General features: G+C 49.9%; 1 protein-coding gene across 1 annotated transcript; it reads left to right on the forward strand.

Annotated features, from left to right (window-relative positions):
* Positions 1-9895: 9895 nt before the first annotated feature.
* Positions 9896-58833, forward strand: Podxl (podocalyxin like). Its single transcript, XM_077796417.1, has 9 exons — positions 9896-10043; positions 11419-12036; positions 48536-49150; positions 50774-51042; positions 51296-51367; positions 52773-52923; positions 53155-53216; positions 53393-53560; positions 54818-58833. The coding sequence occupies exons 1-9, from the start codon at positions 9896-9898 to the stop codon at positions 55010-55012; spliced, it is 2298 nt and encodes a 765-aa protein (XP_077652543.1). The 3' UTR covers positions 55013-58833.
* The last annotated feature ends 2115 nt before the right edge of the window (positions 58834-60948 follow it).

The following is a 60948-nucleotide window of genomic DNA, read 5'->3' on the forward strand; positions in this document are numbered from 1 at the left end:
GTGTGATTTGTACATTTTTAAGAGCTTCAGAGCATATGTTTATTATTTTAAGTGATTATGAAGGCTTATAGTTCTTTGCCCTTATAGCTCTCCAGCCACATCTGGATATTTTGATGTCAAGCTCTTATTTCAGAATGAAAGCTCCAACTACAGCATTATTTTTATGGAGACAATATGATCTGCTTTACAATGACTTACTTTCTGATTAGTTTCCCGGGCAGGAAATGGAGAAGAGCCGTTAATTCTTTTGTGTGTGTGTGTGTGTGTGTGTGTGTGTGTGTGTGTGTGTGAGAGAGAGAGAGAGATGCTGGGGATTGAACCCAGGGTCTTGTGCATGCAGGGCAAGCACCCTACCAACTGAGCTGTATGCCCAGCCCAAACAGCAATTAATTCTTAAAAAATTACTTTCACCCCCTCCTCTCTCTTCCTTCCCTATTCTCCACCGGATCCCAGGCATCCCCAGCTAAAGACCAAAATGGACCTGTCTCAACACATCCTGAACAGAGCTCCTTGCAGAGAGGGCTCCAGCTTTCTGAGATATTCATCTTGGAAGCCCAATTCCTAACAGATATTGTGCACATGATAAGCTCATTAAGCAGTAGATTTTAATTGATGGGCTGTTATATTATTGAATATCCTCATCCAAAGTCCACACATAAAAAATATATAAATATTTTGTATACATATGTGTGTGTGTGTGTGTGTAGGCTTATGCATAGAGTATCTGGATACAAAAAACACTAAGAACATTAGTTGCCTATGGGGTGGGGAATGAGTGGCTAAGGGATATGATAAGAAGGAGATCAGTCATTATACTTCGCTTTTTGCAGTGGGTTTGAACCCAGGGGATCTCTACCACTGAGCTATGTGCCCAGCCCTTTTTATGTTTTATTTTGAGACAGGGTCTCACTAAGTTGCCGAGGCTAGCCTCGAACTTCCAATCCTTCTGCCCCCGCCTCCCGTGTTGCTGGGATTACAGGTATGCACCACTGCACCTGTATTACTTGTACTTTTTGAATGGCGTGACTTATTATCTATTCCAAAATGTATTTGAAGTTGCTCTTCCTCCCCAGTCAACATCTAGATATGCATATTTTTTGCCTTTACAATTACGTAGCTTCATAAAGCTTAGGTTTTGTTGTGCTTCAAGTCATGCATATGTAATTTCCCAGTTAGATCTTAAACGTCTAAAAAAGCCTGATATCACGCTTTTCATTCACTCTACCCTCCCAACTATGCATGAAGCTCATCCTGGTCCCCAGAACTGCCTGTGGCTGAATCCAGCGCCTTAGTGTTCGCCGTGATTTCAATCAGCAAACATTCATGCAACTGCTTCTGGGAGCCGGGGAGCCAGCCACGGGCATAAAGCAGAAGCATCCTCTACTTCAGGAGAAGGGGCATCAGTGTGGCTGCCACCATTTGTCAGAGCTCGGCAGGAACCCGAGGTGATATGAACAGAGCTCCGCAGGGCGGGAAAATGCAGACTACTGGCTTTGCAATTGGGGCACTTTTAAGCCAGCCTTCAAAAACGCAGAGGGTGCCCAGCGAGAAAGGACTTCCACCTGAAGGGCACAGCTCTTCAAGCAGCCATGGCAGCGTGCTTCAGAGTGGGCTGTTGACTGTGTGGCTTTTGAAGGCTAACTCTGCCTCTCCCTGGGTGACTTGGGGCACATTATTTAACCCGATAGGATCTGGCTTTCTTATCTGTAAGTTAGGAAGACAATAGTTACTTCTTCATAGGTTTGTTGTGAAAATTAAATGAGATAATTCAGTGAGGACCCAGCACAAAGTGAATGTATAGCAAACGGTAGCCATTATTAGATCATAGATTATCACCTGATGCATTGGGGGGAAAAAAACATCTGCAAGGATTGAGTCCAAGGGTAGAAATTTCACAGACAACTCCAGGCTAGCTAACTTTCTGTAGCCCCAGCAGTACTGTGAAGGGCTGAGGATGTAGCTCAGCGGCAGAGTGCTTGTCTCCCATAATCAAGAAAAGAAAGAAAAGAGAGGGAAGGAAGGAAAGAGGGAAAGAAACAGGGAATAGTTCTGGCAAAAGCTTGGGTATGCTCTTCTTCTGTCACTCCTAAGAAAGCTGACCTGTAATCCTAGCGGCTCAGAAGGCTGAGGCAGGAGGATTGCAAGTTCCAAGCCAGCCTCAGCAACAGCAAGGCACTAAGCAACTCAGTGAGACCCTGCCTCTAAATAAAATACAAAATAGGGCTGGGGATGTGGCTCAGTGGTTGAGTGCCCCTAAGTTCAATCCCCAGCACATACACATACCCAAAAAAAGAAGGCTGTCACCTTGACTTAGGTCATCCCATGCCCTCAGTGTGTTAACATGCTACAGTGTCCAGGTGAAGCTTCACTGCCTTTGGTGGATTTTTGGCAAGACCCCATCTAGAAAGAAAGAAGGAAGGAAGGAAGGAAGGAAGGAAGGAAGCAAGGAGAGAGACTGAAAAAGAGAGGGAAGAAAAGTAAAGAAAAGAAGGGAGGAAAATGCTGGTGGGTCATGCAAGGAAGCTGAGCTCAGGGGTGGTCCACATGGCGCTGTCCTGGGGACTGGGAATGTCCAGGGCACTGGGCAGAAGGAGGAAGCCTGGAGCCTTATTTCTAGGTATAAAGCAACAGGCTGGGGCAGCTGCTGTTAGAAAAGCCAAGGCCCCTTCTGTCACCAGATGATGAAGGGGAGCGGGGGCGGGGGGAGGTGCAAGGAGCTATCTTCATTAGCGTGGGACCCAGGGTTACTTCTAAAGAGTCTGAACTATTTTACCCGGTAAATTTGCAGCCTGAACAGAAGAACTTGGGTGTAAGAACTCCTTGGAAGAGCTTAGATCCCTCCCAAGAGGTGAAAGAGTGCTTGCTTCCCAAGGAAACAGGGAGAGGAACGGACCCTGCATCTCAGTCCTTTCGCCCTCCTATACCCATTACCCTCTCTGTCTAGGGTGTCATGGGTAAAAGGCTCAGAGCAAAGAGCATGGAGAAGGTGCCTATAAACCCTCCCTCCCCCAAGGTCTGAAAGTTGAAAGAACAGCATCTTGAGGAGCTCTGGGCTGTATGAGGCAGTGCCCATCCCTGGAGTTGAAATGCTTTGCTCTGGTCAGTATTAGAGAGCTACCTGCATCGAGTCCACAAGAGACTGCAATGAAATAGTAACAGTCATATGAACAAATCTGATATCTGCAAAGAAAGTTGGGTTTTTCAAATGCTTCAATAGTTTTACCGGCAGAGTTTGGTCTTGTGTTTCAAAAAGGAGTTAGGACAGATATTCTTTCCCTCCTTTCACAGATAGGGAACTAACACTTGAAGAGTTCCTGCTATTATAAGCAGGCAGATTGTGGAGCAGAGTACAAACACAACCTTTTTTTTTTTTTTTTCTCTGCAATGCTTGAGACAGTATCCAGGGTCTTGTGCAGCCAGGCAAGTGCTTTACCACTGATCTACCCTGTCAGCCAAAAATGCAATTGGTTGGGGGTGGGTAGTAGGGATTGAACTCAGGGGCACTCCACCACTGAGCCACAATCCCCAGCCTATTTTGTATTTTATTTAGAGACAGAGTCTCTAAATAAAGTTGCTTAGCACCTCTCTTTTGTTGAAGCTGGCTTTGAAATTGTGATCCTCCTGCCTCAGTCTCCCAAGCTGCTGGGATTACAGGCATGCACCGCCATGCCAGGCAATTCAAAACACAATTTTTCTTTTCTTTCTGTTTTTTTAGACAGAGAGAGAGAGAATTTTTTAATATTTATTTTTTAGTTCTTGGCGGACACAACATCTTTGTATGTGGTGCTGAGGATGGAACCCGTGCCGCATGCATGCCAGGCGAGCGCGCTATTGCTTGAGCCACATCCCCAGCCCATAAAACACAATTTTTTCCTTCTTAAATTATCTCTGGAGATTGCTCCATTTTTCCAGCCAGTATTTCCTGAGCACATACTAAAGCCAGGCACTGTGGTCGGGATGGAGGCAGGAACACAGACATGGCGGTGACCTTTTGTTTTGAGTGCAGTAGGGAGGACCGTATTGCACATACAGAGAGATAGATCTAGAAACGCATGCACCAGTCACGCTCTGAAGGAAGAGAAGGGGCTGTCCTGGGAGACCCCTTAAGCTGTAGGCTTCTCTAAGTCCGTGATCTTTCTTTCTTTCTTTGCATCCAATTCAGGGGCTTGCACGTGCTAGGTAAGCACTTTACCACTGAGCTCCAGCTCCAGCCCAATCAGTGATTTTGTTCAAACTCCTGAGCTATACAATTGTGAGGATTCTTTCCAATTTGAGAATTTTATAGTTCCTACTTGATCTCTGCAAAAATCAGGGAGTTCCCCCCTCCCCCCCACCCCCCACCCCACCCCCCACCTTGCCCCATCCCACCCCACCCCCACACTGCTAAAGGCTGGCCTCTCCCAGCTGTGTCCCTGAGTCTTTCTGGTGAAGACAGGCAGCTCCCACCACTCAGCTGTGTGCCTCCGGAGTGCAATTGTTATCAAAACGCCCCTGTGACATGGGGAGGAACAATGCTTCAGAGGTTCATGAAGTCATGGGAACGTCCCCTGCTAAATCTGAACCTCCAGTTGCTGTTAATTGTCCCTATCTGGCCAGTGTGTTTACCTTTGAGGGTCTGCAGCCCTGTCCCCTGGGGCTCCTGGCAGGACTGCTGGGTGGTACTCATTCTGAAGGCAGGAAGAACACCTGAACTACTGACTTTCCCCACGTACCCAAAGCTTCCCCAATGGAAAGTGTACCCCAAGACAGAAGTAATAATGGGGCTACCTAAAACCCGGGTGTTGTTCACCAAACTACCAGGAAGGTGAATACAAATCTTTAACAATTACCAACCAAGTAAGACAGTTTAGAAAACCCCCTGAAAGGCGAACAATAGCATGAAGATGTGGGGGTGCTGTGGTAATTTCTGATTTTTTTAAAAAATAGTTTTTTAGTTGTAGTCGGACACAATACCTTTATTTTATTTATTTATTTATATGTGGTGCTGAGGATTAAACCCAGTGCCTCACACATGCTAGGCGAGTGCCCTACCACTGAGCCCCAGCCCCAGCCCCAGCCCGAAGCAATTTCTGATTTTTACTGGTGGAGGAAATAGCCTGTATCTGTGAAGGGTCCTGTGATTCAAAGCCAATTTTTTGCACTTTCTAACTTGGATGCAAGGCATGGTCTCCTGTGCATTGTGTGAAGCAGGTTAAGTACCGGCCAACTGTGAGGCTGAGCCATGGCCACTTTTATTTGGGTTGGGTGGGTTTTGTTGGGGATACAGGGTAGGGCTGGTGTGACTGTGTACAAGGGAGGAGTGTGGGTCAACCAATCACTTCCTTGTATCAAGGAAGCACTCAAGGTCGGCTTCATCTGCATCCTATATTGTCTGCTCCCAGGGGCAGACATTTCATCTTTTAACTGTTTATGAGACACAGTAGCCAAACAGTGGTACAATGAACATCAGTGTGCAGTTACAACACTTTCATTCACTCTTTGAATGGGAGTGGCTTAGAAGTCAGGCTGGAGGGGGTGAATCCTGACTCTGCTGGGTGATCTCAGGCACTTTCCCACGAGAGCCTCAATGCCCTATCAGTAAATCAGGATTAATGGTAGCACCTACTTCATGGAACTGTTGTGAAGATTAAACGGGGCTGTGTTTTCATCTGGCTTGGTGCTGGCACCCACGGTGAGGATCAATAAACTCCAGCTATTATTCACAATGTGATTAATAAGGAATGAACACTTAAAGAGTTTCCTGAAGCCCAAAGCAAGTGGATAGCTGAGCAAAGACTAGAAACACAACTACTTATTTATTCATTCATTTTTGCAGGGTTGGGGACCAGACCCTGGTGCGTGCCGTGGTTAAAACATTTCCCCAAATTTCATGGATGGAAACCTAATCCCCAATGCAGCATATCCCCAGTGTTGAGAGATGAGACTCTGGGAGGTGATTAGTCAGGAGGGCCCTGCCGTCATGAATGGATGAATGAGTTATCTTGTTGTTAAGTTGAGCTCTCTCTAGCATGCCTGCTCCGTGTTGCCTTGTGATGCCCTCTGCCATGCAATGGTGCAGCAAGAGGCCTTCAATAGAAGCCCAGAAGATGCCAGCACCTTTGCTCTGAAACATTCCAGCCTCCAAAACTAGGAGCTAGATAAAATTGTATCCTTTATAAGTTACCCAGTCTCAGGGATTCAGATATAGCAACAGAAAATGGACAAAGTCACAAGTATTTAACTATCCAGAACTTATGTACCAGATGCTGTGTTAAGTATTAAATGCACATGAAATCAAGTGAGATTCTGCAGGATGCAGTGGTGCAGGCCTATAATTCCAGTGACTTGGGAGGCTGAGGCAGGAAGATCACAAGTTTGAGGCTAGCCTCAGTAACTTAGTGAAGCCTTAAGCAACTTAGTAAACCCTATCTTTTGTTTTGTTTTGTTTTGAATATTTATTTTTTAGTTGTAGTTGGAAGCAATACCTTTATTTATTTATTTATTTATTTATTTTTATGTGGTACTAAGGATCGAACCCAGGGCCTCGCACATACGAGGCAAGCGCTCTCCTGCTGAGCCACAACCCCAGCACCAGTAAACCCTGTCTTAAAAATAAAAAATAAAAAACAGACTGGGAATGTAGTTCAGTGGTAAAGAGCCTCTGGGCATTTATAGGGTATTTATAGTACCAAATAAATAAATAAAGTAAGTAAGTGAGGTTCTTGCCTTCAAAGGAAGAACTAGAAGTCTGTAACAAAACATGTGAAGTCAGACAGTGGATTAAGTCACTAATAAAAGGCAAGGGTTACTCAGGTCGGAAATGGTTATTTCTGGCCTGAGGGGCAGAGGCCAGATCAGAACTGGCCACACCATAACTGCGCCTTTGAATGGACTTTGGCATCCGCAAAGACTTGAGAGTAAATCTCAAAGATCAGAGTTGAGACTCAAAGGCCACCTACCAGGCAATGGGAGGGAAGAGGGAAAGGTTAATTGGGGCTAGAACTTGGAAGGCCTTGAGCACCACATCAGGGAATCTGGGCAAGAGGAAAGTTGAAGAGTTGAAGAGTTTGAGCAGGTAGTGAATGCGGTCACTTCTGAATCTGAGGCCAACACTCTGGTGGGTTGGTGGCAGGTGCAGGGAAGGCAGGAGAGGAGAGAGGTGCAGGTGCAAGCACCAGGCACCGCCCAGAGTTCAGAGGGCAGCGGGACACGGCTCTTCCTCGAGGTGCTCAGAGCTTGTCTGAAGATGCAGCATCCCCACATCAACATCCAAGGAGGAAGCCACATGACGAAGTCACATCCACCTTCGGGTGCATGCCAGGGAAGTAAGGTTTTCCCTTCCTCGTCTGTATGACCAGGTAATGGTAACACATTTCCCTTTCTGGATTTATGAGAATTCCATCAAGTGAAGAAGTGAGGTGCAGCCATCCTGCCCAGGGTACAGGTGAAGCTCGACTCAGCACCACGTGGGTGCAGGCTCTGGCCTGGTCAGCATCCAGGGTGAAAGCAGCTAACGGCAGGCCGTTTCATTCCTCTGCATGAGCACAGCCATGGGAAGATGGCCCTGGGCTCAGAGAGTCTAGGGAGCAGGCTGGAGTGGACCATGGGGGCTGAGCCAGGCTCAGGCTTCTTTCGTTTCAACCCTGTGATTCCATCTCCACAGTGCACCTCTTTTGCTCCTGCTGTGGTCTAGACCAGGCCCCTGAGTATGCCGCACGGCCTCAGTGTCAACACGTTTGAAGTTGGACTCATCATGTTCTCCATGTTTCTTTTCCTCATCTCCGTCTCAGTTAATGCCATTCCCTCTCACACCCCACCCCGGCACTCAGATGATGCCCCCAGCCACCCATGCTGGAAGCCTGGACCCCTGAAGCACCTGTCTGCCTCAACATACCTCACACACTGTGCCCACTGTGCACATCCTTCTGCCCTCCAAATACCTCTCACATCAGCCCCTTCTCTCCTCTCCTGCCACCACTGCCCAAGTTCAAGGCCTTCAGGACTGCTGCCCTTGCTCACCTCCATTCTCTGGTCCCGAAGTCCACTGCAACTAGAATGATCTTGATCACGTGGAAAGCGGGCTTTGCCCCTCCCTCTTTACAACTCTTTGGGGATTCCGGTCTTCAAGATCCTGCCTCCATGCACCTCTCCACCTGTGATTAGGAAAAAATCTCGGCTGATCTCAACTCTCTGCTTTTCCCCTGTGGCTCCACTTGCCTGGATGCTTTTCATTCTCTCTTCCTTTGGTGAAGTCCTCATCGTCCTCAGAGACCCATGTCCCTCCTCCAGGAGCCTTTGCTGATGGGTGGTCTTGCTCTCTGCTGCCTGTGTGTCTACCTGCACCATGGATCACAGCCCCTACCAAAAGCTAGCCATGTGTGTGTACGGGTGTTGCTTCTCCCTAGAGGTGGGGGCTACACTGCCTGTGTTTGCATTCTCAGTGTGGTGCTCAGACTTGGCACACTCTGTGACTGTAGATGTGCCTGAATAATAATGACATAGGGCATGACGTGGGGCAAGGTGTCCAGATCAGACTCCAGTTGATCTTCGTAGAATCACATAACTCAGCAGTCCGATAAAGCCCAATCTTGTTGATAAAATTCAAATACTTCTTCATCTATTCAGCTTTTTGTGTACTAAGCACCCTCTTGGGGTCAGTGACCTGCTGGGCACTAGATTCCAAGGCAAACAAAACATTGCTCTGGCCCTCAGAGAACTCCTATGCCAATGATTAGAAAGCCAAGGTAAGACCATCTCCTAGGGCTGGGAATATAACTCAGTGACAGCACTTGCCTAGTGCTCAATCCCCAGCACAACAAAAGCAAAAGCATCCCTGACTTCTTATGAGTTAGGAGTTGATACATTGTCTTCTGGAGGGCTAAATGTGTGCACTTAACTTTTATTAGGGATGTGGTAGGGAAGGGAGGCTCTGTCTCACCCCAGTTGTTGTGATGGGGCATCAAGAGTTATTCAGGATGAGGTCAGCAACATCACCAAATTACACTTGTAGTCAAGAGTCATGACCTCTAACACTGCATGCCAGAGATGATGGAAAACTATTTAAAGCCTTGTGCCATAGGTTCCTGTGTAACGTCTCCCATTCACACTTGCATCCAGTATCTATATCTTATATATGATGTCCTTCTGGGTGATCTGAGAAAGTAAAAGATAACCAGGAGGACCCCATGTAAGAAGTATTAAGTCTACTCGGGGAGTTAACACATGTATACAAATAACCGAAATGCAACAAATCCCAGAAAGATTGTGGAATAGCATCTATAAAGGGCTTTTTATTTCAACTACAAATTCTTGTTCTGGGCCAGCAAGCTCATTAGTTGGAGCACACTGTTAAATGGGGCCAGTGGCACAAGCCAGTTACCTGGGGACAGCTCTGCTCACCGACCACAGGTGAACTCTAAAGCCAGACTGCCTCTTTCCTGAAGCTTTGTTGTACAGAAGCTGGGAGGCCTTTATGATCCCAGGGACAGTCCAGCACAATTCTGACAAAGTTGTCTTCAGATAAGGAGAGTAAGTAGCTCATTTACTGAGTCCAGATATCTGCTCATCTGGTCATGAGACCAACCCTAAACAGTGTGTGGATTTTAAATGTTCCAAGTTTTGCAAAGTTAATGTGATCGTTTCTGAGTTTTTAGAGTTGATTCACCAGTGTAAAAACATTGCTTAAGTTAGAGAGTATATGATTTTTTTTAAAAAAAATTAAATCTTAGTATTAAAAAAGTATTGTTTGGTTTCAGATGAGAAGCGAGTCTTTTGTTGGCACGAATGTCAGAGGAACAACACTAAAAAAACATCAGATAACACACACACACACACACACACACACACACACACACCCTAGGGTATTCAGAGGGAACACCCTTTGTCTTTCCCAAGTTTCCCATATGTGGCATGGAAAATGGGGCCAGAACGATCCTGCAGAAACTTCCTGATGAAAACAGCCGGTCAGCCCTTCTCAAGCTTGAGGCCCAGTGCCGCCGAACCCCAGCCGGGGCTCCCGCGCTTCCTTAGAAGATCCATGGATTCGGGGGGCCCTGCGGGCAGCGGTTGCGCGCCATCGAATTGAGTAGCTTACAGAGTCCAGAGTCCGTGGGACGCGGCTGGGTCTGGGATGGGCGGGGGGGGGGGGGAATCCCCCCATTAGGCTCCATCTGGCAGAGAGACTCGGGATTAGCAACCCAGGAGTCACGTGAGACAAATTTACGCCTTCCCCGATTCCAGTGTTAATCCTCCCTCCCCCTGCAGCTCTTCATCCGGGCGACACTGTAGTGCCTACTTTGCACCAGGTTACTGGGTTTGCATCCCCCAAAGCAGTATTTTTGTTTTTTAAATGCAGCTGTGTGTGTGTGTCGGGGGGGTAGGGTGACGGTGGGGAAGCGGGTGGCTTCTTTGTTCTTTCGCTGGGTAAACTCGCCTTTATAGAATTCTCCAACTCCCACTCCCCATCCCCGAGTTCGCCAATTTCTCTCATCCTCACGGTGAACACGAGCTGCTTGTAGCTTTGAGGGTTTCCGTATTCCTGGCCCTGGGCTAAGCGCTTTTCCTGCATTATCATATTTAAATCTCTTGGAGGTAGGTGTTATCATCCCTAGTTTTTGGATGAAGAGAATAAGTTGGCACACCTAGGGTTGAGCCCAAGTTTGGTTTGACACCAAAGTCCTAAGTCTCTATTACTGCTTTTTAAATTTTTTTCCGAATTTTTTTTTAGTTATTCATGGGCACAATATCTTTATTTTGTTTATTTATTTTTATGTGGTGCTAAGGATCCAACCCAGTGCCTCACATTTGTGAGGCAAACGCTCTGCCACTGAGCCACAACCCCAGCCCCTATTACTGCTTTTTTTTTTAATACAGCAAGAATAACTTAAGTCTTATTGAGTAATTATTACATGACAGGTACCGTACAAAGCATTTCCCCAAACTACTCTCAGAGGCAGTCTGCCACTTTACCAGTTATGTGATCCGGAACAAATTTCTTAGCTTCTTTTTGACTCAATTTCCCTGTCTTAAAATTAAAGCTTAAAATAGGGCTGTTGTGAGAATAAGTGAATTAACGAATATAAGCACTTAGAACACAGATTGGCATATATTAGTCCCTAAAAATTTTGCCTTTTAAAAAACCATCACCCATTTCACAGGGAGGAACACAGGCTTGGAGAGATTAAGCAATAAATTGATCCAGATTGCCGGGTGCGCATCCTGCACCACACATCTGCTCAGAAGTCGTGCGGGATCGGGCCCGCCTGCAGGTGAATTCCACCTGCCGAGTGGAAGACGCGCTTCCTGGGCGTAGCTGCAGCATGTGCCACAGCACGCGAGGCCACTAGCTAACACTGAAGGCTGGGGGTCTGCCTCGCTTAAGACTTCCTGGGGTCCGGGAGGTGTGGGAGATCCCATTAGGTCCCTCCAAAAACTGCTCAGGATATCCCAGCGTCGGGGCAGGCTGCCCAGCGGGAACTCCCCGCCAGTACCGCAGCCCCCACCCCACGCGCTCGCGCACACGCACACACACGCACCCTCTGGCTAGGGCCGCCCGCCCGCGCTCCCCCTCCCGCTGCGCTCCAGGGCGGAGTTTCCTCCTCTGCTCATTGTTCGCGGCCCAGCGCCCGCCCAGCCACCGCCCCGCCCGGCCCCGCTGCGGCTTGCTGGCGCGCTCCTGGGGGAGGGGGCAGAGGCCGGCGCGGACGGGACGGGGCGGGAGTCGCCGCAGCCGCCGGCGGAGCAGCAAACGCTCAGACACCGCCCGGACGCAGCCGCCGCTGCTCCTCTACCGCTGGCTCTGCGCCCCAACCCGGCTCTGCGGCAGGGAGGAGGGGCCGCCGGAGCCCGACTCCAGAGTGCGGGGCCACCGCCAGGCCTTGGGAGCCATCGCCAGGCCTCCCAGAGCGGCGCCCACGTTCCAGACGCACAGACCCTGCGCCAACCCCGCAGCCACCTGCTTCGGGCCCGGAGGCGAGGGCACGATGCGCTCCGCGCTGGCGCTTTCCGCGCTGCTTCTGCTGCTTCATCTGCCGCCGGCGTCGCTCTCCCAGGATGACAGTGAGTAGCCAGCCCAGGCTCCGCTGAGACCCGTGCAGGGCTCCTACTCCCCCGGCCCGGCAGGGCTACAGGGAAACCCGCTGCGCCGCGTGGTCCGACCCCGAGCAGCCACTGTGCGCCCGGGCCACACGCAGAGCCTGACCTTGCAACATCCACGCCCCCTCCAAACCCAGAACGCCTCAGATGCCTTGAGCGTGGATTAGCTCAGCCTTTCCTGGAGCGGGCGTTGGAGCGTGCAGTGGCAAAACGGGCGCCCAGAAGCTGAATGGGTTTACGGGGAAGAGAAGGGAAACTTTGGGCATAGCGAGGCTCCACGCTACCACGGGACCCTCAGGGTCGGATTACGCTTCCTTCTTGTATTGGAGCGGGTAAGGGACAGAATTGGCAGTCGTTGATTCTAGGCAAAGCGGCTTGCTAAGGATTCACGAGGAAGTCCCTAAAGCAGGTGATAAGCTTCCAGTATGGGCCCACGCGGGCGGTGGCTTTCTGGCTCACGGATTTCTTCGGGTGTGCAGGCTCGACCCACCTGAGCCCTTGTTGGAGCTGGTAGAGGAGAGTAAGTGGACCTTCCACAGTCCCAGAATCACTGGTCTGAATGGGGACCTTGCCGCCCTGTTGCCAAAGGAACAGATCCCTTCTCAGTGCATAGCCAGAGTGGTGGGACTCCCTCTAGCCCCTTTGTGAAAACAGGAACTTCTCTCCTGAAAGAGGATTGAGCTGCTCTTACATACACCTTAGAGATTGTACAGGCTTATATGAAAGAGAGAATTGTATCTCAGGGACACCCTCACTGTGTTACTTCTAAAAGCAAAGTGTTACTTTCTCTTGGAGAGACAACAATGGCTGCAAACCCAACCATAGCAGGTGTCCCAAAGCCCCTGCAAATGGCCACAGACTCAGTCCAAGAGAAAGGCAGGGTTCATATTATTGTCAACTTAGCACTTGTTTGCAGGGAGAAAGAGTGGAAAGCAGACAGGATGACTTTGGTGACAGTCCATACAGGGAAGGGACTCTGCTGCTTGCTGCAGGTGCTTGCGTTTGGGACTAGATTCTGTGGAGGGACAATGAGATGGCAGTACAATGTTTCCTCAGCATCTCAGCAAACCTTGGAGGTGCGGGAGGGCTGGCATTCACGTCATGCAGGTTTCCAGTGGTTGGATGGCTCTGGACTCTAGCCTGGTCTGAAATGGAAGGCCACCCCCAATCGGATAGGGTATATGCCCCTGCAGGAGGGGGCACATTGTGAGGAATTTTTAGGATGGCTGTCTCTGCAGATTTGCACAACCCTCAGGGTTGAGGAGTTGCTGGAGGGTGTTGGTTCCCCTTAGCCCTGTTCTTGAGGTAGTCCCTTGCAACCCTGTCGGAGGAGGGAGGCTTTTAGCACTACCTTAAAGCCGGATGGCTTAGTTCATGGTGCTTCTGAGCTAAGACCCCCACTGTTCTTTCTTGAAGAGGGAGATGCTTCAGATTATACTGCCACAAACCCTCCCCAAGCCCAGGATAGAGATGAGCCATGGTGGGAGCTTGATATGTACACACAAAAATGCCCATAACCCCCACACCCCACCACAAACACTGCCGTGTTTATTTTCAGTGTGCCTGGCTTTTCCCAGCCCTGGGTGCTCAGTCCCCCCAATGCCATTATTACAGTGTGAGGTGCTTGAGCAGTGCACAGTGGCAGGGGGGCTGCTGCTGCCAATTTGCACACGAGGGAGCTGGGGAGGCTCCATCAGGCTGTTTTCAGTGGACTGGCATGAGCCCTGGAATTCTGTGATTTGATGCAAGACAACTGGTTTACAGTAGTGAGTCTCCTAACTAAGCTTGTCTCTCAAGCTTACCTTCCCATACAGGTGGATCATGGGGTCTCCAAGGTAAACAGCATTAAGCCCTGGGCCTTTTGCTTTGATATCCTCTTGACGTTGCAAGTCATACCTCCAAACCTGAGTTTTCTTATATGTGAGATAGAATAAAAATGGAAGGGATCTCGTTTCCCCATTATAAGGTTTCTGGGCTTCCGTGTTCTCCAAGCTGCTGAAAGAACAGCCTGATGAAACACCCACACTCTGATAGGCATTTGATGGGTAAATTCTGGGCACAAGAAAGGGGTCAGACTTAGGGTCAGATGACCTATGTGGTTGTGGATAGTGAACCTCTTTGAGTCTCAGTTTCCTCCTGTAAAGTGACTGCAGACCTGCCTCACATTGGCCCTGTCGGTGACAAACTGGACAGATTTGGCTCTGTGCTCAGCTCCTGGGCAGCAAAAGTAGTGATGATTAATAAAGTCTGATTATTGAGTGCTGATCAGTTTGAGGCACCTCAAGCATCAGGATTCTGCTGATTGTGGGTGTAGTCTGTACATAGTGAGAGAAACAGAAGCCCAGTAGGGGAGAGGGAGACCCCTGGGAAAGAGGGGTAAGATTGCCTGTCGGGATCCCTGGGGAAGAAGGGAAGGTTTTCTTTTTCTTTGTTTTGTTTAGTTTTTTTTTAACTTTTTTTTTTTTTTTTTTTTTTTTAATGTGGTGCTGAGGATCGAACCCAGTGCCTCACACATGCTAGGCAAGAGCCTGGGGGTACGTAGCCACTGAGACACATCCTCAGCCTTTTTAAACAGTTTCTTTCTTTCTTTCTTTCTTTCTTTCTTTCTTTCTTTCTTTCTTTCTTTCTTTCTTTCTCTTTCTTTCTTTCTCTTTCTTTCTTTCTTTCTTTCTTTCTTTCTTTCTTTCTTTCTTTCTTTCTTTCTCTTTCTTTCACAGCTGAATTGCTTAGGGCCTCCATAAGTTGCTGAGGTTGACTTTGAACTTGGCAATCCTCCTTCCTCAGCCTCCTGGGATTACAGGCCACCATGCCCAGTGAGGAGGGAAAGTTTTCATATAGGGATTTTGATGTAAGCAGCGCTAACCTGAGCTGGGAGACATCCTCCCAGGCTGACGGAGGGGAAATTAATTGTAGGATGTGGGGGAGATGCAGGTTAGGAGGGAACATGATGGGAAATCTTCAGGTGGCCTCAGTGAACTTCAGGAGGGCTTTGGGGAGAATTGAACTGTCAGAGCTGGAGAGAAGGTTCCATGGGATGAGGTGGGGGGAGGTGCACTGAGTGGGAGAGGGGTCAGGCCAGGCCAGGCCAGGCCAGGCCAGGCCGGAGGGGAGAGCGTCAGAAAGACACCAGGTGGCAGTGTGGCTAGATCTAAAGGGTAAGGCCAGCAGCTACGCATCCCAGGAAGGGTCCCTAGGGGTCACCCTGGGCCTAGATCAGGCCATCCACAGGTGTGGGGAGAACCCTGCAGGCTGCTCCCGCGCCTGCCTTTCTCTGAGGAATCCACTTTGAAGCCACTGATTCTGATGCCTCTGCCCTCAGGAAGCTGAGAGGGGAAGGAGGAAGGGGCCCTCTGGGGTTAGAGTTAGCCTGGGCGGGAGGGCGGAGGGCTGGGGGTGTCCTAGATGGAACTGCACGGTGTTCCGTGGTGTTCCATGGTCCTGCGTGTGGCGAGTCCCTCAAGGGTGGGGTCAGCTCCACCGACTTGGGAGTTTTTAGTGTTGGATTGTTGGACTGCCCCCAGCCCCTGGCTTCAGCTCTTGCAAGGGGCGCCCCAGCCAGCTTGAGTCCTGGGCGGGCGGTGGAACCTGGCAGGTGGGCTCCTTCTGTAGGAGCCAGAGTTGGCAGGAGCAGCTGCTGGGCACCAGGGCTTGTGGGCTTGGAACTGGGGCTACCATGACAGGGTGGCTGCAGGAAGGACAGTTCAGTGCTTGGCTCAGAACCCCAGACTCCAAGTGGGAGGTCTGAGGAGCCCTGTCTACAGCTCGGGCCCTTCTTGGGAAGGGGAGGCCAATGCCCTTTACCCCTCAGGAAAGTGGCTGTTCCGGCCTCGGGGCCCTCTTCAGGTCTGGGGAATGCCAGGTTGTGCTCTAGTTGGAGTGGAAGTGGCTCCCATAGAAGTGGACAAAGAGGCCGTCCCTGCCCCTCACCCGCCAGCCTGAGCCCGAGCCCCCTGGGGACTGTGCAGAGCTGGGGCCAAAAGCTCTTTCCTCAGCTCCAGTCGTTTCCTATTTGTGCCCACGGGGTGTGAGGCAAGGCAAGGAGCGCGGCTGGTGGGGCTTCCTGTCACGTCCTGTTCCTTGGAACACCATGGATTTGGACAGATCTCTCTTTTATCATGTGTCCCATACCCTTGTTGGACTGTTAGAAGATCAGAAGAAGTAGCAGATCTGGGATGCTGACACTCGGAGGCCGCCGAAGACAAAGGTATTCTCTGTAAGAAAAGTGGTCGGGGAAATCTACATCACAGATCTGTTTCTAGGAGCCTCTTCATATTTGCAGTAGGATTTCCCATAGATTCCTCCCCGCAGCAGCCTGCTGGCTGTTCCGAATGGAAGCCAGTTGGCAAAGGGTGATTTCCGGACCATTTCTAAATGGGCCCGACAGCCATAGGGCACAGAGCTCTAGAGCTGCGGAGCCTTCTGGAAGTCATCTGCTGTCACCTGCTCCTTTTCCAGTTGAGGTAGAACAGGCCAGCAGAGTGGGTCACTTGCCCAGAGTTCCTGGTGGCTCCCAGATGTGTGTGCACCGGTGTGGGCAGCTGTCTAACTAGACACGGAGCCTGTCTCAGGGCCAGTCCTCTCCTGGGGGAATCACAGTAATGAGGAAATTTCTAGATTGTTCAAATCTTTCCCCACCCCTCCACCATCACGGTAAACCGAGGCTTGGGGCCACCGGGTTAGAGCTAAGCTCCCCAAGAGCTCCTGGCTGCTGTGCCTTGGGACTGAGTCTCTCTCTCCCATTGAGGCCTGTAAGCCTGCAGTATCCACAGTGCCTGCAGTAAGGAGGTGGTCAGGAACTGCTAGGGGATAATCAGCACACAAATACAGAGCCACCTGCAAGTTCAGGAGCAGCCCCTGCTCTCGCGTTCCACATCCCCAGCTCTTAGGTGGTCTCAGCCTTGACCCCACCCTGTACCACCATAGCAGTGGCCAGACAGACCCCCGCAGCTGGAGTGGGCCTCTGGGCTGCCAGTCCTTTGTCTCCTCCCTGTGTTCCCACCCCTCTCCCTGACACATACTACCACCACCCTCTCTTCCTTTGTAGCCTTATTCCCCTCAGGTCAGCCACCTCGCACTTCCCTAGGGCCAGGGCATGGGGTGGCACCCCGTCCGCCAATTGTCATGGCCGGAAGGCTGCGTGCCTCAGCCCAGGGGAGGAGAATTCTGAGGAGTGGCTGAGTGTGGCTTGCATTCAGGCCTGGTTTGGGGTGCAGGGGGCCCTCCCAGAGCCAGGTCCCTGGAGACCTGGGCCAACACGTCTGATCTCTAACCTTCCAGCTGCCTGACCTTGGTTGGGACAGATGGGACAGCGGTGGCAAGGCCAGGCCTAATGAGGGGGCACTTGTGATTGGCTCTGCGTGAGGTCACAGCCACCTGGCTGAAATGCACAAGAGCTTGGTCTGAGACACCAGGTCCCACAGTCTCCATCCAGCCTGATTCCCATGCCAGCCCACTCGGCAGGATGATGGAGGAGCCCCTGTGCACTCGCCTGGGCTGGCACCAGGTTGCCATTGGATACGTATCTCTCACCGCCCAGTCCAGAGGGGGAAGCTGAGCACAGACCTGGGCTTGCATCCCCCGTACCACCAGCTGTTCTCCCAGGTGGCCACAGGGCTTCCACTTTTCTACCTCTGCTTGAAGGCCACTTTCTCAGAAAAGCCTTCCAGGGCTGCTTTCGTAAAACTCTTCCCTCCATCACCCTGTGTCTGTACTCTGCTTTATTTTCTCCCTAGCTACTTTTACCTGATGTCTGTGCATTTCTTTCTGTTTCCCCTACCTGCCCCCTGCCCGCCATTAGACTGTAGGTTCCATGGGGGCAGGAACTTCTTTTCTTGACCTGACTCTAGATGAAGAGAGGAGGTGGCAAGCAGGGCTGCCCCTGGGTCTCAAGAGGAATGGGTGGTGGGCATGAGACCATGCAGGAGACTCCTGGCAGAAGGAGGGCTATGGATTGCGCAGCAGGCTTAGGCTCAGGATCCCTCAGTAGAGCATTAGGGCTGCTGTTTACTAGGACTTGATTTGTCTGCTTATAGTAATTAAAAACCAGCAGGAAGGGGGGCTGGGGTTGTGACTCAGTGGTAGAGTGCTTGCCTAGCATGCATGAGGCACTGGGTTCAATCCTCAGCACCACATAAAAATAAAGATATTATGTCCACCTAAAAATAAAAAATAGTTAAAAAAAATAAGCAGTGGATTAAACAAGACAGAAGTTACATTTCTCATGTAATGGGAGTTCAGAGGGCTGATATGGTGCTTCTGCATGATTAACATAAAGCCTCATGGCCCAGAATGGCTTCTGGGGTCCTATCCCTCAGGAAAAAGGGAGGAACAAGAAGGCTGCAGCTCCTTCTTGGAGGGTTTCTCCTAAAAACCACACACAAGTTAGGTTTTGTTGAACAGAAATTAGTTACATGTCCACATCTAGCTGCAAGGGAAGCAGGAAAGAGAACTTTCCTTAGAGTAATTTTTTATTTCAGGTACCTAGATACCTCACCAAAAATCAATGGCTCAGTTAGAAAGGAACATCAGACAGTGGATATTGGAGTGGATGATTGGCAAACGCTACCACAGAGCTGGTCCCTGAACACTTTGGGCTTCTGGCTGCCCTCAGTCCTCCCGTGGTAGCCAGGTCAACTCCACCCCTGCAGGAGGGTAACAGTGAGCAGCCTCCTCCGTGGGCTGAGGCTGAGGCCCGCTTTGGCTGAGCTCTGCCCAGCTTTGCCCAGTATTCAGGCTCTGGCCTCGTGGCACTGAGGAGGCAGAACCTGAATTCTCCCACTCGGTCCCTCAGCCCTGAGCTCTAGTCAGGGCCCTGGGGACTCCCCATGAGCCAGGCCTTGCCCAGGGCAGGCACTGGACAACTTAGGTTTCCCCGGGGGTCTCTGGGTAGGGAAGAAGTGTCCCTGAGTCCCATATTCTCCTCTTATCCCCATGTGGGCCAGGTCAGGGCCCAGGGAGACACCTTCTGAGGAGTTGGGTCTCTGCACCCTTTGTGAGAGCAGCTGGGAGCAGGTGACTTTACCTCCTGGTGAAGGTGTATTGTGGAGGTGCCACTGAGACCTTGGGGTACACTCTTGGGGGTAGTGGAAGAGTAGGACAGTTCAGGGGCAGGGTTCATGTCCACCCACTGGGTGCAGCCCTACCCTTCCCTGTTCTGAATCGTGCGTCTCCAAGAAGAGTACCTTTGAGAAAAAAGTGCTACTGTCAAAAAGAAGAGAAGAGCCAGGCACAGTTGCCCATTCCTGTAATCCCAGCAGCTCTGGAGGCTGAGGAGGCTGAGGAGGATCGTGAGTTCAAAGCCAGCCTCAGCAAAAGCGAGGTGCTAAGATATGGTGGAGTATCCCCTGTGAGTATCCCCTTTCTCCTTTGAGGTCCTTTACCATTTGGTTACTGCTCCATGGCCGGTCACTTGGGGGACCTGTAATTGCAGACCTCAGTCCCTGATGAGGGCAGCCAGGCTGTGCTCCCACCTCTCCCAGTCCCCACACCAGTGCATCTCACCCAGCTCTAGGGGGCGCTGCTCTCCGCCTTGGGCATTGAGTCACGAGGCTTTCCCAGCCTGCGCCCCTTTCCTACAGTCCTGAGGTTGTGCCATCACATGGTTCACTGTTGTCTCACATTCCGTGGCCCTCCCCCTGCTGGACCAGTGCTCCCATAATGCCTCTGAGCTCCTCTGGCCAGGCCTGCTGCACACCTTGACCTGCTCAAAGGTCCGGGTATCTCCCTCTCCCTTCTTCGAAGCAGCTTCCTTCCTGGCTCCGACTGACTCCACCTGGACTAAGGCACCAGATCCCAGTGATGTCAAGGAGTCAGTCAGCGGAACAGTGAAGGGGGACAGTGGTTCTTCTGCAGCCAGCTCCACGGTTTCCTCTTCAGGGAGGAGGTACCTGAAACTGCAATCTAATGTGGACCAGGGAAAGGAGTAGTTACTTACAGAGAAGTGGGAGGGAGCTAGGAAGGGAAGGTGGGAAGTATTCACAGATCTGCACAAACCTGGGGGGGACCTTGCTCTGTGCCTTGGTTTACCCAAATAGTGAGATTTTGTGCTTTTGGGGTCTTTTTGTTTTTGATGCTGGAGATTGAACCCAGGGGCACTTTACCATTGAGCTGCATCCTTGCTTCTTTTTATATTTTATTTTGACACAGGGTCTTGCAAAGTAGCTGAAACTGGCCCTGAACTTGCTGCCTTAGCCTCCCAAGTCACTGGGATTACAGGTGTGTGCTACTGCACCCAACCCATATGGGCTTTTTTTTTAATTTTTTTTTTTTAGTTGTCAATGGACCTTTATTTATTTATATGTGGTGCTGAGAATCAAACCCAGGGCCTCACACATGCTAGGCAAGCGCTCTGCCACTGAGCCACAACCCCAGCCCCCATATGGGTTTCTGGCTTTATTTTTATGCTCTGTAAAGCAAGTTGCATACCCAGCTGTCCAAGAAGAACAGTAGTACTCCTCAGGATTTTAATAGGCTCTCCATGAATGATTGATACATGAGTAAAGAATTGTTATCCAAATAAAAGGAAACAGATCCAAGAGTTTGGAAATGCCCTGTGCTCTTCCCCTTCTTGGAAGGCCAGTGCACATTGTGGTCTTCTATGCCCCGAGATGCCCCTGAGTAGGGCTGTTGCTACCTTTAACCTGGGGCTTGAGGCCCAACAGTGGTGCTGGTTTGCAGAGAGCCAGTATTAAAATGTTCTCCAATTCACTTGTTTCTCCAGATGGTAGATTAACATCCTGGTTTTTGTTTGTTTTGTTCTTTTGGTACCAGGGGTTAAACCCAGGGGTGCTCTAGCACTGAGCCACATCCCCTCCTTGTTTTGGGTACCGGGGATTGAACTCAGGGTCACTTAACCACTGAGCCACATCCCCAGCCCTATTTTCTCTCTTTTTTTTTTGTGGGGGATGGGTTCTGGGGATTGACTGAGGCACTCAACCACTGAGCCACATCCACATCCCAGCTCTATTTTGTATTTTATTTAGAAACAGGGTCTCACTGAGTTGCTTAGTGCCTCACTTTTGCTGAGACTGGCTTTGAACTTGTGATCCTCCTGCCTCAGCCTCCCAAGGCACTGGGATTAGGCACTGGGATTACAAGCATGTGCCACCATATTCGGCTTCTCCAGTTCTTTTTATGGTTTATTTTGAGACAGGGCCTCCCTACATTTCTGAGGCTGGCTTCAAACTCCTGCCTCAGCCTCCTGAGCCTCTGGGATGACAGGTGTGCACCACCATGCCTGGCTATTAATGTCCTCTGGACCACCATTGTGAAGCCCTGGTGTCCCCAGGACATTTGGGGGGAAATGCCCACATGAGGGAAGAGAGACCAACTGCCCCAGTTTGCCCAGGGCTAACAGGCTAAAACACAGCCAGCCCAGTGTCACTGACCACACTGAAGAAGCATCCACTGGAAACTCACACCAAGGATGTGTCTGGGTGGGGTGGCCAAGTGAGACCCTGTTGAAATGAAAATGAAACCTCAGAGGGCCTTTTTGGAATGTATAGGAAACCCCATGGGAGGTTGTGGCCACTAGAAGTACCAGAGTCCAGTGACATTCAAGGCCTGTGGTCCCCTCATGGCTGTTACCGATGGTGTTTCTTCTCGGACAGAAGTTGGAGGTATTATTTAAAAAATTGTGGCTCTGAGTGAATGTGCTTTTGACGTTTGATCTCTGTGGTTCGCTGGTTGCTTCTTTCCTGTTGTGCCTCTGTCCCCTGCTGCTGTTGGAGTTCCTGACCCTGACAACTTCTGTTTTAAATTCAGTCTGAATCCCATCATCCTGCCATCTGCCTGCTGCCCCAGGAGCCTGGAGCAGTGGATTGCTGCGGACGCCGTCACCCTGCCCTGGCCCTGCCGCAGTCGTTCCATAGCCTGCTCAGCAGGGCTGACCGAGCAAAGACCCAAGGAGCGCACGCATCTCGCCGCCTCGAGGCTGTCCTAGTTCTGGGAGCCGCACTGTGGCTGCAGGGAGCCACCAGTTTGCATGCGCAGTCTGGCTGCAGTGAACACATGGGCACCCCTCCCCAGGTGGGACAGGAGTGAGGGGGGGTCTCTTGCTCAGCCAGGTACAGCCCTGCATCCCAGCCCTGGGGAGCGCTGCTGAGTGACTCTGGGCAAATGCAGTGGCCCTGTACTGTCACCTGCACCCATTCCCCAGGCCTGTACTGTCACCTGCACTCTTGCCCCGTGGCCCAACTTAGAGCCCTCCATGAAGTAGCTTCTCATTCTGAGGGCACCTGATTTTTGTCTTTCCCTTGATCCTGGGAGAACTTGGAAATCGGATCCTGTCCACAAAAGTACATCTGTGAATTCCACAGGTGCTTGAAGGCAGTGGTGTCCACACACCAGCCATCATTGCTCCTGGGGTCCCGTTATTCTGGCTTAGGGTGTGAGGTGGGGTGTGGGGACTGGCGGCAGTACTGGGGACGGAACGCAGGAGGGTCCATGCCAGCTGGGGTTTGAACTGCGGAGAAGGCAGACAAAGAAAATAGGTTTGCAGAAGGAGGTGGTCCCTTTGAACATGCTGGGTCAGAGGCCTTCTCTGCGGGCCTCAGTTTCCTCCTCTGTGGACGGGGTTCACAGATTGAGGTAACCTGGGAAGGGACACCTAGGCTCTTAGAGGTGGCTGGAGGGGACAGCCAGGGATACCGTGAGGTCCTGGATGATGTGGGAGGGCATGTGTCCCTGCCCCATGGTGTTCTGGGGCCTCTCTCCTCTTCGTCTCCCTCTGTGTCCAGTGGCCAGGAGAAGAGGCAGGAGCTGAAGGCAGGTGTCCATGGGCATTGTGCCCCACCGGCTAGCACAGCCACATTGAGGGTGGAATAGAGGCCAAGGAAGGATGACCTAGCACTGCCCCTCCATTGCCATCTCTCCCTTATCTGGGTGGGATCAGTGATGCCAAGGGTCCCCTAGTTCTGGATGGAGAGGAAAGTTGCCCCCTCCCACTTGGTACCGCACTCAGCAGTCTACATCCCTAGCCTTTTAAATTTTTTCTTTCTTTCTTATACTAGAGACTAAACCCAGGGACACCTTGCCACTGAGCTGCATCCTTAGTCCTCTGCATTTTTTATTTTGAAACAAGATGTGGCTAAGATGCTGAGGCTGGCCTTGAACTTGGAATCCTACTCCAGCCTCCCAAGTTCAGGTGTGTCCTGCCATACCCTTGCCTGTGGCCTTGAAGGAAGAGGGAGTATATTCAGCCACTGGATCCTGGGCACTGGGAGTCGACCGCAGCTTGGCCCTGGGCTCTCTGTAGCTCCGTGCCTGACTCTGTCCCCTCCTCCCCCATCCTGAGGCATTGGTATCAGCTCTTCTCCCCGGGTATCTTTGAGCATCTTGTCACTGTACCACAAGGACCAGGCTTAAGAGAAACAAAGGCAGGCTCCCTGGACCATGGTCTCCGAAGTCCTGTGGGGCTGGCCTGCTGCAGCTGAGGGGGGTCTCGCTGAGGTACTGTTGCCACCTTTCAGATGGGACTCCAGGGCGGGAAGATGGTGGGGACTTACTCCGTACCCAGGGTCACCTCTCAGGGTTCTGTGTAGGCCCCGTCCACTTTAGTTTCCCCTGCATGTTCTGGACCTGGGAGTGGCCAAAGGGAGCAGAGAAAGAAGGTGCTACCCTCCCTCCTGCACCCAGTAGGAGCCTCAGGTCTGCTTTCAGAAATAGTCTCACGTGACCTAAGCGCGCCTGCCCCTTCCCTGACCGCCAAGCTACAGAGGGGTCTTCCCAGTGTCTGGAGAAAGTCACACACGTCATGAGCCTCCTGGACCACTTTTAGGGCATGAGTGTGCGGCTCCTTGGACACCTGGCTCCACCCAGGGCTGGCCTGGGACTCTTGATTCACTTCCTAGGTGGAGCCCATAGGAAGCCTGCTTCCTTGGCTGGCCCTGGCTCTCGAACAGGGTGAGACGTGGCTTTGTTTAAAAGGAACCTGCCTTTAACTTTCCTGGAGTTGGGGGAACCGGTCCTCAATTGTTTGGTTATATCCATTCACTTGGTTTGTTTGTTCTTTTTAAGCAACACCCCCGCCCCCATCTGTTCCTCCCCATCAGACCTCTGTTCCCCGAGAGCAGGCCCCAGACTCCACTGGAGTCACCAAAGAAAGCCAGATTTTGTGCACCCTGGGGGGCGGGCAGCCATGGTTTCTTCACCTACTGGGAACAGGGGGAGCTGGGGTGATGGAGTTTGGGCTTTATTTTTCTTACTTTGCCGAGTCAATGGGGCGATAGCGGTAGAGCTAGATGAGTCCCCAGCCCACCCTGAGCACACAGGTATTTAGCCTGGGGAACATCCCCCCACCCCACTGTGGATATCCTGCGTAAGGACACAGGTGTTATTTTGTTGGAAGGAGTATTGGGGATTGAACTCGGGGGCACTCAACCACTGAGGCACATCCCCAGCCCTTTATTGAGAAACAGGGTCTCCCTGAGTTGCTCAGTGCCTTGCTGTTGCTGAGGCTGGCTTTGAACTCGCGATCCTCCTGCCTCAGCCTCCTGAGCGGCTGGGATTACAGGCGTGCGCCCCCACGCCTGGAGACACAGGTGTTATTGCTGGAAGGAGAGACTGCTCTCCAGGATAGAACACACAGAGTTTGGAAATTTGGAAAGCCCTACTTGGTGGCCGTGACCTTTGGCTTCCACCAGGTGGGAGCTGGCCATTCCCTGGGAAACTCACGGGCTCCAGTTCACACAGCTCTTTCCTAGAGGCCACTCTGGGTTTGGACGGCGACTATCCAACAGCCGTGAGTGTGGGGATTTCCCTCTGGTCCCCGGCCCTTGTTTGCTTCAGGCCCACAGTGGAGGCTGGCCTCTAGAGGTTTCCTGGGGCTGCTGAGAAAACCACACATCTGCCTCCTTTCATGGCTGCGGGAGGCGGGAGGTGGCGTGGGAATGACAGTGTGCTCCCTCAGAAAAATATTTACCAAGGTTGTTTTTGAACTTACTGCAAAGGGAAGAGCCCAGTGCCAAATGTGTGCGCGCCATGGCTCTGGAAGTGTGTGTGTGCCCGAGGTCGCGGAGCAGGCGACCCCTGGGAGGAGGGTGGGGAGGGAGGAAGTGGCCCACTAGACAGCCTAGAAGTCCCCTCCTCCACGGCGGTGGGATCGTCACCTCCAAACCCAGAGTGGTCCCTGGGAACAAGAGAGAAGGTTCTGTGGAAGTGGAGCCTGTGAATTTCCCAGGGGATGGATTGTAGTCCACCTCCCTGACCTGGGCTGTGGGGTCCCCCCTGGTCTAGTCACCTGTGTCCCCAGTCCAGGTCTCCTGTCTGCACAAGGAATGTAGTCAAGACACCTCCTCACAGGGAGGGACTTGGCTCAGGGTCTGGGCCAAGGTGGGAAGCCTCTGTCAAGTCATGAGTGCCAGTGATGGAGGTGGATATTTAATGGGTAAATGCATAGGAAATTCCAGTGTGTGAGCAAGAGCACATTGACACCTCTGCCCTGTGCTCCCAGAGTGGTCATAAGTGTAACAAGACACACAGGTGGCCAGTGAAACTGACCTGAAGACAGGGCGAAGGGCACTCTGTCACCTCCCCCAGGTGCTGTCCTGTTGTCCTGACCTTTGTCCGGCAGCCTGTCTTGGCAGGTGAGGGGAGCTGGGGCAGCTGGCCACCAGCCTGCCCCTGCCCGCCTGCTGGCAGTGGGTCGGCTGCTCCTGGGCGCCCTGCCCGGCCAGACAGATCAGGATTCACATGGTCTGCAGCAGGCGGAGGGATTAGGAGGCCCTGGAAGGGTATTGTTTTAAGGAGGTTAGTCCACTCCTTCCAACTCAGGAAGACCCAGCCCCTTCCCTGGGCAGGCATTCCGGCAGCCCCTGGACAAAGCCTTGGGGACTCGGCCCCCACCTTTTGTTGGGACCATCCATGACAGGCATGGGCACAGGATGGGAGCAGAGGCAGGGAAAGGAGCCAGAGGAGGCAGGGTGAACTCAGCCCCAGGTAGCAGCAGGGCCCGAGCCTTTGATGGCACAGTTGACAGAATTCCAAGCTCTCCTCTTGCCTCTCCTCCTCCAGCCTCAGAATTACACTAGTGAGCAATGCAAGGAATGTCTTCAGCAGCTTCCTGCTCAGGGGCTCAGGGGTGGGACTGAGGGTGGGGTTTGGCCCCTGTCGTACATCACTCTGTCACAGGGTCTGAGGGGAACAGGGTGGGGAGGCATTGCCAGTCCTGGGCCTCTGATTATTTTCTAGAAGGGATGCAGAGGTCCAGGAGCCCCACCCCTTTCTGCAGTCTGTGGAACTAGGCCTGCTGAGCTGGAGGGGTGGCCTGCTGGAGAGCAGTCCCTGGCCCCAGAGTGCTCTGCTGTACCTGTCACCAGAGTGACGGATGCCCTCCAGGAATTGGGTCTGACACACAGAGCAGATGGAGCTGCCCGTGCAGGGATGGCCTGGGACCCTGGGTGAGGCCGCCTGGAGCTGGAGCGCAGTGTGCACTGGACCAGGCTCCCGCCCCATTTCACCCCACACTCTGCAGGACCACAGCACCGGGCCCTGCCCAGCCTTGGCACTGACCTCTTTGAAGTACACACAGATGTTCCCCAAAGTCAGAGTCTGCAAGGCTTATGGCAGCCCTCTTCATAATGGCCCTAAGTTAAAAGCCACCCAGATGCCCATCAGCAGTGGAATGCCTCCCAGTGACATGTTCACAGAGGAGAATGCTGTACTGAGCACGAGCAGGCCCCAAGTGGAGAAGAACCAGTCCCGCTGGGTGCAGACCACACTGGGTGGTCAAAACCAGAGCCAGAGGACTGAGGAAGACCAGGCTGTCCTTGATACAGAACTTAAAAACAGACAGAACTAACGTGATGCTTTGTATCAGAATAGTGATTATCCTGGGGGATGGAGCGGGAACCTGGGGTGGGCTTCTGAGGTACACTCCCTGTTTTGCTGAGATATGCACTGTGTTCTGAATGTCAGTGAAATGGTTTTGGTTTTTGTTTCTATGAAGTGGGTGGGCTGGGGAGGTGGCTGTGGTAGAACACTTGCCTGCCATCCTCAGCACGGATTGATGGATGGATGGATGGATGGATGGTTGGGAAGGGGATGTTCTCCCAGGACCCCCATGAACTTGTGGAGGCAGCAGATGCTCAACACGCACCATCAGGCTCCAGCCTGGTAGCTCAGGTGAGCTGCTGTGGGGACCAAAAGCAGGGACCCGCTGAGGAGCAGGGAAGAGAAGAGCAAGCTGGGTGCTCTGACCTGGCTGCTGTGAGCCCCCAGCCCCGACACCAGCTGGCACTGGGCATTTCTTCGAGGCATCTGTTGGCACCGTCCCTGGAACACACTTATTGGCAACCACTGAGACTGGGTGCCGTGCAGGTTCCCAGGATATTAGGGGGGTTGGTCACAGTCTCCTCTGCATCCCAAATCCTGAGCAGTGACCTCTATGCACAGAGGGGAGGGCACCTCTGTAAGATCTCCATCTTGCCGTGGTCACTGCTAATGTCTCTTACTGGAAGTGGAATGTTTAGATCCGTGAACATATTTTTGCCTTTTGATTTGTGTTTGAACAGGTAACCATTTGGGGTGTTGTTTCCTTTGTTGGTGACATATGGTCTGCCATTTGTTGTCATGTGGCTGGGCTTCTCATGATAGGCTAGTAGGAGTGGCACTTGTTGCAGCTGGATAGAAATAGGCTTCTAGCCCCAGAGCCCGGAGGGATCTTATATATCAAAGGTTAGCAGATGCCTGTAATCCCAGCGGCTCAGGAGGCTGAGGCAGGAGGATCTCAAGTTCAAAGCCAGCCTCAGCAATGGGGAGGTGCTAAGCAACTCCATGAAGTAAGACCCTGTCTCTAAATAAAATACAAAATAGGGCTGGGGATGTGGCTCGGTGGTTGAGTGTCCCTGAGTTCAGTCCCTGGCACCCCCCTCATATACCACACCCTCAAAAAAAGTTAGTAGACGACTGAATGCTTGGCTGCCTGTATTTGTGAATAAAGTTTTATTGGGACACTACCTCACCTGACAGTGATTGCCCTTGGGCTTGCAATGGCAAAGTTGAGTAGCTTAGACGAGCTAGTAAACAGACCAGCAGAACAGTTTGCCAGTGCTTGTTGTACCTTACCGTGTCACGTTGTCACTGAGGGGGTAGTTCCTTGCCCACACAATGCAGGTGCAGAGGCAAAAAAGCCATTCACTGAGGCTGGTGCCCCAAAGTGACCCGATTGCCTACTTGCTGGGTGTTGAATAGGTCAGGTGACCTTTCTTCACCTTGGTTTCCTTACTTTTTTTGTGGTCCAGTATTCATAACATAAAATGTACCCTTTGACTCCTCTTTTAGGTGACAGTGCAGTAAGCAGCTCCCAGCCATCGCCAGCTCCCACCTGCAAACCTTCCACCTGCCCAACAGGAAGCTCGACCCCCCCTCAAACACTGCCCACCCCTTCCTCTAGCCCCAGGGACTCCTCACTTTCAAAATGGCATCGAGTCACATACCTCCTGTCATTTTCAGAGTTAAGTGAGGTACGAGACAGAAGTACCTGGCCCTTCGGGATGGTCAGTATATTTTATTCATTTAATGCCTTAATGCCTTGCTTTTGCTGAGGCTGGTTTTGAACTTGCCATCCTCCTGCCTCAGCCTCCCGAGCAGCTGGGATTACAGGAGTGTGCCACTGCGCCCGGCCTATTTTAATATGTTTTAGTTCCCTGTCTTCCCTGGAGTCACTTATCAGAGTCTCATCAACATCCACACTGCTTCAGAGGGGTGCAGGTGGTAGGTGGGGGTTGGGGGAAGAGGCTGAAGAGAGTGAGTTCCGTTTCCCTGAACTGGAAGCCCAGGCCTAGGAGAGGGTGCATCCAGGAAAGGCTGAGCTGCTCACTCCTGCTCCGTTCTGCCACCTCCCCACCTGGTCCTGACCCAGGAGCTGGGAGCCCAGCTCTGACAGAGGAGGCCCCAGCTGACTAGGCCTTCCCTGCCAGGCCTGGGGTCTGGGTGGTGGTGGTGGGGGCAGGACCTCAGTCCTGCAGCAGGAAGGCCTTCCCTGGCGACCCCTCCCTCTCCCCTGGCTTCTGAGGTGGGGAGGACGGACTTCCTGGAGCCAGGCCCCACCCAGGCCTGGATTCCTTCCTCTTCTTTCTGCCAGCAGATTCAGCCTCAGTCCCTGGTCTCAGTCTTCCGTGGACCACGCCCCCTGGGGCTGCCATCTTTTCTCCCTCCAATCAGTCAGGCTTCTCCTGAAACCTGGAAGGGAAGAGCCCAGGGGGTCTGCACAAGCCTGGTCCTCCTTGCCCTGGCCAAGGCCTGTGCGGGGGTGAGCTTCCAGGAGTGGAGCTCCTGTTCCGGAGCCGGGGGTGGGGGCTGGGGAGTGGAGGTGCCTCGTCCCCCCTCTCCCTTGGGCACCGCTCTGCAGGGAGTGGCCCACGTTAGCTGAGCACCTGCTGTGTGCACACACTGCTCCAGGTGCTCATGGGTGTGAGTGGGCTGCTATGAGGACACCCCTGCCCACTTGGACAGCTGAGGGGGCAGGATGGAGGTGAAGAACCTTGTAGTAAATTGAGACACCTGCCTGGCCACCCCGTTAGTGTGGCCAGGTGGTTGGGCTCTTCCCTGCTGCCCTCACTATTTTTGTGGAGAGGAGGCAGGGACATGTGGCAGATTGGAGCCGGGGCACTTTAGGTCCCTGTGCCCCTACTCCCAGGTGCAGAGGACAGGGAAGCATGAGGAATTGTGGCCCGAGGAAGAAGCAGTGCTGTGAACCAGGGCCTGCAGGTGAAGGGTGCCTTCGCGTCACTCAGCTGTCCCCACTCAGCAGTGGCGTTCGGGATGTAGGTGGACAGGGCCCTGCCCTGGGGAGTTGGTGCCTGGCCGGCCAGCTGAAACTTACTGATGGGACCAACAGTTCCAGATCAAGAACACCTGGGACTAGCCGCCTGAGGGGGCTGCTCGGGGAGGTGGGCCGCAGGGTGTGGTCTCATAGTGAGATTCGCAGTGGACAACGGGAAGGGACAGGGCAGAGCATGGCCAGAATCCCTGGCCACATGTGTCTACCTGACACTCAGCCTGGGTGGGGCTGATGAGGGCGGACTGGGGACTGTCCCTCCCCAGACGGTGGGAGCTGGCCTTCTGATGGGCTCTGCCCAGGGCCCCCTGCTGTAGCGAGCTCAGGTTTTGTTACAATACAACAAAATACTGTATCAGGTGAGCAGAGAGCAGAGTTTTTCTAGTCAGTTTGGAGACTGGAAGTTGATCAAGGTACACTGTGATGGGTTCTGGTGAGGGCCTGCCTCCTGGATTAGAAGTGGCTGCCTTCTTGGGCTGGGGATGTGGCTCAAGCGGTGGCGCGCTCGCCTGGCATGCATGCGGCCCGGGTTCGATCCTCAGCACCACATACCAACAAAGATGTTGTGTCTGCCGAGAATTGAAAAATGGATATTGAAAAAATTCTCTCTCTCTCTCTCCTCTCTCACTTTCTCTTTAAAAAAAAAAAAAAAAAGGAAATGGCTGCCTTCTTGCTGTGACGTCACCTGACAAAGAGAGTTCTTCCTCTTCTTAAAGGATATTAGTCTCATCATGGGGTCCCACCTTCAAGGCCTCCACTCAACCTCATCACCTTCTGCAGGCCCCTCTTCCTAACTCCATCACTTTAGGGTAAGGGCTGTGACATAATTTGGAGGGAGGACATATTCAATTTGTCATACCCCTTATGCCAAGGAAATTGAGCAGGCCCATCTTTGGGCCTTTAGCCCAAGCTGGGGGCCATTTAAATAGTTACCGAGAGGCCAGGCGCTGAGATGCAGACCTCAAGTCCCAGCAGCTTGGGAGGCCGAGGCAGGAGGATCACAAGTTTAAGGCCACCCTCAGCAACTTGGGGAGACCCCGTTTCAAAAATAAAAAAGAGCTGGCATGTAGCTTAGTGGTGAGTATCCTTGAGTTTAATCCCTAATACTTAAAAAAAAAAACAAAAACAACGGTATAGAGAGCAACACCAGGGGCAGTGCCCTCATGTCCCCTTTTTCCACATGGAGACCTATGGCACATCAGAGCAGCCGTCTGGAGAAGGCAGAAGAGAGTGCTGGGGGGGGTCACACAGTTCTGTTGTGTGAAAGCCTTCATGGTGACTGATGGCAGCCACAGGAAACTAATGCAAGGACCCACAAGACAGAGAGGATCCAAGTGCCACCACCCAGGCTCAGTGCAGCCTGGGAGATGGCCAGAGCTGGGTGGCAGAAGTGAGGTGACTCAGTGCCTGGGTCCCCATTCCAGGTTCCCGGCCCCCCACTCTGACTTCTCTCCCAGGGGGTCCTCTGCCGGTGCTGTTTCCCCAGACCAGAGCCCACCTCGGAGCACCAGGAGGACCTGCAGGCGGTGGGCGCTGGAGGCCGGGAGGGGGCCAGCCAGCTTTCTTAAAGCCCACAGAGGAGTGGTTCTAGGAAGCGGATATAGGAGCACACAGATTCTGAGGAGAGGATCTGCACTGGGCTGGAGGGGAGACCAGAAAGACCTTTGGTAGGAGGAACTGAGTGATTTTGGTCATTTTTTTCATCACGGTGACCAAAAGACCCAACAAGAACAACAGAGTAGAAAAAGCTTATTTGGTGCTCACAGTTGCAGAGGGCTCAGTCTCTGGATGGCCGCCTCCATGACCCTGGACCCAAGGCGAGGCAGAACATCTTGGCAGAAGAGGGTGGTGGAGGAAAGAGACTAAGCCAGGCTCCCCTGGATCAAAGTGTATACCCCAAAGAGACCAGTAAATGCCCCGGAACTTGCCTCCTCCAGCCACGACCTATCTGCCTAGTTACCACCCAGTTCATACCTGCCAGCAGATCTTAAATCACTTCACCTCTAAGCTTTCTTGCCATGCATCACACGTGAGCTTCGGGGGGCACTTCATATCTGAATTATAACATGAGCTCCGTTCAGCAGAGAGAGAGTGGTAGGGAAGGAAGGCCAGACTGTGTGGAGACAGGGGTGGTAAAGACCCCCCTGAGGGGTGCTGACTTAAAACCTGAGACGGGTAGACCACGTCTTTCAGAATGAAGGTAGGGGAGTGTGTGTGTGTGGACTGGCCTGGAGAAGGTGCTAGGCGGGCCTGCAGTGAGCCTGGGCCCCTCTCCCAGGCCATTGTTCTCTGCTGTCTTTCTCAGCCGCCACCCAGAACCTGGCAATAAAGAATGGGCCCTGGAGAACTGGGAAGGGCGCAACTTGGCCGAGCCTGGGACAGCATCACACCGTGTCTTTCCAATGACAGGAGCTCTGGGGAGGAAGGGGCTCACCAAGCAGGTGACCTGCTGGAACAAAATGTGTTGAGGTTGGGCAGTCTTTGGAAAAGGCTTTGCCTGAAGCCCCAGAGAGGTCCCGAGCAAGCCTTCCGCAGTGGCCGTGTGGGGTGGCTCTGAAGTGGCAGCAGAAGCAGACTTACGAGTATGAATCATGGGTCAGGAAGTGCAACCACATCTTGCGGGTCCATAAATATCATGGCCCACTTCACAGACAGTTTCAAGGTGATGTGCCTAGGGCCTCAGGGGCTGAGGCAGATCTGGACCAGAAGGCTTGAGTCCCTCTCTCCCATCTGTGTGCTCCCCTTTCACACCCATCCTGAAGGACAGCATCTGGAATCGCACTCTCTACTCTTGGAGTTTGAGGGTTCCACTTCCACGGAGATGACAGCTGGGGTGATGAGCTGGGCGTGAGGGAGGAAGGAGAGGCAGATACGAGTGTCCAGGCCTGGACCTCCCGTCCCCTGGCCTTCCTGCCTGCCTTCCACACACCCTCTTCCTGGGGCATTCTTTCGAGTTTCCTTTCCTGCTATTAATAGTCGAGAGTCAGTCCCAGGTCTGGAAATGGCCAGGGAGAGGAGGAAGCAGCCCTCATAGAGGGTTTCAGCAGTGCCCACCTCTCTCTGAGAGGAGGCCGAGTCGGCCTTCTCCTCCACTTCCATCCTCCACCCTGTTGGGGGAACTGGCACACGGCTGGTGGCCTTCAGGACAGAGTGTCCGTGTCAGTGTCATCTCCTCCCCGTGGGTGTCTGCGATTCTCCTGCTGAGCGGTTCGTGTCGTCTTTCTCATTCTCAGTGACTTCAGGACCCACTGGGGTCAATGGTGGGATGCCAGCCTCTGTTTCTGGACTCCGTCCTTCCCATCTCTACTTCCCCAGCCACTCCCTTGTTGCACCCTGAACTTCATCGCACCACTTCTGAAACGGGGCGCTGAGAACTCTGTTCCTAGATCACCGCTGCCCGCAGACCAACGCTGGCCGCTGCACCATGTCTCAGCTCCTTCACTGCTGGGACTAGAAGACCTGACCAGCACAATAGCAGGGGAGGAAAAGTTTGAGGGGCTCATGGTTTCAGAGGTCTCGGTCCATAGAAGGCTGGCTCCATTCTTGGGGCTCAAGGTGGGGCCGAACCTAACAGCAGAAGAGTGTGGTGATCAGGAGGCAAAGGGAGACTGCACTTCCCAGATGCAAATATATACCCCCAGCCACGCCCCCAATGCCCCCTCCTCTGCCACACCCCGCTTGCCTTCAGTTACCACTCAGTTAATCCCCATCAGAGATTAATTAGCTGATTGGACTGAGTCTCTCGCAACCCAATCTTTTCTCCTCTGAATCTTCTTGCATTGTCTCCCGTGTGAGCTTTTGGGGGACACCACATCCAAACCATAGCACAGTCATCCCTAGTCATCCCCTGGTGTCTGCGGGAGACTGGCTCCAGGACCTTCCCCTTCTCACCACCCCACAGATACCCAGATCCACAGGTGCTGGAGCCCCCTGTATAAAATGGCCCAGTATTTGCATATCATACTTTAAATCATCTCTAGATTGCCTGCACTACCTAATGCAATATCAATGTTATGTAAATAGTTGCTATAGTATATTGTTTAGGGAATAATGACAAAGTCTGTGCGTGTTTAGTACAGACACAGATTTTTATTTAAAAAAACATTTTTTCCCCCAGTACTGGGGATCGAATCCTGGAGCACTCTAATACTGAGCTACATCCCACCCTTTTAATTTCTTATTTTAAGACATACCCTCGACTGGGGATATAGCTCAGTCCGTAGAATGCTTGCCTTGCATGCACAAGGCCCTGGGTTCAATCCCAGCACCACGCCCCTCCCCTCCCTGGCAAAAAAAGATGACCTCAAATTGTGATCCTCCTGCCTCAGCCTCCTAGTAGCCTGGATTACAGGAATGCAACAATGCACCTGGCTCTTCTTTTCAAATAGTTCTAATCTGGTAGTGTAATCTGCAGATGTGAAACGTGGATACGGAGGGCGGACTTTATACTCCTATCACAATGCTTGAGCTCAAGATGGCCAGTCTGCCAGGCATGGTGGTGCACACCTGTAATCTGAGCTGCTCAGGGGGCTGAGTCAGGAGGTTCATGAGTTCAAAGCCAACCTCAACCATTTAGTGAGGTCCTAAGGGATTAGTGAAACCCTGTCTCTAAATAAAATATAAAAGGGCAGGGATGTGCATAGTGGTTGAGTGCCCCTGAATTCAATCCCCAGTATAAAAAAAAAAAAAAAAGAGAGAGAGAGAGAGAGAGATGGCCAGCCTGTGGCCTTTCTCAGTCTATGACCTTTATTTTCCTCTAGATCCATCCTGTATTTCCTAGTATGTCATCCTAATCCACGTCTGACAGATATCCCCAAGCCCTTGCACCTCTCCTGCTGTCACGCTCACCTACAAAGCCCAGGGGAGCCAGCACCTCCACCTTCCATCCTCTGCCAGAGGAGACTCGCACAGTCTGGCTAATTGGATTTAAATTCATGATACCACGCCTCCACCTGGCACGGAATGCCACCTGGCACTGCAGTTTTATTCCTCAAGTGTGGTCCTCTGACCAGCAGCATCAGACTCTGGGAACTCGTTAGAAGTGCAGGTTCTCGTGTTCTGTTCTCGACTGGCTGACCCAGAAACTTTGGGGGTATACTATTTTCCAAGTGTGTGTACCAATTTATACCTCTCCATGGTTTTGCTGCTGCTTGTCTGACTTTAATATTTTTTACCATTCTGTTGGGTTTGAAATGATCATTCCTTCTTATTTTGCATTTCCCTGGTTACTAACATTTTTTGATGTTCATGGGCTATTTGTACTATTCCTCCCCGCCTATGAGTACCTGTTTAATTCTTCTGCTTTGCTTGTGTTAGTGGGGATTGAATCCAGGGGGCCTTCTACCGCTGAGCTACCTTCCCAGCTCTTTTATTCTGTTGCTTAAACTGTTCCGGGTTTGGTCGCTGGGAGCTCTCTCAGGTGTGCCCCTTTTCCAGAATTGTGTCCTATGTCTTTTGAACTTGACTGCTTCTTGGGGTCTTGTTGTTGTTTTGTTGTTTAGCGGTTTCTCACTTTCTGGCATTATCAGATATTCCGGCTCATCTTGCATCTTCCCCATGTCTACTGAAAAAAATTTCCCCTGGGGATTTGCTGAGAATCAAGCCATTTCTCCAGGGAGCCCTACTTATTTTATTGGAGAATGGTACTAGAAAAAATCTGGGCACTGCGTGTGCTCTGTGCTGCTTGTTGATCACTGCTTCTAGGTGCTCTCTGTGGACAGAGCTAGGAAGTACACATTTTGGTACTTCACTGTAAGTACCCACATTGCTTTATTTCTGTCTCTCCATCTGTATGTAAATTAAAACATGAGGCAGTACTGGCATCCTACTGTCATCATTCTTAGGTATCCTGGGTTCAGGAGCCTCCTCCCCGTCCCCTTGCTTATTTGTAGTCCCTAAAGATGGTGTTTTGACTGGATACTGTAACATAAAGAACTGTGTGTAAATAGTGACAAAATTGTTTCTCTCAAGGATATGGGTTACAATTTTGTCTCAACCTCATATGTACTGTAGGGTTGAATGTGAGGTATCTTCCAAAAGCTCATGTGTGAGACCATGCAAGACTTTTTGGAGTTGAATTGGTTAGGTTATGAGAGTCTTAACCCAATCAGTGAATTATTCTTCTGATGGGGATTAACTCAGTGGTGACTGCAGGCTGGTAGGTGTGGCAGAGGAGCTGGGCTTTGGGGGTGTGGCATTGGGGTATATATATTTCATATCTGGCGAGTGGAGTCTCCCTGTGCTTGTGATCATCATGTGAGCCACTTCCCTCTGCCACACCCCCCCACCATAATGTTCATCCTTACCTTGAGCCTGAGGAATGGAGTCAGCTATCTATGGATTGAGTCCTTTAAAACCATGAGCCCCTAAATAAACTTTTCCTCCCCTACAATTGTTCCGGTTGTATCTTTTAGTCACAGCAGTGAAAAAACTGACTAAAACAAATGCATAATTAAACAAATACAGAAAACATGAGCCAGGTTTCTCATTATTGGAGGAAAAACTTACACACCTGCTACCCTGCCCTCCGGTGAGTTTATGTCCTACGTTGTGTGTAAACTTACTTTCTGAGTCTCCACTACATCCTGGAACTTCCTGAAGATCTCAGTTGAGTCTTTTTCTAACTTTGTGTTAAGTGAGGCTGACTCTATAGGATTGATGATTCTGTGGGTTTTAACAAAGGTAGACCTGTGTCTATCACCCTAGTATGATGCATAGCAATTCCATTGTTTTAATAAGAACCTTGTGTGGAGGGGAGGAGTTCCTCTCCCCCACCCCTTCACCTCTGGTAACCACGGATCTGTTTTCTAGTCCTATGTTTTTAACTTTTCCATAATATCATAAAATGGAATCAAATTACTACGTAGCCTCCCTGGCTTCTTTCACTTAGCAAAATACATAAATTTCCAGTTGATCTATGCTGCTATGAACAAGGTTCGTTCCTTGTTCCTGTTGGTTACTTGTGGAATGGACATACCAGTTTCCTTATCCATTCACTTGTTGAAGGACATCTTGGTGGTTTCCAGTTTTGAGTGATTATAAATAATACTGCGATAGACATGTACACTTATGTTTTTTTGTGACCACAAGTTTTTATTTCTTTTCCTAGAATGGAACTGCTGGGTCACGTGGTAAACATATGCTTAACTTAAAAGGAAGCACTAGGCTGTTGGCAAAGCACTGTGCTAGCTGGCAATCCGAGCAGCCTTGTTTGAGAGTTCCTGATGTGCATTTGCTACTGCCCGTTTGATTCTAGCTATTCTAATAGTTATATAATGGTATTGCATCTTAGTTTTAATTTTCATTTGCCTAATGACTGAAGATGTTGAGCATCCTTTCATGTTTGTCATCTGAATATCTTTGGCAAACTTTCCTTGTAGACCTTTTGCCCGTTAAAAAAAAAAAAATTTTTTAAATTGTTGAGTTCTTTATTTTTGCAATGCTAGGAGTTGAACCCAGGGTGAGATACCACTGAACTATACCCCAGCCCTTTTGAGACAAGGTCTCACTGAGTTGCTGAGTCTGGCCGGGAACTTGCCATCCTCCTGCCTCAGCCTCCGAAGTAGCGGGGATTATAGGTGGGTGTCACAGCACCAGGCTTTTGTTGAGTTTTAAGAAAAAATTTTCCCCTATGGGATTGGCCAGGACTTCAGTATAATGTTCAATAGCAGTGAGGGAGGGTATCCTTGTCTTTCCCCAAACTTCAGGGCAAGACACTCATCTTTCAATAAGTGTGACACTGGCTGTAGGTCTACTTGGACACATCATTTGTTGGGTAAGGGAAGTTCTTTTCCATTGCTGGTTTTTATTTGTATTTTTTTTTTTTTTTGTGGTGCTGGGGACTGAACCCAGGGCCTTGTGCTTGCAAGGCAAACACTCTACCAACTGAGCTGTATCCCCAACCCTGGTTTTTATTTCTTAAACATGATTAAGAGAATGTTTATTTTCAAGTTCTGGACTGTCCTTGAGAGGAACATCCCTTGGTCGTGATATACTGTCTTTTTTATATAGTGCCGGATATGATTAGTCATCAGGGAAACGAGAATTAACACTACAGTGAGGAACCACTTCATGTCCACTAACATGGCCATAATGAAAAGGGCAGATGAAATTGTTGGTGAGGAGGCAAGAAAACTGACCCACAAACACTGGTGGTTGCCACATCAAATGTGCAGCCACAGTGCAAAATAGTTTGGCAGGTCTTCAAAATGCTAAACACAGAGTTACCTTATGACTTAGCACTTCCACTCCTAGGTCTATATCCAAGAGAAACAAAAACATACGTCTGTGTAAAAACCCGTACACAAATACTCATAGCAACATTATTCAGAATAGCTTAAATGTTGAAATAACCCAAATGTTCATCAAATGCTGAATGGATAAACCAAATGTAGGCGATCCATGTAGTGGAATATCATTCAGAGGATTGTGACACAGGCGACAACATGAGTGAACTTTGAAAATAAAAGGCAGAAGGAAAGCTTGCAGATAAACTGTCAGAAGACCCCATACTGTATGATAACATGTACATGACGTGTCCAGGATAGGCAGATCTTTAGACGGAAGGTCCATCAGTGGTTGCCCATGGCAACCAGAGGCACTTTTCTTCTGCTATGTCTTTAGTGTGGGTTTTTATTGATCTAGTCCAGGGTTGTGCTTCATGTCTGCTGTGGCTATAGAAACTTCAGTGCACCCCACAAAGTCCTTCAGTAACACCGCCCTTCTCTCTGCCTGGCTGTGGGTCTTTTTTGATGGTCCCCTGAGAGTCTCCCTTCTCTGGCTGCCCCCAGCAGTATCCGTCGTTACACCCACTTGCTGGCATTGTGGAGCAGGGGAGGGACATTCTCTGATGTTCTGATTAAGAGTCACTTAGGCACTGGTAACTTGCTGCTTGAGGGCATGGCCTTCACCAGCCTTCCTGCCTCTTCCCTCCATGTTCTGCTTAGCACATGGCCCTTCAAGGGCTTTGTCACTGTTCCTTTCTCTTCCCCGGCTCAGAGGGCTTCCACCTGAAAGCCGCTTCTCACCCTCCCCTGCGCTTCTTAAAGGAATTGGGCCTGCCTGGAGTTTCCTTCCTTTTTCGGGGGGACTGGGGATTGAACCCAGGGTCACTTAATCACTGAGCCACATCCCCAGCCAGCTTTATATTTTATATTTTCTTTAGAGACAGGATCTCGCTAAGTTGCTGAAGCTGGCTTTGAACTCACAGTCCTCCTGCCTCAGCCTCCCAAGCCACTGGGATCACAGGCGTGCACCACTGCGCCCGGCTGTTGGCTCCCTTCTCACGACCTGCTGGAAACCTTTTGATGTGCACGCTCCTAGAGCTTTGCACTTCCACAAGCCTGTGCCCAGCCTTTAGCTATTCATGTAAAAATTTACCTGGAGCTGGGGCGTTAGCTTGATGGCAGAGCCCTTAACATGCACGAGGTCTTGAGATCCGTTCCCAGCATCGCAGTGAGCGAAGGAACAAATGGAAAAATCTTTTAGCTGGCTGTCCCTGGGTAAGCAGATGCTCTGGCCAGTTTTTCCTGAAGTCGCCCCCTGCCTCCAGTTTTCGGTGTAGAAATTTCCCTCATGACCTCAGTTCTCCAGGGGGCTGAGGAAGAGTCATCATTCTTTTTTGGTTTCTCAGTCCTTTTTTTGTTGTAGGAATAAGAGTGAAGTTTTTTTTTTTTTGTTTGTTTGTTTGTTTGTTCCAGATCTCTCTTCTTTATTATTATTATTATTATTATTATTATTATTATTATTATAGTACCTGGGATTAATCCCAGGACCTCACACATGCTAGGCAAGTACTTTGCATTTTTTATTTTGAGACAGGGTCTTGCTAAATTGCCAAGGCTGGCCTCAAAACTAGAACTCCTCCTGCCTCAGCCTCCTGAGTAGCTGGGATTACAGATGGTAAGACCACACCTTGCTCAGCATCTCTGCTCTTGTTAGCTGAAACCTTACATCCTGTGATTTCTTTTGGTGAACACAAGTTAACTTCGATGAAGCCATCAGTGTCTTTCTTTGGCTTGTACTGTTCATGTTTTGTTAATGGTCAATCACTATCATTATAAATGGCCAATCACTATTATTATAAACTAATTCTTTTTACAGATATTTTGCAGTAGAGCAGACTGTGTTATGGAAAGTTTGTGCAAGGCTAGAATTATTTGATCTTCCAACCCACTTTTGGAAAAGTAATGATTACCTATTCACTTTCTTTTCAATCATAGGACAAATTATTATTTCTTCTACAGTTACTCTGAAGTTTTCTTTAAAGGAAAATGTCCATCTCTTCCTCAAATTTATCAGCATTCGTTCATAATGACCTATGCTTTAAATATCTGTTATTATTTTTACATCTTATTATTTATGCATTTGGATTTTCCCCTTTGATTAATTTCCCCAAAGGTTTTATTATTTATTACCCTTAAGAAATCGTTGATTGATTGATTGCCAGGTGTGGTGGCACATGCTTTTGGTCCCTGCTACTTGGGAGGCTGAGGCAGGAGGATTGTTTAAGCCCAGGAGTTCAAGTCTACTCTGGTCAACATAATGAGACCCAATTTCAAAAAGAAAAACAAGACCAAAATTCTTTTTTTGTTTTTTATTTCTGCTATTGGATTTTGGTTTCTATTTCATTGTTGATTTTTATCATCATTACTTCATACCTCCTGTTTTTCCCAAGGATTATTTTGCAGCTTTCCATTATCAGATTTAGTCTGAGTAGGTCCTAAAGAAAGACTCATGAAAATTCTAGGGTGCCTCGTATCCTCAGCAGGGGGCCCCCTCCCCTCAGTCCATTCTCCAGGGCCAGAGGGAGCTGATGTCTGAGGAGTGTGGAGGTCAAGACTGCTGTAGATGCTGTGGGATAACGGGCTGGTGCTGGCCACAGGTGCCACCGGTGGGCTGCTAGAGGATAATAGCCCTATTTAGGGGAGACTGTTTATTTACTTATTTATTTTGAAGGAGAGTGACTCTGAGGTGGGGATGTGAGCAGGTTTTCAGACAATAGCGAGTGCTCTTAGGAACCTGGAGGGAGCAGGAGTGATGCATGGGATTTAGGCACAGATGGCCTGGGTGCATCTGGAGAGTGTGGCTGTGTGTCACTCGGGAGGCTCTGGGGAATCTGGTGGTCTAGAGGGCTCCTTGTGTATGTCAGTTCTCTTTCTCTGTCACCTCATGGCTGCTTGTCAGGTTCACGACTAAGTGGCCTTGGGGTAGGGAGACTGCTAAAGCAGCAACTTCTGGATCTATGCTGGCCCTGCTCTGCACACAGACTTGGAAGGCCTTCCTTGTCCCCCACAGTGGCCCGCAGAGCACAGGGCTTCTCCATGGGACTCACTGCAAGGCAAAGTCAGCGGAGCACTAAGCTTTAAGATTTACTCTTCTTTTTTTTAAACATTTTTTATATTTAATATTTTTATATTTAATATTTTAAAATATTTTTTTAGTTGTCAGTAGACCTTCACTTTATTTATTTATTCGCAATGCTGAGAATCCAACCCAGGGCCTCGCACGTGCTAGGCAAGCGCCCTGCCACTGAGCACAAGCCCAGCCCGGGTCTACTCTTCTTGCTGTGAGTCTCATGCTGCTAAATAATGAAGCAGGGAGGAATATGGATGGGACCCAGGGGATTCCCTGTGGTGCCCAGTCATAAAAGTAAATGGAGGGACCTCTTACCCACAGTGTCCCTGAGGGCTGCATCTCTCAGAAATGCAGTCTAGAATCCGCCTGCATGGCGTCAGTGGTGCTAACTGTAGTGCCCTGGGTGGTAGCAGACCATGACCTCACCAGAGCAGTGTGGGAGAGTCTGGACACGGCTTCTGACTGAAGCCTGATTCTTTGGCTACCCAGTGTTTTATTAGCTAACTGACTCTCTTCTTAATAAATTCACTTTCTGTTGAAAGCACAGAATTGGTTTCTAATGTTTGAAACTGAGACCCTGATTCTCGTAGAAGTAGGATATAGGGGAAGATTAGGAGGCTCAATAGTCGGCCCTGCAAGGATATGTTCAGGGCCCACCCTGACGCTGTGTGTTAGTTAGCTTTTTCACTGATCTCCCTAAAAGACCTGACAAGAACAATAGAGGAGGAAAAGTTTATCCGGGGGCTCGCGGTTTCAGAGGTCTCAGTCCACGGACAGCTGGCTCCATTCCCCCGGGCTCAAGGTGAAGCAGGACATCATGGTAGAAGAGTGTGGCAGAGGGATGCAGCTCATGTGATGATCAGGAAGCAGAGGGAGACATCTCTACTTGCCAAGTACAAATATGTACCTCAAAGCCATGCTCCCAATGCCCCACCTCCTCCAGAAACACCCCACCTGCCTTCAGTGACCACTTGGGTGATTAATTCACTGACTGGGTTAAGACTCTCCTAACCCAATCATTTCTCCTGAATCTTCTTGCATTGTCTCACATGTAAGCTTTTGGGGAACCCCTCACCACTAAACCGTAATATTGTGGATTTTACCTTAATTGGAAATAGGTCTTTGCAGATGTAATCGGGTCAAGATAAAATTATACTGGATTAGGACAGTCCTTAAATCCAATGACTGGTGTCCTTATGTGGGGAGCGGCTGGGGGTGTAACTCAGTGGGAGAGAATGTACCTAGCACATGCAAGGCCCTGGGCTCAATTCCCAGAAACCCCTGGCCCCTTGCCATGCACAGAGATACAGAGATGCGTGTTGATGGAGTCAGAGATCGTAGCGATAACTACAAGCCAGGGAGATCAAGAAATGCTTGGAGGAGGTAAGGCAAGATTCTTCCCCAGGGTTCCATAGGGAGCTTGGTCCTGTCAATCAAGGGGGAAATGCACTTGTGTGGTATTAAGCCATAGCAACCTTTTGCAAGGAGTATACACGTCACTGAAGAGTCCTGGGAACCGTGTGAGTGACTGTTCTTTATTATCCTTCAACCCAGGCCTCATTTGCTGGGCCCATAATAGGAACGGGACACCAGTGAGCTGCCCATCCATTTTAATCCTTAGAACATATGATTTTTTAGCTGTTGTTCAAAATGCCCTTGGTGGACTTTTCTGTTGACCATGCTGGTTTTGTAGCTTTTCCCCCTGGAAATTAAATTCTACTCTTGTCTCTACTACCCAAGTGGTTTAGTTTTCTCCCACTGAAATCAGCATTTCCTACTATCATCTGCCCAATGAGGAACAGCCACAGCAGAGATCTTACAATGTTAACAGCCCTCCCAATTAGATCTCAAATTTAATCAAATTCTAACCACCATCAGTTATAAGATGCACTATTATTTTATGAACCACTTAGATTAAACAAACTATATCAAAGTGTGAGCTTCAGTCAATTGCTGTCATCACTTCAGAGAATTAGAACTCATGAAATCCTTTATTTCTGAAAGCCTTGTGAATGGAGTATCCTTTGAGCTCTTTTAGGGAACAAAGAGACAGTTTGAGTGGTCCAATCATACAAGATAAAACACTCTTGTATCTCTCCAAGGCTTTGGATTTCTTCTAACATTATTGCAGGGAATTTCTGGTAAAACTCACCTGTTTCAGTCCATGTTGTGTCTCTATGACAAAGCACTTGAAGCTGGGTACTTTACTAAGAAAAAAGGTTTATTTGGTTCATGATGGGTGGGAAGTCCAAACATCATGGTGTTAGTGTCTTGTGAGGGCCCCTTGGCAGGTGGTATCATGGCAGGAGTGCCTATAAGAGAGCTCACATGGTGAGGGGTAAAGTAAGACAGAGAGGACCAGGCTTCTTGTGTTATGAGAACAGGCTCTCACAGGAAGTCATCCATTCCTGTGAGACCTAGCCCACTCCAGGAGACCAGCAATAATCCCCTCATGTGGGCAGTCATGACCCAGGCACCTCCCATCACATCCTGCCTCTTAAAAGTCCCACTTCCTTTCAACATTGTTATACTGGGGGTCAAGCTTGCAGCAAGTGCACCTCTGGGGGGCAACACACACTCCAGCCATGGCAGCAGATTGACTTAACGTGGGCTACCATGGAGGCTTGGTTTCGGCCAGCTACGGAAACAATTCGAACTGCTCCTAGCTGCTTGAGCCAGTATGTTGAACGTAAAGCCTCTGGTATGCGTTACCCATGTTGGTAAATACAGCTATGTATTGGCTAGATTTCTTCCTACAGGTATTTTTATTTTTTTTCTCACATTTTTTTACCTGTGTATTATGGTTGTACTTATTGCTGGGGTTTGTTGTTACATATTCATACATGCGCACAATGTCATTTGGCCAGTGTCACTCCCCAGCCCTTTCCCCCTCTCTCCCTGACTCCCATCCTTGAACCCTTTCCTCTACTGATCTCCCTTTGAGTTTTAGGAAATTCGCCCCCACCTTTCTGTTCCTTTTTCCTCTTTAGCTTCCACAAGTGAAGAAAACATACAACCCTCCATCTTCTGGAATTTTGACTTTTTGCTTAACACAATCTCCAGTTCCATCCATTTCCCTGCAAGTGACATAATTTCATTTTTCTTTATGGCTGAATAAAATTCCATTGTGTGTATTTACCATATTTTCTTGATCCATGTATCTATTGATGGATGTCTAAGCTAGTTCCATGGTTTGGTTACTACAAACACGGGTTTGCATGCATCACTATAACAGGATTACTTTAACTCTTCAGGATAGATACCGTGGAGCGGTATAAGTGGATCATATGGTGGTTTGATGTCTTCTACTTTGAGGAAGCTCCATGCTGATTTCCTTAGCGGCTGTAGTAATTTACCATCCAACCAACAGTTGGGTGATAAATTCTTTTTTCCTCCACATCCTCCCCAGCATTTACTATTTGTATTCTTGATGACTTCCATTCTGACTGGTGTAAGCTGAACTCTCTGTGCGGTTTTGATTTGCATTTTCCTAATTATTAATGATGTGAACATTTTTTTGTACATTTGTTGGCCATTTGTATTTCCTTTGAGAAGCGTCTGTTTAATTCGTTTGCCCACGTATTATTTTTTTTGGTGTGAAGATTTTTGAGTTCTTTATATATTCTAGACATTAATCCTCAGTCAGGAAAGTAGCTAGCAAAGGTTTTCTCCCACTCTGTGGGCTCTCTCTTCACATTCCTAATTGTTTCCTTGACTGTGCAAAAGCTTTTTAAATTGATGCCATCCCATTTATTAACTCTGGCATTATTTCCTGAACTTTAGGGGTCCTATTGAGGAAGTCTTGCTTGTGCCTAAACAAGTGTTGAACCTACATTTTCTTCTGGAAGTTGCATAGTTGCTGGACTAATTCTGAGGTCTCTGATCCAGTTTGAATTGATTTTTTGTGCAGGGTGAGAGATAAAGGTCTAGTTTCATTCTTTTAAATATGCACAACCAGTTGTGCCAGCACCATTTGTTTAAAAGGCTGTTTTATCTCCAATATATATTTTGGGTACCTTTTTCAAGGATCAGATGACTGTAGATGTGTGGGTCTCTGCAGGTATTTTTAGTGTATAAGCATTCTTCTAGGTGAGACTGTGTACCTCTGGGTCCTACTAGAATCTTGACTGTCAATAGGTTTGAAGAAAATGAGAGTGGTTCGAATACTGAGGAGATTTGGCTTCTGCTCCGTTGATTGGGTGAGTTCTGCTGAGGTTATTGAGAGCCTTAAACAAGGTCAGAGCAACCTGAACAGATAGGAGAACGGTGGTTGAAAGGACTGGCAAGTGAATTCCATTGAAGATGGAGATTACAAGTAGTCTTCATCTTCATCCTCCAGGTCCCCACCCAATCAATCAAGGTTCTGTTTCCACAAGGTTCTGTTTAATTTCCGTGAGGCTGCAAATTAAATTAACACTGTAGTTTGCCAACTCATGGGATCAAGTATCTGTCTTTTGGACTTTTCAGTCCTTTAGCTGCAAAGAAGAAGCAATCCCTAACTGGGCACAGTGGCTCATGCCTGTAATCCCAGCAGCTCGGGAGGCTGAGGCAAGGGGATTGCAAGTTCAAAGTCAGTCTCAGCAACTAAGCGAGGCCCTGAGCAACCTACTGAGACCCTGTCTCTAAATAGAATGTATATTTTTAAAAAGGGCTGGGGCTGGGGCTCAATGGTGGGGAAACCCTGCGTTCATTCCCCAGTACCAAACCAAACCAAAAACAGCAATTGATGATGGGATTTAGGAATTCAAGTTCCTCTTTCTTTATTTATACTAGTAGTTTTAATGGAGTAGTGTTTTTTTTTATTCCCCCAGGGGACTTTTAGCAATATCTGGAGACATTTTTAGTTGTCACAGCTGGAGAAGGGTATGTGTGTGTTACTTGCATCTGCTGGACAGAGGCCAGTGAGGTCGCTAAATGTCCTCTAATGCATGGGACTTCCACGGCAAAGAAGAATCCAGTGCAAAATGTCAATAGTTTTCAGCAGTTTACCACAGGAAGAAGTGACCATCCCACTCCACGATGCCCTAACTGTGCTGATACCTCTCATAGTATCTTTTGACAAAAGACACCATCAATGATAAGAAGCACAATATTTTATGAACTGTAAGAAGGGGAGACCCTTGTCAAACCAGAGCTTCACCTTGAACCCCTCCCAACCCCTTAGCCACCAACAAGTACTGGAGATTGAACCCAGGGTACTTTACCACCGAACTAGTTGTTTCTATTTTTTATTTTGAGACAGGGTCTGGTTAAATTGCTGAGGGTCTCACTAAGTTGTTGAGGCTGGCCTCAAACATGGGATCGTCCTGCCTCAGCTTCCCGAGTTGCTGGGATTATAGATGTGTGCCCCTGTGCCAAGCTTACATTGATTTTTAACATGCATCCTGGTAAATGGGCCTTTCATTCGTCTGTGGCAGATACACCCAGTCCCACCAAAGCCACTTCTTGGACTTCTCATGCACAAGATGCCTTAGGATACCGGGTAGAGCCCTGTTACTTAGAATTGTGACTGCCTTGGGCCCCTCTAGGGGCTCCTGAGAAACTTCTGCCTCTCAGTAGCAAAGTGAGTGTGTGCCACCAGAGTTCCTCCTGGTCTGTGGTCTCTTCCCTCCCTAGCTGGCAATAGAGGACCCAACCGTGAGTTGCTGAGACATGCTTGTGCTTGTCCCTGGGGGGCTGGAGACGCAGGTATCTGGTGTTTTCAGCCTGAGAGAGGAGGCACTCGGGTGGGGAAGTGCCCAAGCAGAGGCAAATGGTATGGGTGCCAACTGGTTCCAGGGAGCAGCTCAGGTCCATGACCTCCCTTCCCACCAGGCCCTCCCTTCTGCTCGCCCCAGATTCTCTCCTTCCTCTCACTTGGTGCAGCAGCAAGCAGCCGATCTCCTCGAACAGTCACAGTCCCTCCTGTCTGACTTGATCCATTTCCTCTGCAGGACCGCCGGAGAGCAGCTCTGAGCAAAGCCTGTGTCTCACCTGTGCACCTTCCTTGCCTTAACACCTTCCACAGCATCTTTACACAGAATAAAATCCAAAGATCCTTATTTGGACCTCTGAGCTTAGGTTTCATTTTACCAAGGGGACGGTTTTTAAGAGCACCTTCTTATACTCTCAGAAATGTCTGGTTTAGGGGCTGGGGTTGTGGCTCAGTGGCAGAGCACTTGCCTAGCATGCGTGAGGCCCTGGCACCACATAAAATAAAAACAAATAAAATGAAGGTATTATGTCCATTTACAACTAGAAAAAAAAATAGAATGTCTGGTTTAAGCTGGGGATGGAGGTGCACTCCCATAACCCTAGTAACTTGAGGCGGAGGCAGGAGGATCACAAGTTCAAGGCCAACTTTGGTAACTGAGCGAGGCCCTGTTGCAAAAATTTCAGATGGCTGGAGATGAAGCTCGGTGGTAAAGTGCCGCTGAGTTCACTCCCTAGCACTGCAAAAATTCAGACACGAGCCCTGCATTTGTGAGGTCCCCTTGACCCTCGCCTCTGAGCTGCGTGTGTGCACCCGTCCCCTTGGCCCCTTTCCCTCTATCAGAGACACTTGTCCTCCCACTTTCCACACAACATTCTCCTTGGATCCTTCAGGTCTTGGCTTAATAATGGTCACCTTAGGGCCCCCTTTCTTCGCCTGTCCACACCCCTTTTCTGTACTGGTCACATCCCTTCTGTAGTGACCAGAATCTGACTTTTTTGTTCTGCCTGCCTGTCACCTCCCTGTGGGTGTGGGTGCTTTCTCACCAACGCAGGACCCATCAGATCACAGTACCCTCCATAAGTATTTTATGAAATCAGCCAATAAAAGGCCTTCCTTCCTGACTCCCTTCCACTTGAGGTCAAGCCGCCATGATGGACACAGCCCACGACTCTGCACTCTTCTTCCTTGGCACAGGCCACAGCTGCATGGAAAGGATCCTTTGTGTGACTCCCGTGGTCATCAGTTTCTCCTAGGTTGGGACTAACCTGGGATAGTTGCAATGGGGCCAGGGCAGTTCAGGAAGCATCAGTCTGGAATCTTCTGTGGGGCCTTGCGTTTGGTGCTGGGGGGCAGAGCTGTTGACCCAGGTGGGGAGGGCGGGACATTAGCTCAGCGTGCAGCCGCCCCGTCCCGCTGGCTTCCTTCTCTTCTGGGGAACTTCCTTTTCCTTCCCCTGCTTCACTCTAATATGCCTGCTAGAAGTTTCTCGAATTCCAGAAAACTCTGGACTCATGACGGACCCAGCAAGGCAAATGGCAGGATAGGAGCAAGGCCGCTGAATCCCAGGGCAGAGGTAGAGGACGGCAGAGAGAAAAACCTCCCTCTGATCCCTGTCTTGATCTGTGTTATTTTGTCAGCAGCAGGTAAGGACGGCTCGCCAGCAGCAGGTAAGGACGGCTCGCCACCAGCAGGTAAGGACGGCTCGCCAGCAGCAGCCCCGGCTACCACAGTAAAAACTAACACAGTCTCAAGCACGAAGCCCCAAACTTCAGGAACCACTTCAGACCCAGCGACGTCCACCAAGTTGGCTGGCTCTTCGGCATCCACATCCCGAGGGGGGTCCTTGAACCCGACTCAGCCAAGCACCTCTGCGGCGACTACAGTCTCTACAACCACCAGTGTCACACAGAGTGGTAGTACTACGCCTTCCTCTCCCACTTTAACCACCACTGAAAAAGCAGCCTTCCAGAGCACGGACAAAGGATACAGCAGTAGTGGCCACACTCCCACAGCCACCCCAGCCACTCATAGAACACAGGTGCCGAACCCTCCTCCTCCAGAACCCACTACCACAAAAAACCCTCCTGTGGAATCAACTGGCAGCCCAGGCTCTCACCATTCAACCGCTGCCACTGTGAAGACCCTAGAGAGCTCCACCAGTGGACAACACAGCCTTACCTTGGTCCCCAGTGGTTCAAGCCCTGCGCCTGGCACTAGCGGCCCCACATCCAAGGTGTTGCCCACCACCCAAAGTAAGTAGGGCCTCGACTTGTTACTGTTTTTCAAGCAAAAAGAAACTTTTCTGTGCTTTTTTTCCTCTACACAGTTTCTCGCTGGGAGGGTCATGCTGAGACCTGAACATGAGGACACTCCTTCACTCAGAGCTGGTTTCCCATTTCTGAGAAGCAAGGCCAACATTTGAGGGTTTTGGCCTGCCCAGGGTAAACACGCCAACCGTCTACACACAGGCAAGACTGCGCTGTGGTGGTGGCAGCAGGGTGTTAGAATATTCTAGAATGGTGCTCCTCAGACTTGTTCGATGACAACCCATCATAAGAAACACACTTTAATACATCAGGGTCTAAAAAAAACACATATAGCCGGGTGTGGTGGCACACGCCTATAATCCCAGTGCCTTGGGAGGCTGAGGCCTGAGGATCTGAGTTCAAGGCCAGCCTCAGCAACAGTGAGACACTAAGAAGTTTTTTGAGACCCTGTCTCTAAATAAAATACAAAAAAGGAGGCTTGTAGTTCAGTGGTAGAGTGCTTATCTTGCACATGTGAGGCACCGGGTTCAAACCTCAGCGCCACATAAAAAAATAAATAAAACAAAGGTATTATGTTCACCTTACAACTAAAAAAATATTTTAAAAAAATACAAAATAGGGCTGGGGGAGCTGAGGTTGTGGCTCAGTGGTAGAGCGCTTCCCTAGCACATGCAAGGCCCTGGGCTTGATCCACATAAAAATAGACAAATAAAATAAAGGTATTGTGTCCAACTACAACTAACAAATAAATATAAAGAAGAATAGGGCTGGGGGATGTGACTCAGTGGCCGAGTGCTCCCGAGTTCAATCCCTGGTACCTGCCGCCCCAAAAATAATAAATAAAAAAACCACATATAATGCATATAAATGAAACAAATTTCACTATATAGGACTTTTTATAGAAGCTGATATTTTCAATTCTGTTCCATTTCCTTTTCCTTTTATTAACTGATTTCTCAAGTGCTCATCTTAACCTAGTAAAATAATTTCAAAATCTAGTGATGGAGCTGGGTGAGCTATTTTGGGAAACTGAGGCAGGAGGATTGCAAATTTGAAGCTGGCCATAGCAACTTAGTGATACCCTCAACAACTTAGCAACACACTGTCTCTAAATTAAAAAGGACTGGGGTTTTAGTTAAGTGGTAGCGTGCTTCTGGGTTCAATTCCCAGTACCATAAAAATAAATAAATAAATAGATAAATTGAGGCAGGAGAAAAATCTACAGATGGATCATGAGCCTCAAAATCCTGACCCATCTGGGATCTGCTGAATTGGAACTTCTGCTAGTGACTGAAGAATCTGGAGATCCAGGCACTCCCAGGCAACATAGATACATCTTGAAACAGCCCATCACACTGGGCGAGGGTGGCCCTCTCCTATGGAGAGAGGCTCTGAGTTGGATAAATGCAGCTCCCTGCTGTGCCACCTGCTGCCACATGACCTTGGGAAAATCACTGAGTCCTCCTGGACCTCTTTGACTTAGCTCTTAAACTAGCTTGTCCAGTGTGACTGTCCTGTCAAATAGTACAGGACACCACTTCATCCCCCTGCCTCTGCACACTGGAACCAGAAAAGACTGGACTTTTCTCTGCTCTTTTATTCTTCTAGCCTCTTCAGACTCCACCATAGCACCCAAGAAGGAACACCCACCATGCACCCCAGAAGGAACTCGGCAGACCTCCAGCCAGATGCCACCCAAGCCCACCCCGTCTTCCTCCATGACATCTCCGCTTGAGGGCTCTCCGTCCAGTCCTTCGTCAAGAACTGGGGCCACATCTACTGTTGGGGGAGACACCCACCCCAGCACTCGTTCGGCTTCAACTTCCCCCCAAGGCCTCAGCACAACCTCTTCCACCCTGGCTCCTGGGAAACCCAAGGTAATTCCAGCAAGGTGGGACAAAAAGAGAACCCATGCTCCAAGAAAAGCTATTTCTATTTTCGCTCCAGCCAGGAGCAAAATGAGGAATACTGTCCATTTGCCCCATCTCCCCTGGTTTTTCCTAAGGCTTTCAAAGACATTCCTGACTTTAAACTGGCCCAGCCATGCCACGAACTGATTACCACCCATGGGATGGAGAACAGGATCCTTGGATCTTTGGGCCTGACCCTTCCTCTCATGGCTTCTTCCAGGTAGACTGCATGCCTCCTGAAAGGCTGGATAAGAAGCTGCTCATCCTGAACCTCACGGAAACCAGCCCCTGTGTGAGTACTGCTCATCAGCCCTCCACAGCCTGCAGGCTGGCAGGGGAAAGGAAGCAGAGGGGACCAAAGTGCTCCGTCTAGAATGGGCCAGGTGGTGTGTTCACCTAGGGATCTGCCCCTTGCCGTCTTACAGAGCAACAAACTAAGGTTCAGACTTCTCTGAGGTCACACAGATAGGACTGCCACAGGCCAGAACAAGTTCCCAAGTCCTCCCTTTCACTGGTGCTTACTCACAGTGCGATCCTGGTTGCCCTTTGCTTCTAGCTCTGGGTGTGACTTCGGACAGTTGGTCTGTTTGGAAATGGGAATTTAAGTCGGCCTCACTTCCCTTGTTCTCAGAGTGGCTTTGTTTCCTGGTCCATGTGTTTTTTGAGAGCCTCAGTGGTGGCAAGCCATTAGGGAGAGTCTCCTTCAAACCCAAAGAGTTGGGGGGTGGGCGGGAGATAAAAGGGTCCTGGTACAGAACATAAGGGAGCCCCTGCCTGTAGTTGTTCTATTCTGAGTGATGTGTGGACACTGTATGAGCAAGAGGGCGACCAAGGACTTGAGCTGGGGATGTTCTGTTGTTCAGTGAACAGCTGTTGAGCCCTGTGAGTGCAGGTGGTGGCTGCCTCACTGCTGCCCTCTCCTGGCCAGTGCCTATTTTTGCACCCACTCTAGGAACTAGAACAGGATTTGGTTTCTACAGGTTGGAGAGCTTTTCTGCCATTGTGCTTTTTCTTGGGCATCCATTTTGCTGGCTTTTCTAGGTAAACCTTACAGAAGTATATATTTGACCATCAGAGCTTTAACCTCCAGGGGTAGCTTATGGAGGTCTTGACGCAGGTCAGAGAAACATCAGCTAGGGGATCCCTGATGACCTCCCTGCACTGTATTCCTCACCCGAGCCCTGAAGCCACGTTGCCATGTACTCTCTGCTTCTCCATGTTCTCTGCACACATTCAGTGGCTCCTCGCCTTCCCCATCAGCCTGTTCACTGCCTCAGTCCGAGACACAGGTGCATCATTCTGGGACTAGACCACCTTGAGTCCAGAGCTGAGGTCTTCCACTCCTGCCGTCTTCAAAAGGGGCAGGAGAGGCTGGCAAATGACAAGTTCAGAGAGCACTGGAGCCCCTGCTGCCGGTGGTGGGGTGCTGTGCTGTGTTCCCCTGCCCACAGTACAGGGCACTGATTCCCGAGTCTCAAAGAACATGGAGGAGATAGGCCCTGTTGTGCCCACAGTCTGAGGAGACTCGGGGCAGAGAAGCCAGGCGCTGAAGAATATAGACCGACTCCTGGCAGGGCTTGGAATGCACTGGTGGAGCATGGAGAGGGACGCGGGTTAAGCAGGATGGCAGAGGGCAGCCCCACAAGCCTAGACTGTTGTCACACCCCTCTGCAATGCCTGTGTTCTCCTTACAACAGGCAAAGAGCCCTCCAGCGGATAACAAATTGATCACACAGCTGTGCCAAGCAGTCAAAGCCACCTTCAACCCGGCTCAGGATTCGTGTACAGTACAGCTGGCTCCCATTCAGGAAAGCCAGGCGGTGGCCCTCAAAAAAATCACTATTCAAAGTGAGTTGAAGGCAAGAGGGCCTAGGCCTGTGTGGGTGGGAACAGAATGGGAGGTGACGGTCCAGGAGCTGCTTGGAGTGTGGGTCAGGGTGGTGCCGCTAGGAACTCTCAAGCCACGCATCCTCTCAGGGCCACCCAAGAGGCTGGGCCATGCAGAACACCCTTTGTCTTGGGCTTCCTCTCCCTTGCCACCACATGGCTCTGAGGCAGCACCTCCCCTCTCTCCTACAGCAAATCTCCTTCCTGAGAATGTGTACACCCTGCTGAAGGACAAGTGGGATGACCTAAGAGAGGTAGGTGGGCTGTTCTGTATGCAGCCTCTCTCTCAAGTCCAGCGACCCCTCCAGTGTGGCAGGCCTGTTGCCCGTGCAAGCTTCTGCAGCAGATGGAAGAGCTCTCCATCCCGGGGGGTTGGGGGAGCGGGGAGCGGAGACTGTTCTCTGCCACATGATGTCTCCTACCTGGCCAGGTGGGAGTCAGCCACATGCAGCTGGGGGATGAAGGACCGCCAGAGGAGACTGAAGACCGCTTCAGCATGCCACTGATCATCACCATCGTCTGCATGGCATCCTTCCTGCTCCTCGTTGCGGCTCTCTATGGCTGCTGCCACCAGCGACTCTCCCAGAGGAAGGATCAGGTGAGCACATCCCTCCTCTGACTAGGGAAGCAGTCCCGTCACCAGACGAGCTCTCGGCTTATCAATCCTGTAGTCCAGCAGGGGACAGTGAGTGGCCTTGGACCCTTCAGGCAGGCAGAGCACGGCCTAGGCAGCCGCCAGCTGCTGAGGAGGCACCATGGCCTGAGGCAAGAGCAGGACTTTTGAAGAAAAAGATTAGGTTGAAGCCCTGTTCTTGGTGTGACCTTGAGTCCATCATATAACCTCTTGGAGCTTCAGCTGTTCCCACACAGTAGAGACAGTTTCCATCTTGCAGAGCTGTTCTGGGGGTTGAAATAAATGGCCCTGTGTGTGCTGTCTCTCCAAACTTCTCTCAACTGCTAAACTCTTATCTTTCAGTTCCACCCAGATTTGTGGCTCCCCCCAACCCCGAGTGCCCCTTGAAGGAGGTTTGGGAAAATTTTCATGCCTAGCTTCCTCATGCTCCACCTGAAACCCAATCTCTGGGTCAGTGTGTGTTCGGAGCTGCCCAGGTGATTCTAACATACAGTCAGCCAAATCTGAGAGAGAGGGGGGACGGGATTGTCCCATTGTTGCCGCAGGGATGCCCATGGTGACTGCCCTACCTGTCTTGTCCAGGCTTGGAGAGAGGTCCTTGGTCACCTGGCCTGAAGGGAGGTCATTTTCTCATAGTACTGCTCCATCCACGACTAGGGGTAATGTGGGTGTTTGGAGAGGTTTTGAGGGAAAGTAATGGAGGAGAGACGAAAATACTTAGAAGGTCCTGGAGAACAAGGTCCATGTTCGCTGACATCAGCGATTCAGACTTGCCCACGGGATGAAGGTGAAACCATTGGGGAATTTTAGGGTATGAGGCAGGCCTGTAGCCAGGGTGGCTTCCTGGACAGCCAGCACCTACATGTGAGCAGAGTGCTTGCTTTAGTCAAATTGGGTTCCCGGCGTTGAAGGAGGTAGCACATGTTAACACTATGTTAAGCCAGGCACCGTGTGCCACCTGTGATCCCATCTACGGGGGAGGCTGAGGCAGGATTGCAAGTTTGAACTCTGTCCTGGCAACCAACTGAGACCTTGTCTCAAAATAAAATAAAAAGGAATGGGGAGTAACTCAGTGATAGAGTATTTGCTTAGCACGCTTGAAGTCTTGGGTTTGATCTCCAATATTGCAAAGGAAAAATAAAAAAAAGAAAGAAAGAAAAACTTAAGGGTTATAACCTTCCAAAATTACTCTTTCTCCCTGGGTCATCTTCCCCACGCTAGCAACGACTCACAGAGGAGCTACAGACAGTGGAGAATGGTTACCATGACAACCCAACCTTGGAAGTGATGGAGACCTCCTCCGAGATGCAGGAGAAGAAGGTGGTGAACCTTAATGGGGAGCTGGGGGACAGCTGGATCGTCCCTCTGGACAACCTGACCAAGGATGACCTAGATGAGGAAGACACACATCTCTAACCGGGTCTGCTGGTGCCTCGACAGTGCCACAGGCTCCAGACTGACCACCTGAAGTGCCATTTGGACAGAGGGGGAAGATTCCTCCGTTTGAGGAGGGAAAGACTGGGGGAGGAAGAGTGGACTTCAAGGGTTGCTACCTCCCAATCCCCACAGGGCCTTAATTTTTCCCTTTTCAAGCCGATCATATCCTGTTGTCTAGATCCCTCTTGTAAAGTAACCCACTAGTGCCTGAGCTCATCGCTGCTGGAGGATGAGAAGGGAGATGGACGAAGAGTCATGGAAAGGATCTCAGACTCTAGAACAATCCCCTCATTTCCCAAGTGAGATAACTAAGGATTGAAGAGGGCAGGCGACTTGCACAAGGTCACAGTTACTTGGTGACAGATTCCTCCCTTCACTCCAGGGCTCATCTGTACCAAGCACACTGCTCTTCACTTGTGCCCTCTCTCCAGAGCAGCCCTGGGTAGGGGAACACTCCCGATAGTAGGGGGCTAGGGAGGCGAGCTGGCCTGTACCCTTTTCAGTGGGATCTGATTATAAGGACAGGTCCCGTGTTTCCATCTCTGACTCCAGCTTCACCTGCCAATACTCTTCTCCCTCCCCTCCTCTCACCCCTTTTCACTCAGTTTTCAGTCCCACTCTGCCCCAGGGCACCAGGGATCAGCACAGGTCATTCATCACCTTGAACCTCTTTTCCTGGATTCTGATTTCTTTGCATCCATTTAATGATGCAGAGGCCTCCCAGTGTGCTTGAGGCCCACTCAAGGGAACAGTGGGCAGGTGAAGAGAGGAGCTCTTCGTCCCAGGGTTGCCTCCTCATGGCAGCTGATTCAGGGCTCAGAAATGACACTGGCCCATTACCCAAGCACCCCTTGAAAATGGACACTCTCCAAGATCTCCTTTGGCCTTCTGCTCCCACCAGGGATTAAAATCTGCAGTAGCCACAGAAAGTAAGATGTTTCTTTTTGGTCACTGCTCAGCCAATGGATGAATCCCGCAAGGCCCAGCCAGAAAGAGCAATAGTGGTAAGACAGATCTGTGCAGGCCTCCCACCCCCGCCCCGATCAGAAGAGGTGTGCCTGAACAGACAATCGATTCATCAAACTGCTGGCAGACAGGTGTTACTTGTTTCACAGGATACTCAGGGACTTTTCAAGTTGCTGAGAGTTTTGTTGTATTTGTTTTTTTAAATTCAGCACTCCACTGTCAAAGGCCAAAGCTTCAGCTATTGGAGACTCTTAGCTCACCTCATGGATTCTGATTCTCCAGAGAGAGAAAAGCCAGGACATGAGTGCACTCTAAGGTGCCTGACTTCCCACTCTTCTGGCATGGAGCTAGGCCTCGCTGTTTCCTCTCCCCTGTGTTGCTGGTGGGGCTACTGCAGTTCTGTTTCTGGTGGCATCTCAGGGAAACACAAAGCCATGTCTGTTCCCCAGCACAGGGTTTTCTAGGCTCAGCAGTTAGCTGTCTTGTAGAAGGCATCTGAGGATGGGGCATAGTGAGGCTTCATCTGGTTTTCTGAGAGGGGAGCTCCTGCATGGAGTTTTTGAACTCTGGCCATGGCCTGTATGTTCCTGGGCATAAATTCCCTGGAACCAGCTATCTGCATTGGAACAGTTTATTTTAAACAGAATAGAAGGGGGACAAAGGGGAAAGGTCTATCCTTTCCTAGCTCCCTGCGTCCTGCTCTGAGGCCTGTAGTCATTAAATATCCTAGGGAACAGGGAAGTCCAGGTGATCATGGATTGTACCCAGGAAGTGTTCCAAGAGCTAGAGAGATGCTAGGTTACCAGTATCCAAATGCATCTGTTCTGCTCTTCTGTCACTAGTATTTGGAGGTGGGCAGGATGGGGAACAGTGCCAATTTGAGGAGAAAGAGAGGGAATGTTGGGACAATGGAGAGAGGTCTGTTTGCTTCCTTTCTGCCCAGGGTTCTGTCTGTCCAGTGGGTTTCTGTCATGGCCTGTGAGAGGCCAGAGTGGATTATTGCCCTTTTGCTGATTCTGGGTCACATTCACTGGCAAGGGCTTTTGACAGACAGCAAATATTGCTTCTGCAAATGATCAAAGGATGCAGCCCCAGGACCTCTTAGAGATGACGACTGTGAAGACTAGAGAGCAGAAACCATGCCTGGTCAGGGGCAGTGAACACAGCTTTATCCAGGGAGAACCTGGGGAAGCATTGGGCTGACTGAGAGGTTCCTTCTTCTTGTGCATCCAAATTGTGCTTTTAGTGGCACATTGGATCTGACACCTGGCGTTGGCTCGCTCTTGCTGCTAGGACCTCTATATCAACAGGCCATGCCACCAGCAAGTGTAAAACTCATCTTCCCACATGCCTGAGTCCGAGTGCTGTCTGATAATTCAGATTCTGGGACCAAGAAGAGATAATGGCAACACCAGAGGCTTAGCAAGACTCTGAACCAGTTGTACCAAAGAGAATTTAAGAACTCCATTTCAGTGGCAAACCACTGTTTCCCCATGCTGCAAAAACCGTGAATCTGATAATTCCCCAAGTTACAAAAACCACAGATCTGGAGATTTTGATTGGATGAAATTCAGTGGGCAGCATGCTGCATTGTGAGTGGGAGAGTATAACGTACAGACAAATATGCACTGGAAGGCGGAGTCCGGGTTTAATCTAGCAGACACTGGGCATGCCCACTGCTTAGTAAGAAAAACTATCACAAGATTTATTTAAACCATTTTTGAGCTTTACCTTTTTTTTTTTTTTTTTTTTTTGGACGACATACTGGAGAAACTTTGAAGAATAAGTTCAAACTGATATATAGATATACATATTTTTGACAGTGTAAATACAACAGCCATATTAATCTACCCTGCACTGCTTTTAAGTAAATACACTTTGAAATAAATCCATTAGCTAAGGGAGATGGCAAGGCTTTTTTTTTTTTTTTTCTCTGAACAAGAATGTAAATGTCTACCTTACTAGAAATGGCAAGTTTTTGATTTCTTTTTTAACAACAAAAAGATTCAATAAGACAGGCTGGGGACAAAATATTTGTCTTGCAGATTGGGCATTTTCATTTTAAAATATGATCTCTTCTCCCACCAAGTGTCAGTCCCATCCCAGTAAGGGCTAGGGTCAGGTGCACTAGATGAAGAGTGATACTCTGGTCACAGGGACAGAGATGTAGAGATCTCTTTCAGTCTTTTTCCACAGATAAACCTGAAGCCCACATAGGTAAAGCGACAGAAACAGGATTAAAGCCTGGATCCATTGATGGTCCCATGCTGTGTGCCTCCAAAGAAATCCGGGAACTAAGGACTGCCACTTGCAGGCAGGTTGACAGAGACATGACACCATTTCTTCCCCCAAACTACCCTAACAAGGCCAGAGATGCAGAGTGACAGCAGTTTTAACAGTCTAGTGATGTTCCTATTTTATGTCACTACGTCATATAGGTCTAAGATGTAAATGAACAATCCTTTCTGCCAAGAAACCGTGTTATGTGAGCTCTCCCTTAGGAAACCTACTAGTAGATGAGGATCAAAGGGAACAAGTCAGGGAAGGCAGCGCAAGAGAAAACCAGAGACTACTTTTCGTCAAAGTTGCGCTGATTCCCAACACCCAGGGAAAGCAGGGGATTACTATTTCATGGGGTTTTGTTTTTATTAGTGAATGTTAAAAATAATTTGCCCAGGAGACTGGGGGAGCATGTGTCTTAGTGGACAGGGGTCTGATGTACACTGGAATTTACTGAGAAACTTGTTTGTAAAAACTATAGTTAATTATTGCATTTTCTTACAAAAATATATTTTGAGAAATTGTACACTGTCAATTAAAATGCTTTTCTGTAAGCTGGTTCAAGCCCTGGTATTTTGCTTAACTTAAATTCTTTAACTGAGCTGTCTCATCACGGAAAAAAACTCCCCTGCTCTTAGTGACACTGACCAGTGACACTGATCTGTGTGGGTGCAGGAGGGGAGTGGGATGAAGTAGGGAGGAAGGAGGGCATCCTAGAGGTGGCGAGTTCTCCACTCCACCTCAGGCCACCCTGTGGATCCTTAAGAGGATGTCATTTTCTCTCAGGCACTGTTGTTTCCCTCCCTCCCTGATGCTTATGCTTTGGGTACAGCTGAGTAACCACCAGGGAAGATCCCATGTGGGTTGCTGAGCCCTGATCAGGTATGAAAAACTGGCCAAGAGAAGAACACAAATATAAGTATAAAAAACAACCAACTCTGTTCGGGCCCTATTTCTGCCCCTTAGAGGATCTGCTTACTTGTCAGGAGAGACTTCTGTCTGATCTGCAGGTACACAGTGAAGGAGGAGGTTCAGGGAAGGCCTCAGATGATTCTGATTCTTTTCATCTCCAAGGGTGGTAGTGCTACAGCTGCACGTTAGCTCAGGGCTTCATCATTCCCAGTTTATAGAACGTGGCAGATAGATTTGGTCCGTTTGCCTCCACCATTCAGTTTACAGAACATTTTAACGTAGTGTCTAGGGAGCTGGCACCACTTAAGGAAATGAAGTGCAGAGATTTACACAGCCATTTAAATGTTAGTCTTAGGCCTAGACTACATCTTTTCTCTCTTCAGGCCTATATTCTTAACAGCATTCACACTTGACTTCCAACAGTTTATTTCTAGAATGTAGTATCTGTTAACAGGATTTTCCTTTCATTTGGTAATTCTATAAGGTCACACCACCCTGAAGGGGTGGGTCAGAGTTGGGCCTGGGTATTTTGAGGTTAACTTCACGAATGTGCCAAGGATACTGGAAGGAGTCCAAATGCCAGGACTTCCTGCAGGTCCCTGGCCCTGATCACGGGCACACTGATCTGAGTGACTCAGAGTTTATCAAAGGCCACAAATTCTTCTAAGACTCCATTCTTCCTGAATAGGGCACTGACACTGCTCCCTGCCTACCAAGAGGTGCTCTCAGTTGGCATTTCAATGGTATGCCTCTTTTGCCATTTACAACCTCCCTGTTCTGTAAGTTCCCTCCCAAACCACTCACTTATGTCTTGCATACCCTCCCAGCCCCTGCTGCCGGAGAAAAATAGATGAAGAATAGGTCTGGCTACTGTAAGTGAGAATACTTGTGATAAATACGGAGTATTTTTCAAAGACCTTGGCAATTTATGGATAAGCAAAAATCAATGGAACCCTAGCAAAGACCATCTGCTGCCAATATTTACTTAACCAAGTTGAGACTTCTAAGGCTACCTGGAGGTTGGTGGTGGATGTGGAGGTAAACAGGATTCCTGGCTCCTCGACTGCCCATCCTATTGGCCAAGTTCAGAGGGTAGTGCTACAAATACAGCCAAGTGTCCTCAGCTCCCATTTTGAGTTTTGCCGATCATCAAACTTCCCTAGCCAAGCCATTTTTTACCTCGTTCTTCTCTCCCCCATGTAAGGAAAATATTTCTGGCAAGGCCATTTATCTGACTCCCCTTGCTTTTCCTGGGTCAGAAACCTAGCAGGAAGGTCCACTGCAGACATCAGAAAAGCTCACAGCAGCTTAACTCAAAGCACCCTGCTCTGCTGTCCTCTTCCCTGTGACAAAAAGCTCCACTCTTCCTTCTGCCTCAGACATGCAACAGGCAAAGGAAGGCGGGAGTTAAGTATGTGCATATAGGGCTCAAAACAGCAACTGCATGCTCACCGGACTGGTACAGCTGACACCTCAATGGTGTTCAGCACCAAGTCTTTGCTCACTGCTGTTTTCCCACTAGAAGATAGTGACAGATGTCAGGGGTGGTGTCTTACAGTTTGACCCCTTTGTGTTAATTCTTTGGAGAATTAACCAAGGAAAGGTCAATTCCTTACCTTATCACAGCACCTCATGTTTTCCTGTTTTTAGAACACAAAGAAATGTGACTTCTGAGCCACACTTAAAGCACACCCTAGAAATGAAAGCTATGCAGTAAGATATGGCTTGATTTGTAAGTTGAGAAAACATAATCCCCA

Source organism: Urocitellus parryii, chromosome 3, assembly GCF_045843805.1.
Source record: "Urocitellus parryii isolate mUroPar1 chromosome 3, mUroPar1.hap1, whole genome shotgun sequence".
In the NCBI taxonomy this organism is placed as follows: domain Eukaryota; kingdom Metazoa; phylum Chordata; class Mammalia; order Rodentia; family Sciuridae; genus Urocitellus; species Urocitellus parryii.

Excerpts from the sequence above, each read along its gene's own strand:
- Podxl (XM_077796417.1), top strand. The coding sequence starts at position 9,896 with ATGGGGCCAGAACGATCCTGCAGAAACTTCCTGATGAAAACAGCCGGT. Across the intron at positions 12,037-48,535 it reads GTCGCTCTCCCAGGATGACA|CAGCAGGTAAGGACGGCTCG; the intron begins GTGAGTAGCCAG and ends TTATTTTGTCAG. Across the intron at positions 51,043-51,295 it reads TGGCTCCTGGGAAACCCAAG|GTAGACTGCATGCCTCCTGA; the intron begins GTAATTCCAGCA and ends GGCTTCTTCCAG.